Consider the following 70,836-nt stretch of genomic DNA (forward strand, 5'->3'; position numbering starts at 1 on the left):
ACCCACAAAGCTGTGAGAAATAATACAACAATTGCATTTCAAACCACCACATTTGGGGGTTGTTTGTTACACAGCAACAGGTAGCTGACACAGGGCCTTTGTTCATGCTGCTTGCGCTGCTTGGACCGCTTCTCCAACTCCAGCCATCATTCTTCCTGCATGATGGACTCCTTCCCGCCATTCAATGCCCAGGTCCAGTGTCCCTTTCTCTGCCTCCTCATGGTCTGGGCTAGTTTCTCCTTCCTCCAGGAAACTCTATGATGAAGCTCACTCGGTATGCATTCTTCCATCTCTTCCATTGGTTGTGAATGAAAGTATTAACTCATTTAATGCTCACAAAAACCCTATGAGGGAGATGTTATTATTATCCATTAACCCTACTTTACAAATGAAGAAGCTGGGCCACAGAGGGATGCCCCAGATCACCCTGGTATCAAGTAGCTCAGCAGAGATGGAGACTGAGGCAGAGCCTTAGCCACTGTGGTATATGGCTTCTAAGTAGAGTCCAAACAGTAATGACATTTATTATCTCATTTAACACAAAATCTCAAAGTAGGCGATGCCAGGGTGTGTCACAGAAGCAGCTCAGAGGTCTCAGTGTTCTTGGTGGGTTTCTCTGAGATTCTCTTGTCCTCATGATCACAATATGGCTGCCATGGCCATGTTCTCACATGACAGCTCCAAGAGACGGAGGAAGGAGGAACTTCTCTCATATTTCTGAAGCTCCCCACAGATTTCCCTGACCATCTCATTGTCCTGCACTGGGTCATATGACAACCACTAGCCCAACTGCTGGCTAGAGAGGACTGATACCTACATTGGGCTAGCCCTCAGGTCTCGATTTGGAGATTGGGCCCATTTTCTCTGAGCATACGGCTCCCTGATATCTGAAGGAAACCAGGGTTCTTCCAGCAAGGAGGCTGGGGTTTGGCTCTTGGCCAGCAACCAGCATTTCTCCCACAGTGGTCAGCCCTCAGAACACCTAAAATAGTGTCACCCAGAGACCCTGATCCTTGCAAGGATCCAGATGCCCCAAGGGCCACTTTCATAGGTTTGCATAATGGGGGTCCGTCTGCCTGGTCTCTCCCAGGCCACTCAGGCCTCTCTGAGGTCCAAGGGGAGGTCCCAGGGCGAGAGGGTATCACGCTGCCGACTCTCCCCATCCATCCCCCTCTTTCCCGCAGACACGTGCCTTGGCTCATGTCTTAAATGGCCACGATTCCCCAACACCAGTGCACTAAAGGAGCTTGAGTTTTCACTGGTCCACTGTGGAACGAGAAAAATAAGGATGATGGGACAAGATTTTTCTAAAGCTAAATTGATTCTATTTAAAGGAAGGCTATTGCTGACTGTCCTGCTTAAACTCTCTAATGGCATCGAGGGGCACCTTTAGAATAAAGACCAGACTCCTGGCCGTGGCTGCCAGGTGTGCTCCAGGAGCGTCTCCTGCCAGCTTTCACCTGCCCAGCCTCCCTGGCATGTTCCTGTGTCTCCAACACACTGAGCCCTTTGCCCCTTTAGGGCCTCTGCATTTGCTGCTGCATCTTTCTGGAACATTCTTCCCTTGGATCCTCGCATGGTTTGCTCCTCTGGCTTCCTTCTGGTCTCTGTTCGAAGGTCACCTTGGAGAGCACTGCCTGGCTCACCCTACTTAAAATAGCACTTCCCTGTCCCCTTTCCCTCCTTTATTCTTCTCTATAGCACTTATCATCATCCGCCAGACTTTTTATTTTACCTATTTACCTAGTCTATTGCTGTCTCCCCCATGAGAATGTGGCTCCATGACGACAGGCATTTTTTTTTTTTTTTTTGGTCTGTTTTACTCACTGCTGGGTCCTCATTGCCTAGAACGATACCTGGGACATGCCAGGTGCTCAAAATATTTACTTTTAAAAATATACACATCAATTTTATTGAGATATAAATAACACACCATAAAATTCACCCATTTAAAGTGTACAAGTCAATGGTTTTTAGTAAACTCAGTGTGGTGCAACCATCACCACCATCATTTTTAGAACATTTCATCACCCCCAAAAGAAACCCCATCCCCATTGCTCCCCAGCCCCAGCCCAACCCCTGGCAACCACCAACCTACCTTCCATCTCTGTCGATTGGTCATCCTGGACATTTCACATAAATGGAGTCATGCAACTTGTGGCTTTGGTGACTGACTTCTTTCACTTAGCATAACGTTTTCAAGCTTCATCCATCTTGTAGCATCAGTACTCCATCCCTTTCATTGACAAATAGCATTCCATCGTATGAACATGCTGTACCACGTTTTGTTTATCCATTCGTCAGTTGATGGGCATTTGCATGGTTCCCACTTTTGTGCTATTCAATATCAATTTTTGAGTGAATGGTTGTATTAATTCTGATATGGAACCGACCTTTCTGCTTTAGGGGTATTAAAGCTCCTTTCATAGATTGACGGTGGAAGTAAACAATACATGTATTTCTTAATGTCCTTACCTGGAGTCTTTCTTTCGACTTCAAGGGTACAGAGGTATCAATGGCTGAAATGCTGAAGCTGCAGACCCCTGATATAAAGTCAGTGGCTCAAGGAGACCAAGCGTTGTCTCTTTGGCCCTGTGTGTGGCTCAGATGATGACTGGTAAACAGGAGAGGATAACGCAACACTTCTCTAGCTGGGGTATGGTCCCCTCTGGGGGCACATATTTGTCTCCTGGAGAGAAAGACTACATTTCCCAGCTTCCTAGGCAGCAAGGAGCGTTATATAACTAAGTTCTGACAAATGGGATGGAAGCAGGAGATTTTTCTCTTCTTGGCTCCTCCTTGCTTTCTAATAGCTGGAATGTGAACCAAATGGCTGGAGCAAAAGCAGCCATACTGGACTCTGAGGTGGAAACCACCAGTTACAGATGCTGGAGGGACAGAAGGAAGGGGCTTGGTGATTGTGGAGATGCCATACCACCTCTGGTCTCCTGTACCTGCATGAGAAAGACAGGGCTGGTGTGTGTGTGTGATGCAACGTTTTAATGTGCAAAATGTTGCAGTGTTCCTCTGAGATGTCTGTCACTCACAGGCAAACCCAATCCCACCGAACGCACTTCCATGACCCCCTTGCAGATGAGGAAGCAGCTGTGGGGGACGTTTGCCTCTGCACGTTATTTTTACTCAAAGATTTCTTTTTTAACTTGTTATATTCTTTTCTTTTCTTTTTTTTAAAGACTGGCACCTGAGCTAACAACTATTGCCAATCTTTTTTTTTTTTCTTCTTCTTCTCCCCAAAGCCCCCCCGTACACAGTTGCATATTCTACTTGTGGGCCCTTCTGGCTGTGCTATGTGGGACGCGGTCTCAGCATGGCCTGACAAGCGGTGCTAGGTCCACGCCCAATATCCGAACTGCCGAAACCCTGGGCCGCTGAATCGGAGCACGCGAGCTCCACCACTTGGCCACGGGGCTGGCCCCCTTACTCAAAGATTTGAGAGAAAAAATAATTTTCCCTTTTTAAATTTTTCCCAAAGCTAATTTAACTTATTTCACCCCTTCTTTTCTATATTAAAACAAATGCATACATTGTGGGGAAGGATAGAGAATGTCCAGTGAATTCTGAAGAGACCTTTCTGCTTGTCTTCCTTCGGGCTCTGAGCCTCCACCCCAAGGTCCTCTAGGGGGCCCGGTCTCTCTTCTGCCATCAGGAGGGTCGATGGACAGAGTCCCCGGAGGGAGAGAGGCATGCACTTGAATCCTGCATCCGCTACTCCTTAACCACATGACCCTGGGCAAGCCACTTCCCCTCTCTGACCCTCAGTTCCTTCCTCTGTCAAAACGGACACAATAATAGATGCCTTGGTGGGTGGCTGGAGGTGGGACTTGATTCTGTCGATGAAAGGCCCGCCCCAGAGCTGGACACACAGCAGGTGCTCTGGGCTCCCTCCGAGGGCTCTAACCTTGTCGCTCTAGACACAGCTGAGTCTCGGTCTGAATCACTCAGATCCAGCTCCGCAAACAGGGATACTTTAATGCACTTGGGCACGTTTCCACTCAACAATATCATATGAAAATAGAACTCTTTATTAAAACAGCGAGGCATGACAACCACGGCTCCTCACGAAACACTCTGTTCATAAAAAAAATCACTAAAATCAGTGACTTTGGGTTAGACACTTCAGCTCTCAGAGCCTGTTCCTCCATCTGGAGAATGAGCAGGTGGGACATCACCAACCCACGGTGGGTGGGGCCCACTGGTGGCAGGAGGCGACCCCAGGTGGCATGGGGACCAGGTGTAACGCACGGTTGACCCTGCAGCGAGCAGCTCACTCCTTCTCGTCCCTTCCGCCCCGTGGTCGTCAAGGAGGAAGTCTCAGGGTGGGGCTGGCGTGGCTTTAGCGCTCTCGAACACTGGCTCGTCTCATTTTGTAACAGAGCAGAGACAGACCTCAGGCCTTGGCGACACCCGCGTGGAGGCGCCCTGCCCAGCGGATTTATTTTTCAGTCACTTTCTATTTTGGGCAGTGAGGGACACATGTTGTCCATTACCACAACGATCGAAAAAAGCTCCCTTTTTAAACAAACTTAAGTTTAAAAACAAGAGTCAGTTTAAAGGAAAACGTCTGGGAAACAACAATACAAAAAACAGTAAAAAAATAATAATGAAGATGGCAAGAAAACGCTTCTTTAGGGCACCCCAGGAGCATTTCTCACATATGTCCCGCAATTTTGTGATTCTAAAGCAAGGTCCGAAGAAATACAATGACATCCAGGTCCTTTCATAACTAACCTACCAAACAGCTAAGCCACTCATCTCTCTTTCTTTTCCCTATTGCTTATATTTTTTAAAAGAAGAAGAAAGAAGAAAAATAATAAAGATTAAAATAAGGAGGGTTTGCATCATTGTCTCCCAAGCTGTCCTTCAATATCTCCGGCACCAGCTGGAGCCGCCCGGTGGGAGAATCGTCTCTTCCCACGATTGTGGCTCCAGGGAGGTGCCACCTTTAAAGGAAATTGGCCCATTTTTGAACACAGGTGAGAATCTAGTCTCGGTGGCAAAGTGGCCCTGATCTGGAAGAAGGGAATCATAAGGGTTTTTCCCTAGCACGCCAGGGCAGCAGCCACGCACAAGAGATTTCCTGCAGCTATGTCTGCTGCCTTCTTCCTCCCCTTCCCAGCCAGGCCGAGGCAGCTGAGGGTTGCCATGGCAACCGGCTCCGTCCTCCCACAGGAGGCTGCCAGCCCTGATTTCCTGCAGAGTTAAGCAGCAGGCGGCAGCGGGGGTCACCCAGGCGTGAAGATGGGTTTCCCTGGGGATATCCTGCCTCCTGCCAATCCCAGTGTCTGTCCGGGAATCCTGGGGGTGCCTGGAGGCTGAGGGCCAGGGAAGCCCCCAGGCCCTGGCACTGCTCCCAGAAGAGACTAGCCCCTGAGACATTCAGAGATCTCAGGCTCTCTTTTCTCCCTCCCGCTAAAGCTACAGGGACTTAACTATGTGTGTGTCTGTGGTGTCTCATGAGATACAACCACCCATGGCTGCCTCTGGCTCTGTCAGCTCTCCAACGCCACACACAACTGCCCCTCCGCCATCCCCTTGAGCCCAAGGAATGCAGAGCTGCCCATCCAGCATTTGCTACTGGGACAAGTCGTCTTTGTGGAATTCTGCCAGCTTACAAGCTGTGTGACCCTGGACAGGTCACTTCACCTCTCTGAGCCCGTTTCCTTATCCATAAAGAGGACATAACCATCCTGTCTTCACAGACATGCTGTGAGAAGCAGAAAAACTATGTCTACTGTGCCTGTCACACGCATTTAGCAGGTCCTCAATAAACAGGACCTAATATTAATGATAATACTACCATCATAATAAACGTTTCTGGGCAATTTTTCACTTTGAGCTGTTTTGTTGTGTTTCTGTCTTTGTTTTTGTTTTCTAAAGCTGATGAAAAAACTAGTTTTCATCATTGATTTGTCTGTTCAAAGGGTGGCACACCCAGGAGATGATGGACCCTCGGTCTGAAGACCGATTAGCAGGTTCCCACCACTTCCGACAATATCACCTCTCAGAGTCAGAACCGAGTTTTCAAGCTCGAACGCCTTCAGGGGACAGGAGGTAGTGTGAATGGAGAAGCAGACCAAGCAGGAACCCTGGGGAGCCAGAAGGCACAGGCCCTGGATGAGAGAGGCGGCTTCTTCTCCGCTCTGGCCAATGGCTGCCCTTGGAAATAGGGGCCCCGAGTGGCCAGATCTCCTACGTTTTCAAGAGAAACTGGACATTTTGAATCAACTCTCCCAAAGATGATAGGGTAACAACTAATGTGTTTTTTTTAAGTGTAGGCCAAACAAATGACATCTGCGGACTGGGTTGTGCCTCCAGCAGGAGCTTCTGAGCGAGAATGGAGGAGACCAACACTTATTTTTGGCTTGACCAGTCTAAGGAGGCCCGGCTGCTCCCCTTCCATCAGGGCTGTGTCCTTCTCATTCCTGCCCTGAGTCTCGGTGCCGGGAGAGCACTCACCTGGAGCCCGCGGCTCTGGAGCAGAGAACTCTCCTCCTCAGAGCCCAGTATCTTTAGGGTGCTCACCATCTGCGCCCTGGAGGCACCAGCCTCAGGCGAACCTTCCTGCATTTTCTCACATATCAGCGTGAACGCAGGGACGAAGCGGCCAGTGCACAGGGCACCCAGGAAAGCAGGTACCTAAGGGACTCCTTTGGCTTTAGGTAGCTTAATAGTAATTTGGGGACAGAGCTTAATTCAAGGGACACTGCTGGATCGTGGTTGGCCTTTTTATGGCCAGCATCTGCTTCGCTTGGTTACAGCCTGGACCACACCATGGTCACAGACTTGTACAGTGGCCGCTCCGGGAGGTGGGGGCCCAGCAGTGAGGTCTCCTACTTCTGCTCTGTCTGCCGCGGCTTTTGTGGATATCATGAGAGGAGCAAGGGGAGCTGGGGGCAGAAAGAGTCTCATTTTGGCACCAAGCCTCTGCAGCAGAGGCTCCATAGAGATCTGGGGTCTTGCTTAGTTCGCCTTCTCTCTGCTTCCTTTCCCTCCCCTCCCCCGGACACAGCCTTCTGGGGAAAAAGCAGGAGAGTAGTAATGCAGGCCGTGTTCCTTCACAGCTCTGCAACCAGGCCGAATGCGGACACAGGAAGCCGGCGATGCGATGCGGGGCGGGCTGGGCGAGGCGAGCGAGCAGGGCCGCGGGCCTCACGGGCGGAGGCGGTAGCGGATGGGCACGTCGCGCTCGGGCTGCATCAGACCGAAGCCGTACCTGCTGAGGTCGAACTCGGGGATCTCGGCGTCGGGGCTCGTCAGCTCCAGGTCACAGCGTGTCAGCACAAGGAACACGAATCTGCAGAGAGATGGCGGTGAAAGTGGGAGGGAGAGCCGGGGCTTGTCCAGAGTCAGGCAGGAAAGTGACGGCTCCCTCCTGAGTCCGGCTCCAACTCCGACTTCGGGAAAAGGAGAGTGAGAGAGCAGAGTGGGAAGTCCACCAGCCCCTCCACATCGGCTGCCCCTCAGGGTGAGGCAGGCCCATTGGCCGGTTCTGGCTGACGGTCATGGGCAGAAGTGACGAGGGTCATTGCCACCCCAAAGCATTTCAGAGCCAGTGAAATGGCTCTAGCTTTCTCTCCTGCCTGACAGATGTGTGGGCCTCATGTGGAGGTGGCAGAGCCGGAAGGTGGAAAGAGCCTGGGCCAGGCTCTTCGCGGAGAGGAGGAGCCCCCAGAACCCACAGCCGACTTCGTGAGTGGGAATTGTTCCTTTGTCTTACAAGCCACTGAGACTGGGGGTCATTTGTTACAGCAGCATAGCCTCACTGCTCCTAATTAATATGGACAGTGACCCTTCCTGACTCCCCGGACCATACGCATCCCCCACCCCGATCCCAGCCTCCTGGAACACTTACTGTCTGCCCTGGTCAGGGCTGCCGGACCACAGGCTGCCTATGCGAGATGAGAAGCAGGCACCACCCCCACCCCCAAGACATTTTACTGCCCTCTGTGGGGGAAAACTGTTATAATACGCAGACTTTGCCAGAACAAGCACTCTTCACTGCCATCTTCTGGAAAGCTGATCTCATAAGCGTGGAAACCACGTGCATGACGTGGTCAGTGTGCCTGTAAGTGCAGTGGCAGCCTCCCTGACGTTGACTGGTGCCTGCCCAGCTTCCTGGTCTTACGTGCCACCACCTGTGTCAATAAGGGTCAGGGCTGCATCTTCTGCTGTGTCCCACCAGCCTCCCCCGCCGTGAACCAGGTGCCCAACGCGGGACCGACCCAGGGCGGGGCGTCTTTGATCTCACCAAAGGAGTGAAGAAGAGGCAAGACAGGATGGATGGAAGCCCGCGCCCAGGACAGGAGAGCTGGGCGCACAGTGGGGCTCTGCCTCTTAAGGGCGTGGCACCCTCATCAAGTTTCTTTCCCAGTCTGGGCCTCAGTTTCCCCATCTAGTCAAACAGGGTCAAAGAGGTGGGATGGATCCCTTCCAGCTCTGAAGCTGTAGGATGCTGGAGGGTGGGTTTCTGTAGGTGGGGGTTGTGTGCCCACTCCTGGATTTGGATCCTGGCACGTCCGTTACCGGGTGCACGACCATGGCAACGACCGACCTCTCTGGAGTCAGGGTTAGACCGACACTCGCCTAGCAGGGTTGCCGTGACGATCAAGTGAGATGAAAATAATCACAAATGAGCTAACTTATTGAGTGTGCCAGACACTGCGCTAAGCCTTTAGGGTCCACTATCTCTTTATCTGTCCCCAAACTTCACGAGGCAGGAAGTGCAGTTGGTTCTGCTGTAACCCCTGTTTTGGACATGTGAGTCTGTCCCAACGTGATTGAAACATCAGGGCACAAACGAAGCGTAAAGCAAATTTCACATTAGCTTGTATGTCGTTTCATCTTCAAGAACAGGAGGAGAATGCCAACACCTGCACCCAGCGCAGCCAAGCTGAGCGGGAATTCACGGGACGCATGCGCGGACACTAACTATCCACCGGCGACCTCAGCTCGTAGGGGAGGTCGGGGGGACCCGGGTTTCAGACAACTGTGCTTCCAGCTTCACAGGACCTCGCCGCTGCAGCCCATCCGCGGCCCACTGCCATGCGCTAACTTCAGGTCCTTCTCAAAGTGAAGCCCCACGTTGACTGCAGCACTTAGGGATTTCGTAACCATGTAGTGTGCGTACACCTGTTAAATATTCTTTCCATATGGGGCTGGCCCCGTGGCCGAGTGGTTAAGTTCGCGCGCTCCGCTGCAGGCGGCCCAGTGTTTCGTTAGTTCGAATCCTGGGTGCGGACATGGCACTGCTCATCAGACCACGCTGAGGCAGCGTCCCACATGCCACAACTAGAAGGACCCACAACGAAGAATACACAACTATGTACCAGGGGGCTTTGGGGAGAAAAAGGAAAAAATAAAATCTTTAAAAAAAAAAAATATTCTTTCCATAAGTTCTTCTCCTTTTTTATGTCACTGATGAGGTTTTTGACTGTGAGGCCCCAGCCGCACTCTTCCCACCATCCCTGTGGTTTTTACCGTGTGATTTTGCAAGGCCGGTGATTTTCAGGGGCGCACAGGAGGCGTCAGAGCAGAACCGACTGCGTTCTCAGCTCCATTTACTGCTGAGAACTCGAGGCCAGAAGGTTAAGGTCATGCGCCCACTCACGTAGCACGATGGCTGACATTAACGATGGTGATATCGGTAATGACGAGAGTCACCAACATGGATGAAGTGCCTCCAACGAGCCAGGCTCTGGGTGAAGCACTTAGATCCGGTTCCTCTGTCCCGACCCCCCTGGCATGTAGAACGATCAGAACCCCCACTTTACAGTTGGAGAAACAGAGGCACAGAAGGCCATGCAGCTTATGATCACACAAGGGCCGGACAGGACGCAGCAGATGCCATAATCCCTGGTCCAATCTGTTTGTCATCTGGGGCCAAGTCTCTGAGGGTCCAGGGAACAGGATTTATGCCCACGGGCGTTAAAATAACCAGGAGGGAACAACGACCGTTGGCCGGTCCCTGCCGAGGGGTTCTGAGCCTGCGGGCAGCCACAGACAGCCACGGCCAGCTGCTCGCACGTCCAGTGTTCGGTATCTGAGTGTCTGGTTGTCGGGACACCAGGCTTGCAGCGAAAACTTGTTGCTGGATCTGATTATTTCAAAAGCGATCAGAAATCTGGCTTTTCAAGGGAGCTCTTCTGAGTCTTAAAAGTTAGCACACATTTTTAAAAACACAAATAAATAGATGTGTGGGCAGGAGACAGCTCACGGGCTATTCGTCCGGAGCCTCTGTCCTAAACCATTCTCCTGGAGAGGAGGACGGGAGCCCGCCAGCTGGAGCAGAAGCGCCCACCCCGCCCCACACTCACTGTTTGATGCTGCTGGTGGCATAGGCCCTGCCCAGGCACTGGTTGTGCCCCGCCCCCCACGGCACGCTGTAATTCTTCAGTCGCTTCCCGTCCTTGTAAAAGTCCTTCTTCTCGGTTCCATCAGGGTTCAGGAATCGGTCGTACTGAAATACCTGAAACAGGAAGAAGGCCCCTTTCTGACTCCGTCTCCACAAACGCGTGCACCAAGGAAGACGCATGAGGATGTCCGTCACAGTCTCGTTTATCAGAGGGAAGAACTGGAAACACTGTAAAGGCCAACTGAGAGGGGCCTGGTTACAAGATTGTGTCAGCTAATTAAAAGGTTGAGCTTGGTCTCTGTGTGCTGACATGGAAAGAATTTTTAGCACTGGTTGTTGAGTGGAAAAAGCAAGTTTTGGAATAGCATGTATTGTATGATCCTATACACACACGTATGTGTGTGAGCATGTTGTGTGTGTCTGTAAAGGTGTAAAAATAATTTAAAGGATGTACTCCAAACCATTGTTAGGGAACTGGAAAGGAAGGGAAATGAAGAAAACTTTTTGGTTTTAAATATGTCCATATATTTCTATTTTACAAGTATATATTACTTTTGAAATTTAGAATAAAAGAAATTAAAATTACTTTAAAAAGAGAGAATGTCAGTTTCCTTTGGTTCCATCATAGAGCGGTCATGTGAGGATTGTAGCTGAGCACAGGGCTGGGCAAGGAGCAGGTGCTGAATGAAAGATGGGCGGAAAGGCAGGTGATGGACCAGTGAATAGAACAGTGAATAAATTAATAGGTGGAAGGGTGATCTGGTGGATTGATGGATAGACTGACGGGTAGATAGGTGGGTGCATGGGTGAACGGGTGGATGGGTGGATGGATGGGTGGATGGGTGGACAAGTGGGTGGATGGATGGGTGGTTGGATCGACAGGTGGATGGACGGATGGGTGGATGGATGGGTAGATGGATAGATGGGCGGGTGGATGGATGGATGGACAGATGGGTGGATGGACGGATATGTGGATGGATGGATGGGTGGATGAGTGGATGAGTGGACGGGTGGATGGGTGGATGGACAGATGGATGGATGGATGGATGGATGGAAGGATGGATGGATGAATGGATGGGTGGATAGGTGGACGGATGGGTAGACGGATGAGGGGATAGGTACATGGGTGGGTGGATGTATGGATTAATGGATGGGTGGATGGATGAATAGATAAATATGTAGATGGATGGATGGGTGGGTGGATGGATGGATGGATGGATGGATGAGCGTATGGCACAGGGTCTGGGACACAGTAAGCACCCAAATCTGTTAGCAATTGTGAAAGTCTGTCCCAACTTGAAGTCCAGGGAAAGGAAAAAGTGTTGAGAAACTGACATTATAACATTCCAAAAAAAGGCAACTCACTCAGGTATCACTTAACAAAGCACTCAGTATGTGCCAGGCAGTGCAAAAGCCTTTCTTCCATGATCTCATTTAATGCTCCTGACAACCCTGTGAGGCAGGTGCTATTACGAGGTCCATTTCACAGGTGAAGAAACAGTGACACAGAGAGGTGAAGAAATCTGGGCAAGGTCACACAGCAAACAAAGGGCAGAATTGGGCTGCCGCTCAGATCTCACTGATCCCAAAACCACTGATCTTCTCCCACGGTCCTTGGTATGCCATTTACCTCTGGGTCTGTGTAGACTTCCGGGTCCTTCTGTGGACTCAGGAAAGGAAAGAGGAGGAGGCGGTCACCACGTCGCAGGGTGAATTCCCGCCCGTCCGCCATGGGCAGGGCCAGGTCCACCATGACCTCGCGAGTGATGAAGGGTGCAGCTGTGAGCCTGAGGGTCTCGCTCAGCACACTGTCTGCAAGGGACAGCAACAGTGAAGGGTCAGCAGCTGTCCTCTCACTCACTCGAATGCCACCCCAGCCGTCAGTTTGCAGAGAAAGGTGGGGAAGCTCAAAGATGGTGCACGACTTGCCCACTGTCACACAGTGAAGTCAAAAAAGGCCAGGTGATAAGATGTGATTGCTACAGTCCTTCAGAGACCTCGGACATGAGGCTTTGGGTCTGACCCCCAAGACGAGCTGTCAGGGAAGGTGGGAGCTAGGGAGATACCAGAGAAGGCTAGGGAGAGAGCAGGGCCATCAATACTGGTTGTTTCTGCCTGCCCAGCCTACATTCCCCTTCTGGAAACAGCTCCCTGATTTTTCTCTGGGGACCAGTACTCTCCCACTTTCAGGGGTTGGGCTGTTGATTCCACTCCCAACTCCTGGGATTGGCCAATCAGACATCCCAACTCTCTGAATCCCATGATTGGTTCAAAATGGACATATGACCCAAAAGAGCCAATGAGACACATTCCTGGGACTTTGGGTAGGAATGTTGCAGAAAGGCACACCCTCACAGGGCCAAGAACACATCAGCCTGGGGCCATCTTGCCAGCCTGAGACTGGAGCCAACCCAGCAGAAAATGGGGCTGAGAGATGGAGAGAGACTGAGTCCTAATGACATTGCTAAAGCACCTGGATCCATCTATGCCTGAAGCCAGCTACCTTTGGACTTTTCAGTTACATGCTCCAAATAAAGTCCCTTTTCTGCTTCAGCCAGTTTAAGTTTTCTGCCACTTGTAACCAGGAATCTCCTACTGAGACCATGAGCCTTAGGCAGCTGAGACCAGGGCACGGAGATGCCACATCTAAGATAGGAGGCCCAGAGGGACCCTAGGTCAGAGGACACTGATGGACCCCGGGTGATGGGAGCCCATGCTGGGGAGGGCTTAGGGGGCCCATGATGACCCAGTCTTTGGGGCTATCTTGGAGGGTCTGGCCATCTCACCAAGCACAGGCATGCTGTCCAAAACCTTCTGTGGGAGGGTGGTCATCTGCGAGACAGGCTGCTCTGCTTGCAAGAGGATCTGCTCAAGCTCTCCACGGACGGCAGCCAGGGCCTCAGGATTCTTGAGAAGGAAGAGCAGGAGCCAGAAGGCAGCAGGACCCATGTTCCCCTGCAACGAGAAGGAGTCCCCGTGGTACCATCAGGAGAGCACACCTGGGGGGAGGGCGGGCCGGTCTGTGCCACGGACACAGTCCTGGCCAAGGCACAGGGGTCAGTAGGTTCTCACCCCTGCCAGGCATCGAGGCATCACTCACGTCCATCTTCAGCCTCAGGACGTGGCCAAATATGCTGCATGGCTTTTGCGTAGCCCAATGCCTACTTCAAGGTCATTCTTGGCATCACTGACCTTGAGCAAAATCACTGATCTGAGGTCGCACAGGTCATCTTCATAGCCAATCAGCAAAAAAGTGTCAGTAATAGGAATGAAGCGTGTCAATTCAGATTACAGTTAACATCTGAGGATGACTGCCCTCCCCCAAATCCTGCTCCCACGCCCCTCGCCGCGTGACTGCGCTTCTTCCTCCCATTAAAGAGGCAGAGGGTATTTCTCCGGTCCCCTGAATTTGGGCTCAGCCATGTGACTTGCTTTGGCCAACAGCACGAGGCAGAACTGACAGAACACAACAGCGGTTCCAAGTCTAGGCCTTGAGAGACCGTGTGTATTTCTGCTCACCGGCTCGCCTGCGGGTCCCCAGAGGAGGAACAGAGACACACGGAGCAGAGCTGGCTGTCCAGCTGAGCCCAGCGAGACCAGGGGACTCCCGGTGGACCCACAGACACGTGAGTTAGGTAAACGCTCATCAGTGGACGGCACTGGGTTTTTGTGGTTGGTTGTTACACAACAATAGCGAACTGATACAGTATCTGAATATTTGCTTTCAAATCTTTGAGGATTGTCTACGTATAAAGAAAGCAGCAACAGTCGATGATGACCGTGAAAGCTGTTGATTTCTTGAAGAAAAATTATTTAAAACTTCCCAATAGTTAAATAATTAGGAAAATCAATGGAATGTCTTGCTCCAAGACGTCAGCCTTAGCTGAACAATTAACAGTCAGGGATCCAGCATGTGGTTAAAATGCACACAGGGCAGCCTTAAACGAGACGTGGGCAAATACCACCTCACCTCAGTTTGGGGAAGATTCGTGTCTACCATAAATGACCATCCTACCCAATCATAATACTGAAATAGTAAATAGTCATAAATACCATGTTTCCCCAGTAATTCTATTCCAGATATAACTGCACAGAGAAAAACACATTTGCCCAAGGATACTTATAGCAGTGCTGATCTAACAGTGACAGATCAGAAGCAACCTCAATGTCTATCAATAGGAGATCAATGAGATCAATGACGATCCAGCCATCAGGAGACGGTACAGGAAGTCATTACAAAGCAGCTGGTTCTGTGCGCACTGACATGAGACTATAGCCAAGACTCAAGGGAGCACGCAGACGGCAAGATGCAGAATGGGGGCTCAGCGTGCTTCCACGGTGCGGATGTTCAAGGAGGGACAGAGATGAAGAAGCAGAGACGACCTCTAGGAGACACAAGAAACCGGCGACCGAGGCTGCCTCTGAGACAGAAGCTGCGAGGATGGGAGGACGGGGCGGGGAGACTGGCTTTTCACTGCATATGTCCTTTTAAAGTGTTTGAATTTTCTAAATCAATGCACTACTTTTAAGTGGAATGAAAGCGAATGATTTTTAGAGGGATCTGCAATGACACAGAGAAATGCTGATGATACAATATTAAGTAAAATTAAAGTTGGATTTAAAAAAAACTGCATGATCTTAACCACAGAAGAAAAACATATGGAAAAAGGCAGTAAAGAAATGCCCCAAAGCCTCAAAGATGGTGAAACGGGTTTTCCCTCTTTCTTTTTCTTTTGCTACCGTGATGAAATCAGAGCTAAGGAGGTGCCACGGTCGCCGGCTCAGTCTTCCCGTGGAGCAGGCACCACTGCCACGCCCGTCACTGAAAAGGGACACTCAGCACTCCCTGGTCCCTCCCCACCTCCCAGCACACAGCGGGAGCTCAGTGGTGTGTGTCAGGTGAACATCTGTGCTCCTTGGGGCCGGGGCCTCCAAGGCAGCCTGGGAGGTGGGCTGGGACCAGGCAGAGCTGGGCTCAAATCCCAGCTCCCCGCTCCCTGTGACTCTGGACAATCACCCCCGACTCTGGGTCTCAGAACCTCCCTCTTGGTAAAATGAGGATAACAACATGCCCACTCCAGGGGCCGCCACACGGTCGCTGAGACTGAATGCAGGTGACCCCCAAGGTGGGCACAGAGTGGGTGCTCAGAAGTGGTTTTCTCCTCCCACCGACCCCTCCCCAGGGTTTGAGAACAAGTGGGGGCCTCGGACGCTCTCTGAGATTTCCTCCGGCACCCCAGGTCCGGCCGAGACCAGCAAGGTCACTTGTTGTCTATCACTTAAATAGCCAGGGGAATGTAGGCCATAGATAACACAGCTTTGGGTTAACTCAGCGCCAAGGCCATTGTATCTTGCCAGGAGAGTCAGATGGGGGCCCCCGCTCACTAATTACAAAGCAGGAGTGGAACACGAGGCTGCTTGCTTAGCCCCTCTTTCAGAAAAAAGCTGTGGCAAGTTAGGGAGGTGACCAAGACCACCTTCCACTCACAGATGTGTGTGTGTGCGTGCACACGTGCACGTGTGCTCACACAACCATAAGAGATTCTGAATTCGCTATCCTGGAAGTCGAGCTTTCTCCCATGGGGTCTTGCCTCAGTTTACCCAGGAGGACATTTCTGATCTAACCTCATTTTCTTCCACTGCAGCGAAGCCAGTCGCCTGGTCCACCACCCGAGTGCAGCGCCCATCCTGTGCATGGCGCAGCTGACCTCCAGGGGCGCTCTGTGCCAGGCGCTGCGCTGGGCGACTCCCGCGCGCCCTCATGTGGCCTCCTCGCGGCACTGTCAGTCGGGGGAGCGGGGGACACCTGCCGCCCTGCCGGCCCGCATCCGCTCCTTCGCCCTGTCTGCCTTCAGAGAGCCACCTTCCTTCACTCCAAGTCCGCGTAGATCATCGGGGCTGACCCGCCCCCGCCAGACCGCAGGGGTGGCCACGTGCCCCGGGCCGGCCACTCCGCCAGCGATGGACTCAGGGGACGCGGGGCCCCGGGCTGGGCCAATGAGTGTCAGACTCGGCGTTTGTCCTAGAATTCATGGGAAAGAGAAGCCCTCCTCCAAGGGGACTGCCAGATGGCCAGGGGCAGCTGGTGGCAGTCACTGCCGCCACGTAGGGGAGCCCATCCGAGGCTGGGGCCACCAGAGAAGAGAGCGGAGCGAGGGACAGGAGATCATGGATTATATTTCTTTTCATTTTCTTGTGATTAAAAAATATATTTTTAAGGGGATTAAAAAAATCCCTATGTGCCTTGTGATATCCGGGATTGGATCCTGGAAGAGAAAAAGGACACTAGTGGAAAAACTGGGAAAATCTGAATGGAGTAGGCCTGTGAGTTAAGGGCAACGTGCCAAGGCTAATTTCTTGGTTTTGAAAAATGCATTGCAGTTCAGTAAGATGTTCACGGCAGAGGAAGCGGTGAAGGGTCCAGGGGGCTCTCTGTGCCATGTGTGCAACTGTTCAAGAATCCTGGATTGCCTCCGAATAAAACTGCTGAGGGAAAAACCCCAGGCCTGTGCACAGTGATTATTCTTATCACCCCCTCTTCAGGATGGTGACACAAAGCCCAGAGAAGCCAAGTGAGCTGTCCAAGGTCACACAGCTAGTTAGCGGCAGAGCTGGGATTCCACCCGAGTCTGCCCGACCGGAAACTCCGCTCTTGCTTTTCACCGCCAGGGCGCAGGGCCTCAGGGGGTCTCAGCGTCTGTGGTCACTGGCTCAGCTGAACTGTCTCTGCCCTGGTGGCTCCCACAGCTCCCCCAGTCCCCTCTCTCCCCACCCCTGCAGGACCACCCAGGAGTTCCTGGGGCCCTGGGGCCATGGCTGTTGAGGATACGACCAGGGCTGAAGGCCGAGCGGTGGGGAAGGAAGAGAAGAATGAAAGTTGACTGATGGGGCCAAGGGAGTCCCCGCCTGGCCAGGGTCACCAGGGCCATGCACTGCCCAAGAGCTCAGAGCTGGGAGGGAAGCCCGGGCTGGGATGGGCGTGCCAGGGCAGGCCTCGGTGAACTCTTCTCCCTCTGCCCGCCCCAAGCCCCGTCCCCTGAGAGCCGGCCTCACCCGCTGCCTGGACCTTAGAGCTCAGCCCACTGGGTCCTTCTCGAGGCCCCCGGATGCTGGAGCCTCCATCAGCCTCGACCCCAGGCTCTGGGGTTCTGGATTCATGGAGCCTTTGCGAGGCTCCTGCGAGATGTTTGTAAAGCGCTCAACAGGATGACTGGCACATGGTAGGCACCTGATATCTTTTGAAATTATTTTTCCTGACTCGACTCTGATCAGATAAAAACAATCCCAGCCACCATTTCTCAACCTCTTGGACACTTTCCGCACCGGCTTCTGGGCTGCTTGCTTGGTCCATCTCCTCATCCCCACCTCAGGGCCTTTGCACCTGCTGCCCCCTGCCTGGATGCCCTCATCCTGTATATCCACATGGCTCATTCCCTCACTTCCTTCAAGTTTCTGCTCGGATGTCACCTTCTTGGTGAGGCCTTCCTTGACTCGCCTCCGTACAGCAGCACTCTGCTAGCCCCTTCCCCTGCTTTCTCCATTCTCCATAGAACTTATTACTTCTAATATATTGTATACACTTACTTGTTGATTGTCTGTCTTCTCCCAGCAGAATGTCAGCTCCCTAAGGGCAGGATCTTTGCTCTGCTCACTGCTCTATCCCCTGCTTCTAGAACGGTGCCCGGCTCACAGTGGGCCCTCACTAATATTTGTCACTGTTCACTGAGCTCCAGTTAGTTATCTGCCAAGCACGGTTACAGGACTGCACGTGTCCCCTCCTTTCATCATCATCACAACACCTTGAGGAAGCGGTTGCCACCTCCATTTTCCAGATGAGTAAACTGAGGCACTGAGAAGGTAAGTGGCTGACTTGTCAGGAAGCGGCGAAGTCAAGACTCAGATCCAGGCAGGCGGGTCACAGAGCCTATGCCTGAAGTTCTGGACGCTGCCACAGCTCAGCCCCAGAGGACGTCCTGTCCCCACCTCCCCAGTTCTGCCCCCCCCGCCAAAGGCCGTGCCCTGGGCTTTCTCCACTCAAGCCCCCCCGCCAGCGTCCAGTTCTGCTGACAGAGGTCACTTCTGCAAGGGATTCTGGGCACAGTTTGGAGCTCCAACTCTCTGCCCATAAATATGTTATTAGGCATTAACGGGTCCCCAACTGCTGATTAAACCCAGCCCCACCCGCCGCCAGTCTTTGCCTGCAAGGACCGTTAATGGCTTAAGAGAAAACTAAAAATAAGTCGCAAGTCGATGGGAGAGGAATTACCCAGAAATGTCAGCTTGTGCAACTGTCACTGCAGAGAGGACGCCAAGACAAGGCGTGGGGCTCCGAGGTCAGGCGGAGGCAGCAGCCAGGCCCCGCCTTCTCTCACCCCAGTAGCCGGCCCATCACCAAATCCACTGGTGCTGTCTTCCCTGTTTCCAGAATCCGTCCACTTCCTCATCACCTCCATGGCTACCACCTGGTCCTGCCACCACTGTCTCCTCATTGGTGTCCCTGCTCTGCCCTTACTCCTCACATCCTGTCCCTCCTCTGCTCAGAATTCCCAGGGCTCCTACCTCACCCAGAGAAAATCCACAAGGCTCTCCATGATCACTTCTCTCAGTCCCACTTCCCCTCCTCACTCTGCTTCAGCCACACTCAACTCTTTGCTATTGCCCAAACACCCAGCATAATCCAACCCCAGGACCTTTGCACTTGCTGTTTCCCCTGCCTAAAATATTCTATCCTCACATCTTCCCCAAGTCTCCAAATCCAGCTCTTATCATCCAGGCTCAGCTCAAACATCTCCCCTTCGGAGACCTCCCTCACCACCCGGCTAGAGCAGACCCCCAGGGTCTCTCTATCGACGACCCAGTTTTATAGCCTGCATATCAGCTCCTAAAGTCACCCTGAATGGGTCTCCTTGCCTGTGCCCCACCCCCACCGCAGCTGAAACATAAGCAACACAAAGCAGGAACTTTTACATGATTCTTCAAATTAACTGGTCTGCACTTTGATAATGTCAAGGTCATGAAGAGCAATGAGAGGCACAGAAATCTAAAACGGCAGAAGGACTAAATGTACCGTGTAGTCTGGACTGGATGCTCGACTGAGATGAGCCACAAAGGACATTACTGGAACAACCGGCGAAATTGGAAAACGGACAGTGTATTAGATAATGAGCCTGTATCTGGGTCAATCGTCCGGAATTTGATCATTGCCCTGCCGTCGTGTGAGAGGATGTTCTTGCTCCTGGGAGAGGCACGCTGAAGTAATCAGGGGTAAACAGTCAGGACGTCTGCAACTTATTTGCGAATGATTCAATACAATAAGCTCAGTGGGAGAGAGAGGAGGCAAATGGGTGGAGTGGAGCGTGAAAACTGAAGCAGCGAAGTGAAATGCAGGCAAGGGCTCCTCCTACTCATACAGCTTCTCTGTACGTCTAACATTTTTCCAAATAAAAAATAAATAAATATGGAATGAACGATCCTGTTCTTGATACTGTGTCACAGTTATGAGAGTCAGGGAGCTGGGCAGACAGCTGGGCGTGCGTGTGCACACCCACCTGCACACTCACATTGGCACACACTCACAAATACACCCCTCACTGCACACTCACCCCGATGCCGGCGTGTGCCTGGCAGCACACACACACCCACAGTCACACACACACACACACACACACACCCCCCCCCCCCCCGCTGGAACCGCTCGCACGCCCTCGCCCACCTGCGTGGCCCACAGCTGCAGCGCCAGAGCCCGCGCCTGCATCTCCTCCGACGCGCCCATCTCCTCCAGGTGCTGCAGGTAGCTGTCCAGCCAGCTGCTCCTGTGGGCCCGGGGGGCCAGCCTGGCTGGGGACAGCAGCTTCCACAGGTGACCTTTGACCTTGCACACCTGGTCCTTATCCCCTGTAGGGACAGAGCACAGAGAGTGGGGGTTACAGATCCACCCCCAGTCCAGGCTGCCCAGCCCTGACCTCCATGAGGACGAGGGTCTGGTGGGTGTCACTCCACGGCGGCTGGGAGCTCCTGGGAAGGAGGCCACAGAGAAGACCTTTAAGCGTTGACTCACTTATTACCCGTCTCAGCCCCTTTGGACGGGAGCAAGGGCCTTTGTTGTAGTCACCTCTGTGTCCCCAGCACTCGGTCCATAGTAAGTGCTCAATAAATATGCATCAAATGAATGGCGTTTCTTTACACAGCAGGGAAAGGAACAGGAAACGCTGAGCAGCAGTCTCCCTTCCCAGGGTCCGGCCCGAGAGCAACGTACGGCCACGTGCAGGTGGAGGCCACACGAGCAGACTCAGCATAGCTTCGTTCAGGAGACATCAGAACGACCCAACGGACCGTCAACAGGGAACACATTGGTCTGGGGTCTCCAACTCAGCTGCCCCAGGGAAGGAAGGTGAAGCGAATGAGGGAGGAAGGTCAGGAAGCGCCTGACAGAGAAGCGCAGCCCATCGCGGCCAGGGAGCCCGAGCTTTCAGAAGAAGCTGAAAGTCCAGATGCTCACGTGGAATCTTCTGGTATTTTTCAAGGTTAGCGTCTAAGTAAGAGATTCTCAGTCACTGTGCAGGCCACACAAGCATCTCTGAAGGCCAGCTTTGGCCCACAGATCACCAGTTTGCAATCACCATTAAATAAACAGTGGTGAGTTATTTCTGGAAAACCAAACAGCAATGGAAACAAATGAGAAAGTTCTTTACGTACAGACCTAGGCGTCCCACGAGGGCAGACTGTTGAGGGTATAAATTTAGCCAGCTACTGATTATTTATATACTGTGTTAATGCTATAAGCTGTGCTATATTTATATACATACACGCAAACGTGGTTTCTTCAAAATCACTGCTTGGAAAAGTGGAAGTCACTTTGGGTTGCTACGAAATTCCAAAGTACTGGAACCCATTTCATGGGCTTTTCTGAACCAGAAAGCAGTGTTAATAGGAAGACCCATCCACCCAATGCTTCTAAGCTGGGCTGCACGTTACAGGGTGTTTGAAAGAGTGGAAAATGTAGGCTAAGCTTATTTTTTTAAGTATGTTACATTTTCAAATAATATGCTCCATGTGCTTTTCCACAATCTCTGGACACCTTTTCAGGTGACGTACTTCTCAATTTAACGTAGTAAGACCAAATATTCATCTGAAATACATTATTTTCCTGCATTTCCCAGCTTTTGGGGGTCTGGAGAATCACCCAGGAGCTTCCAAATCTCTGGAGGCCCGGGCCCCACCTGAGACCAGTCTCGTGGGCATCTCTGGGGTGGGGGGTGGGCCCGGGCAGGTGGGGACTTCAAGCAGGCGAGTGCAGGACGCAGGAAGTGCTGGAGCCGCCTCGGCAGATGCTCGTTCTGGATGCTGACAGGAGGCATCTGATGGACTAGCTAACAAAGAGGGCCGGGAAATTTCCTGGCGCAGATTTAGAGTGACCGGCATTCTCCGAGGCCGGACAGCACAGCTGCAGAGGTGGAACACCACTGTAAACACAGCTTTTACGGACGACTTCAAAAAGCAGTGCGGTGTGAAAACACAACCGCCAGCATGGCAGAAAATATTTGCAAACCACGTGTTTGCTGAAGGCCTACTACCCAGAATATATAAAGAACTCCTACAACTCAACAACAACAAAAACCCACAAAAATCCAACTCAAAAAATGGGCGAAGGACTTACACCTTTCTCCAAAGGAGAAATACGAATGGCCAATAAGCACAGGAAAAGATGCTCAGCACCACCAATCAATCGAACGCCAATCAAACCCCCAATGCAAGACCACCTCATACCCATTAGGGTGGATGGTATCAAAAAAAGTAAAAGAACAGCTAAGATGTGCAAAATCAGAACCCTGTGCATCGCTGGTGGGAGTATAAAAGGGTGCAGCCACTGTGGAAAGGCCGGCACTTCCTCAAAAGGTTAAACACAGAATTACCATTTGATCCAGCAATTCCACTTGTGGATATTCGCTCAAAAGAACCGAAAGCAGGAACTCAAATAGACACTTGTATACCCGTGTTCACAGCAGCAGTATTCACAATAGTGAAAAGGTGGAAACAACCCAAGTGCCATCAGCAGAGGAATGGAGGAACAAAATGTGTAGACATACAATGGAGCACTATTTGGCCTTAAAAAAGAAGGAAATCTGACACCTGCTACAACATGGATGAATCTTGGAAACATTACACTAAGTGAAATAAGCCGGACACAAAAGGAGAAATATTGTATGCCTCACTTATCTGAAGCACCTGGAACAGGCAAATTCACAGAGACAGGAAGTAGAAGAAAGGTAACGAGCAGCCGAGAGGAGGGCGACGGGCAGTGACTGTTTAATGGATACAGAGCTTCTGTTGGGCGTGATGAAGAATTTCCGGAAATAGATAACGGCATGGTTACACAACATCGCGGATGGACTTACTGCCACTGAACTGCACACTCAAAAATGGTTAAAATGGTAAATTTTATGTTATGTATATTTTACCACCATTAAAAAAAAGAGGAAAGTATGTGAATGTCATCTGGCAAATGAGCCAAAGATGGTGTTGTATAATAAAAAAAAATAGACTAAAAAAAGTTTAAAAAATTAAAGCAGTGCTTTGATCCATGGATCAAATTACAGTACCTCTGCAGAGCCCTTAGAACAGCACAGGGCACACACTACACCTCACACAAGATATGCCTGTTGCTGCTGTATATTGTTAGAAAAAAAGCAAAGCGCCCATAACAGCGTGTGCGGCATGCATTTGTGGAAAAAAGACAAAAATAAGAATTTAGTCATATTTGCTTGCATTTGCATAAAAGAACTCCTGAAGATCCACGTGAAACTAAGGAAACCAGCCAAGTGGGGAGAGTGGGGATCGAGTGGAAGGGGGGCACAAGAAAGGGAGGGAGATTTTCAGCTACTATTTTATATCCCAATGTGTGAACCACGTGAAACATACTCAAAACCCGCACTCCCCCCAACAAGCAAGTCCCAGTGAAAGATCCCAGAGTCATAGTTTACGGAGTCGAAAAGTTCGGTCAGTATCTCAAACAGCTGATAAGGGAGTGAAGAAGGGGGGCTTCTGGAAAACAGAGTCTGGTGACTCCACCTGGCACCCTGCTGATGGGCAGGATGCTGATGTCACAGGTGCAGTCTGAATAAAACCACGTCCCAAAGCGCGGGAGAGGGAGGAGAGTGACATTTCTCAACGGGTGGTCGATGCCACACGTGAGCTTAACTTCAGGAGTTCAGCCACCTTGAGAGGAGAAGTTGATTTCATTTCCATCCCTAATTACTTCTTTTCTTTTCTCTTTCTTTTTATTATTATTTTTTTAATGGTTTTTTTTTTTTTTTTTGAGGAAGACTGGCCCTGAGCTAACATCCATGCCCATCTTCCTCCACTTTATATGTGGGACGCCTACCACAGCATAGCTTGATGAGCAGTGCCATGTCTACACCTGGGATCCGAACTGGTGAACCCTGGGCCGCCGAAGTGGAATGTGCACACTTAACCCCTGCACCACCGGGCAGGCCCCTTCCCCCTAAAGATTTCTAAGTTTAGGTTGACCAAAAACCCAAAGCAAGACAAAACAAAAAAACTTTCCACGGAGAAAAGAGGGGCTTGCTGTACATATTTGGGATAACGGTATAATTTGGGCTCATGCTGTATTTTAACGTGTGGAGAAAGGTCTAGAACCCTTCTGTCCCATAGGGAAGCCACAGCCGTATGTGACCGTCGAGCTCTTGAAACGTGGCCCAAGTGAGGTGTGCTGAGTGAAACATGACACGGATTTCAAAGTCTGAGTGTGAGAAACAAATGTGCAGTATCTCTTCAATAATTTTCATGTTGATTGCATGCTATAGTGTTAATATTTTAGACAGACTGGGTTGAAGAAAATATATTATTAAAATTGATGTCATCTCTTTCGTTTTTAAATGTGTCTAATAGAAAATTTAAAATTACATAGGTGGCTCACATTTGATTTCTGCAGGCCGGCACTGTTCTCAAAGGGTACCATCAAATTGATGACAACGGTGACCTTGGGGACAGAGTTAGAGAGAGTGTGGTCAAGAGAGAATTTCTCTTTTGTGTAATATTCGATTTTTTTTTATAACAGGCAGAGGAGCGCAGCAAGGAGCCCACGTCCCCTGGCCTCCCAACGCCTCAGTTTTCTCACCTGTAAATTGGGATAATGAGGACCCACCATGCAGGGGTTGAATTCGTTAACATAAGCATGAAGAGGGATGCCTGGCACAGGCCACGTAAGCATTAGCTACATTATTAAATTAAACAATGGCTGTTAGCATTATTAGTCCCAGGAGAATGTATTCACGTATTATTTCTATAATTAAGAAATAATAATAAACTGTGAAAGAAAGAGCATACAGTTTGCAGCCGGAGAGACCCAGGTCGAAATCCCAGCTCTGCTTCATCCTTGGAGGATGATCTTGGGCAAATCACTTTGTATCTCTGAGCCTCAGTTTCCCCTCTATAAAATGGGAGCAACCTGGCTCGTAGGATTTGAAAAGATTACACACAGAACACGCTTGGTACTGGTAGGGGTTTGGTAAATCGTACCTGCTACATTCTTGCCATTAGCATAAGGTATTACTGACCAGCCCCAGTGTAATGACTCAATGCTGGGAGTCAGAACTGCCAGGGCCACTGGTAACGCAGCTGGAGGCAGGAGAAGCAGGTTCCAACTCCAGGCCTCCCATGCTGTGTGGGCTTGACTGAGGCCCTGTCCATCTCTGGGCCCCAGGCTTGAGTACCTCTCCAATTTTTCCTTGGAAACCCTGCTATCTCCTGGAGACCTGAGGGCACAGTCCAGAAAGGCCCCCAGTGGGGACACGTCTTTAAAGTCTTGTGTTTTACCTTTAAAACGCATTAGATTTTTGCACTAGACTCTGAGATTCTTTCATATAAGAATGCCCTTTCTCCCAAAACAATATTCAAATAAAACAGCCCCCTCCCCGATAATCCAGGGAAATGACTGTTCTAGAAAGAAGCAGGATGCTCAGCTTGGGGCTCTAGTTAATTCTCTACTGTCCCCAACTCCCTACTGTCTGAGAAGCACCAGACTCAATGGTCTAAAGGTCTCCAAAAGGGTCGGTTTTCTTTTAAAATGTTTATATTTTTAAAAGCAGAGGAGGAATAATGCATACAAATGGTAAAAAATAATAATAAAAGAAAAAGAAACTCTGGCAGTTCAGATGGGCATACCATAAAACGTAAGCTTCTCTCCATCCCATTCAGCCCTCCCAGAGGCAGGAATCTACACGCGTTCCCACACTGAAAAAGAACCACAACGCAGCCACCGTTCCGCCCCCTGTTCGCGCAGTAACAGTAGATGCCGTCCTACAGCAGCCCGTCCTGTTCTGTCTCCCTGTTGCGTGGTTTCCCTTACAGGAGTGCGTGATTCATTTCATCAGTCCCTACAGCGGTTTCTAGGGTTCGCTGTTACAAGCAACGTGGCAAGGAGTACCCCTGTGTATCTGGAGACACGTGCAAGCATTTCTGCAGGATAATTCCTAGAGCCTAAGTACAGGATCAAAGGAACGCGCATTTTATGTTTCCATAGGTTCTGCCAAATCGCTCTTACAAGGAGGCTGGGCGGCTCCCCCTGGCCCGCGGCGAGCGCTGAGGGCCACCCTGCCCGCCGGCCTCCGGCCCCAGAGGAGAAACCTTCCCCAACATCGCCGCCCGCTGCCCGCACTGGGAAATGCAGCCGTCCTATACGCCCAGGGCTGCGCCCAGAATGCCCGAGGGTCCCCTTCTGCATCTACCCAGACAACCCAGGAGCATCTGATGGGGAAATCATTCTTTCCTGGAGAAGCAATCGCTTCTGGGATGTGTCAGGTGCTTTTTGCACGTGACTTTATCAGACCAAGTTTCCATTTTGCTGCTCTGCCACCTACGACAAGTGACTTCACCTCTCTGAGCCTCAGCCTTATCTGCAAAATGGGCATAATACCAATCTTCCAGCATTAATGGCAGGATTCAACCAGATAAGGAATTGCCTCTAAAAGGATGATAAGAGACATGAATAGGGGCCAGCCCCGTGGCCGAGTGGTTAAGTTCTCGCACTCTGCTTCGGCGGCCCAGGGTTTCGCCAGTTTGGATCCTGGGCACAGACATGGCACCGCTCATCAGGCCATGCTGAGGCGGCATCCCACATGCCACAACTAGAAGGACCCACAACTGGAATATATAACTATGTACTGGGGAGCTTTGAGGAGAAAAAGGAAAAATAAAATCTTTAAAAAATAAACACTCCAGTGTGTTAAAGTTTGGTAGGAAATATATATATAAATAAAGGAACTCAGTTGATGAGTTGGAGGGAGCCTGAATGAGACAATGATTAATCTGCTGTCTGGCACATAGAAAGTGCCCCTCAGGGGCCGGCCCGGTGGCACAGCCATTAAGTTCACACGTTCCGCTTCGGCGGCCCAGGATTTGCTGGTTTGGATCCCGGGTGCGGACACGGCACCGCTTGGCAAGCCATGCTGTGGTAGGCGTCCCACATATAAAGTAGAGGAAGATGGGCACAGACGTTAGCTCAGGGCCAGTCTTCCTCAGCAAAAAGAGGAGGATTGGCAGTAGTTAGCTCAGGGAGAGAGAGGGAGAAAGAGGGAGGGAGAGAGGGAGAAAGTGCTTGACAAAGAGGATTTTTCCTGCTGCCTCAGCCGGTCCTAACAGTCACCCTCTGAGAGGATCCTACTGTTCTTCCCGCTTTACAAGGGAGGTCACTGAGGCACAGAGAGACCACCTCAGGGCCAGTCAACCACCTCAAGCTGTCTGAGCCCAGAGTCTGTCCTAACCATTCCCCTCTAGAGAAAGGACCTGGGCCGAAAGAAGTCAAGTAACATTCCCAAACCCCCAGCAAGGGAGCAGCAGAACAGGCATTCAAATCCAGGCCTTGTGACAAGTGTCTGAGACCAGGACACATGGTTTTCCTCAGCCTTCTCGGGGCACTTGTCAAACCTGCAGTTTCGCAGCCTCCCTGGAGATGCGGATGCAAATGGACCAAGATGGGGCTTGCAGACTTGTATCATTAACAAAGGCCCCAGAAGATTCTTCTCGCTGGGGACAGTGGCCAGGGGACAGCGCGCCCAGTGGTCCCCATGGCCTCCGCACACTGCATCTGGCAGGAAGCTCTTTACTGATCCTGAGAGCCGTCTGCAGCCGCGAAAATGGATGAGGTGCGTTTTTACAAACTGACGTGGAAACACTCTTAACTTGCAGTTCGGTGACAACCCTAATTGACAGAACAATCGTCCAGGGTGCAGTGTCTATGTTATGAAAGCACAGGGCCGATAACTAGGAGCAACGAGGGCGTGTGAGCATCGAGAGACACGGACGAGAATGGTCCCCAGACCCCACTCCAGATGGGTTGTATCAGAATTTCCACAGGAACCCCAGCTCTGGTCCAAGCCCTGCCTCCCCCACTGTGCTCTTGCATACTCCCAGTGACAGGGGTCTTACTGCCTTTCAGGGCATTAGATGTCCCTCCTCCTATGTTGCCCATGACCCTTCAGCTCAAGTGTGGACTCCCCCTCTGGGTGCCTCTGCCCCCCCACCCACCAGGGCCCCGAGGTGCTTACCCACTGACAAGGAGCCACGTGCCAGCTTGGGGAGCAGCAGGTCGAGCTGGCGGAAGGTGTGGAAGACGTCGGCTGAGTGGATGCGGTCCTGGGCCTGGCTCTCAGGGGTGCGTGGCAGCGCCTCGACTCCGTACAGCGTCAGGTAGCCGGCTCTGGGGGCAGCAAACAGCAGGTCAGGGGGTCATCCTCGGACACTCCCGGCCAAACCCTCCCACGGCGCCTCCAAGCTCTGCTTCATTCATTCACCTAACAAGCACCTACTTTCCCTGCTCTACACCTGGACCGCTCTGGGCCAGGGAGCTGGCAGTGAAAAAACACAAAATGCTCAAGGTCCTTGCGGAGCAGACACGCTAGTGTGGGGACAGACAACAGACCAGAGAGACAGGAGAAGGAGTACACGTCAGCTGGCGCTCGGAGGGACGACAAACAAAGCTGGCATGCGGCTCACAGGTTAGGCTGGAAGCTGCAGGATGAGAAAGAGCCAGCGTGGGAAGAGCAGGGGGACGGGGACGAGGCAGAAGGAGCAGCCAGTGCCAACATCCTGAGCCGGGAAGGAAAGAGTGTTGAAGCGCAGCAAGGAGGCGATGAGGCTGGAGCAGAGCGAGTGAGGGGGACAGCGGGGCGAGATGGGGCCACGGATCAGGAGAGCAGGCTCCGGGTGCTGCAGAGGGAGGCAGGGCGGGCTCCTCGGAGGAGGCAGGGTCTGGGCTGAGACCTGCAGGAGGAGCAGGGGAAGCGGTAGGGGAACGGGTTAGGGCAGAGGGCACAGCCTGGGCAGAGGCCTGGAGCCAAGGGAGCAACCATGACCTGGCCAGAGAGCAGCCAGCACTGCTAGTCCAGGTGCTGCGGCTGGAGGGTGAGTGGACGGGGGCCGGAGCAGCCTGGGAGCGGGCAGGGCCGGCCACAGGGCAGGGCAGCGGGCTAGGCTGCAACGGTCAGGAGGTTGGGCTTGACCTGAAGGCCCTGGGGGTCCGAGCACGAGAGGGACAGGGCCTGGTGGGTAGGGACAGAGGGTGAGACCCGGGAGCCAGTGTGAGGCACACCGCCCACAGGAATGCTCTCAGAGGAAGCGTTCTCACCACCAGCCACTTTGGAAGGCTCCAGAAGCCCAGCCCCACTGGCCTCAGTCCTGGGAGGGAAACCGCAGACTTTCACATTTTCCACTTGGTGGGAGGGACCGGGGCCTCTGCAGGGACACCACTGAAGCCCAGATCCAGCCCCGTCCCCAGCTTCTCCTAGTCCCTGGATCTCCCAGGAAAGAGATTTTCCCAGGCAGAGGGTGGAAGCAGGAACGAGGGAGGGTGGCGGCCTGGGGGGGGTGGGGGGCCTGTCTAGCGCCCACTCTGTCCCTCATCCGCACAGTGCAGGCACGTGGCAGATCTCCAATAAGGCGGACGGATGGAGAGTTAGAACTTAAACCTGAGAACACTGATCTTGGGGGGAAATATCGGGCCATCACGATTCCAAGCTCAGCCATCCGGGCTGCCATCCCACCTCTCAGCACCCCACTCCCTTCCCTGCATCCAGCCTTGGATTTCCCGCCCCCCGGGGATGGAGCGCTCACAACCCGCCCGTCCACTGGGCTCGCAGGGAGCCATCCTTCCATCAGAACAGCTGAAATGAGGTCTTCCCAGCGTCTCACCCGCCGGCCCTACTGGGGCCTCGGCATCAGCCCAGAAGGAGGTCTCTCCCCTTCTCCTCGGGCGGCGTGTGAGGCCCCAGGTCCCGCTCCTCCAGACTAACGCCCTCAGTTTCCCGGCAGCAGAAGCCTTAAAGGTGCAGCCCACGGGCGGCATTCAGCCCACAGACGTGTTTTGTTTGGTCAATAGAGTTCTCGTCAAAACAAACTGAACACGTATTTAAACATCTGGGGAAATTCACGCAAAATCTGGATTTCCCCCTTATCTCATGTTGAAAAAGGAGAGAATCTGGCCACCAGGAGCCCAGTCCCGCCTGGCAGCCCCGGGCGGGAGTGGAGTCACGGCCGCCCCTCCTAGAGGGGACGAGCTGGCAGGGTCTGACGTCCTCCCCTCCCCTCCCCCACTGCGGTCCCCCTGACACTGCAGCTGAACACCTGTCCCCATCAGTCATCCCACTCGCGCTGGCTTCATTCTTAAAGCAGAGAACCATTTTCTAGTACATATATTTCTACCAAAGACAGGCAATGAAAAGAAAACCAAAAAGGCCACGTGATTTCACACTGTGGCAGTGAAGGCCCTTCCCACGGCACCTCCTCATCAAAGCAACACGGCACACGGCTGGGGACAGACGTGAATAACACGCGTGACCTATAGGTGGCGACAGGAGCCATAAGGGAACATAAAGCTAGACCCGGGCTGGGTAAGGAGAGAGGGCCGTCATAGTAAATGGGGGGTCAGGAAGGCCTCTCTGAGGAGTGACACTCGAGATGAGACTTGAATAAAGTGAGGCAGGAGCCACAAGACATGTAGGGAACAGCATTCTCAGGTAAGGGAACAGAAACTGCAAAGGCCTCAAGGTGGGGGCACACCTGGCCTGTTCAAGGGACAGCCAGGAGGCCGCTGAGATGGCGGGGAGAGAGCAAGGGGAACACTGGGAGGGATGAGGGCAGGAGGGGCGGGGGCAGATCATGCAGGATGCTGTAAGCCAGGGTTAGAACTTCGGACGTGACTCTGAGTGACGCAGGGGCCCGCATAGCACAGTTGGCAGGTTTAAGCGGTGGCATCTCACAGTCTGGGGCCGTGTGAAGCTGCACCTCCACATCAGTGTCCCTGTCATCCACCTCGCCCGTTCCCTTTCTATTAGAGGGTCTGCAGATGGTGACGACAAGGCCCAAGCCTGCCGATCCAGGAGGCAGGAGCTCCAGCCGAGGCCTCGGGCCCTGAGGACACGGGGTCCAATTACATCTGACCCTGAACTGCGCCTGCCGTTACCATGGGCCTACACAGACCCAGCTGCCACCACGTTGTCCCCACCTCCCCTGGTGCCACAGCTTCCTCCCTGACTTCTTGGCCCGCACAAGGACACGGGGCGGCAGGAGCCAGGAGCCCTGGAGGTGGCCTGCTGGGAACCTGCTGGGAGGTCTCAGCTGCCCCTCCGTGGACCTCGGTCTCCCCATCGTACAATGACGGTGCACCAAGCCACCATCGCCCAGACCACCAACAGCCTTGATGGTGTCTGCACCGCTCCAGGCGAAATGGGGAAAAGGTGGCCCTGGTACACAGCGAGGGTTGGCACACAGCCATCCCTGCCACGCCCCCAGCTCCGGGACTCCGGGCGATGACCCGGACTCTTCTGGCCTCAGTTTTCTCCTCTGTCAAATGGGGTTTGTAAATTTCCAGCCCCCCAGAGCTGTTGTGGGGATGGAATGCATTAACACACATTGAGCCTGCATGCGCGCACATGCGCATGTGTCATAAATGTACCCGTGGGCCCATATGTGTCGGCGAGTGCCTGTCCTTTATGCTGGAACTTTGTCCCTCCAAATTCTTGGAGCGGTTGAAACGGGCTTTCCTTTACGGGATGCTGGTCAGTTAACGGCACCACCAAAAGTCACTGAGCTTTCCCGGCTCCTGCTCCCCCTGCCCCCACCACCCAGTCAATCCTGCAGCAGGTCCTGTCAACTCTGGCCCCAAAGCTACCCCAATTCTCGCCATCTCCCCTGTCATCCCCCGGGTCCAGGCCACCGTCCTCTCTGACCTGGGCAACTACAACCGCCTCCACCGAGTCCTCTGGCTTCTCCCTCATTGCCACACACCAACCTTCTGGCAGCCAAAGAGACCTCTTAAAACTCTGAGTTCAACCATGCCACAGGCTTGTTAAATGGCCAAAGTCACTTGTCTTACTTAGAAAAAATTCCAAAGGCTTCCTTGGCCTTGCAGCTCTGTGAGACCTGGTTCGCCAATTTCTCTGCCCTCATCTCCTCCCTACCCTGCCTTGGTCATCAGGCTCCAGCCACACTGGCCTCTTGCCAAGCTTCTTCCTACCTCCGGGCCTTTGCACTTGCTGTTCCCTTTGCCCAGAATCTTGGCATGGTGGGCATCTTATCGTCAGGTCTGCTCTCTGAGGCCAGAACCTCCAAGAGGCCCCCCTTTTCAGTCGGCTAAAAGAGCCCCCAGTGCTGTCACCCCATCTACGGATCTCCGTCATCGCATTTGTCACTCTCTGACAGAATCGGCTTTATTTCTTGGTTTATTATCTGTCTCCTCAAGTAGTGTCAGCTCTGTGAGTTTTGGGACTTCACCTGTCTTGTCCCTGCTGCGTCCCCAGTGCCTGGGACAGTGTCCGGCACTGCTGAAGGAGGGAACATTGGTAGTGCAGTTTTAATAGATGTTTACAAGGGCTGATAAAAAGCTCAAGTCCTGGGCTGGTCTCCCACACAGTCTGTCTTCCTGGGCTGTGCAGTTCCGAGGGTTGGAGGCCACAGGACAAGACGGTCTCTGAGGCCCTGCTCTCCTACTCCCTCCCTGGGTGACTGGACAGGCCCCTTTCTTGGCCGGAGTCTCCTTTACAACTCAGAGGCTGAGCCAGCTGAACACCTGGGGCCCCAGAAGCAAAATGTCATCTTACAGTCTTGGCTTTCAGTGTCCCAAACTGCTTCCCCCCAGAGCTCCCCTGGCTCCTCTGCCACTATCAGTGGCTGACCCAGGTCCAGAGGCCGGGCTCCATGCAGGAGAGGGGAAGCCGCACACGCTCACCTGAGCATGAAGCTGTAGGAGAAATCGAGGAGCCCCATCTCCTGCCAGCCACTGCCCGCTTCTGTGGTGTCGCCCAGCAGGACGGTGCAGAGGTTGGTATACATGGCTTCCGTGAGCGCCTGGAGGTCTCTGTGGAGGAGAGTCCTGGGGCGGGGAGCACAGGAGTGAGAGAGCAGCCTCCCCAGGGAACCAGACGCACACAGGCCAGGGGCCTCCCTCCCGAACCCCAGGCTCCCAGGGCTCCAGTTCCTCAGGGCAATGGGGGCCTTTGGAAGACCGGCTTAAACAAAATGATATTATTATTACTAGCATCGTTAACAACGACGATAGTTACCATTTATTGTCCTGAGTGCAATGATCTCTTTCATCTTTTGACAATCGTTACTATTATGATACCTATTTTAAGGATGGAAAAACTCAGAGACAGACAGAAAAGTGACTTTCCCAAGGTCACCCAGCCAGTAAGTGATACAGCTGGGACAGAAACGCTGACCTGCCTCACTCCAGAGTCTGAACTCTTCACCCTCATAGTCTGTCCCTCCTCGGGGCACACAAGCTTGGACAAGGAGCCCCCAGACTTCTAGAAGAGAGGAACCAAGAGACCAACCCTTTCTCCTGGAGATCCAAACTTAGGGAGACCTGTTTGGAGAGTTAAAGTGTCCCCTGGCCGAAGACTGCTACTAAGACACGACCCCAAGTGAGCGGGATGTGAGGAATAAGGGATTCTGGCCCGTGACCTGGTCGCATCGTGTGCCCAGGAGTCTGAGAAAACCAGACCCGGGAGAACGTGGCTGAAAGAAGCCCCCTCTGTGCTGAGCCTCCGCAACACAGAATCAACGTTGAGCCATGGCTGAGGGCACGATTAGAAGCCAAGAAGGTGGTACCTTGTATCAAAGGTTAAGGCCCCTGCGCACCCTGCCAGGGATCTAGACCAGAAGGGGCCACTGCAGCCGGCGCGCGGAGTCCGCGGGGCGGGCAGAGCCGGCGCTCCACAGCGACGCCTTGTGGCAGCAGGTGTACCGAACAGGTGCTCCGGCTCTCTGCCGCCGCCTGCTGTTTGCAAGGAGGATGGGCCCCTCCAGACTGAGCGAGCGCCCGGGTTCTTGGATAATTCAAGAGGGGAAAGCGTCCAGAGCGGTTCCGTGAACTCCCAGGGAATAAAAGCGGTCGGATGTTCAAGCTGGAACATCGTTGGAAAGACAACAGACAGGACCCATGGGAGATCATGTGTGTAAAGGGCTTATTAGGCACCCGGCACATTGTAAATGCTCGATAAATGGGAGCAGACCTAGCGATTGACTGCGATCCAGCTGTTCCCCTGACCCCACTCCAAGCGCTAGTCCTTGATGGAGACAGGAGTCCTCAACAGATGTGGCAGCCATGCCCAGAAGACATCATGCCGGCTTCTGAGAAATTCCCAGAAACCCTTAGGGTAGACCCAGAGGAAACTGGCGTCCTCTCTGGGTGGCGCATAGGATGCAGTGAACTGTGGAGTCTTGTTGCTAGTGGGACCCAGGACGTCAGGCTCAGAAGCACTCCTAGCAGCCGTCCCACAAAGCCAAGGTCAGACGGGGCCCCGCGTCATCAATGTCCACCTCACACTGCGGCTTTCCTAGCACTGGCCGTCCTGCGGAACCTGCCTCTAGATGCTTTTCCTGACTGCAGGAGGTGACTTCCTGGAGACAGATCCAGAGAATGGGCTATGGAGGCTGCAGACCTGGGTTCAAATCCCAGCTCTGCCACTTACTAGCGGTAGGCCTTGGGTAAGCCACCTCACTTCCCTGAGCCTGTTTCCTCATCTGTGCAATAGGGGTAAAAATGCCTACCTCCTGAGACTACTGCACACATACAGAAGTGTGCCTATCAAACCCCTGGCATGGGGTAGGTGTCTTCAATGGTGGCTGGCATCATTCTGCGCCCCAGCCTCTAGGATGGTGGCCAGCGTGAATAGGTCGTCTGATGTTTGATGAATTCATGCAGAGTAAGTGTGCTCACACGTCCTCTGGTTGACGTGATTATTCCTCATGTTTCAGGACCTGCACCACTTCCTAGCTGTGTGACCTATGGCAAGTCACTTCTCTTCTCTGAGCCCCAGTGTCCTCATCTATAAAGTGGGGCTATAACTTACTGGCCCTCCAGCACCGTTGTGAAGACTAATGAGATCATGCATGATGCCTGGAACAGAGTATGGACTCGAAAATGATAATCACCCCACTCAGCTCTCTTCATTTTATAGACGTGGAACAGAGGCTCAGGAGGGGGAGTGACTCGTCAAAAGCCACAAAGCTGAGAAGTGGTGGAGCCGGGATTTGAAGCCAGATCAGGCTGACCCAAACCCTGGTCTCTTTCTACGAAAATCAAAGCTTCCTCCTCAGAAGGCTAGAGTTCTTCTTCGGCCCATTCCTTTAGGTTGTTTTTTGTTTTGTTTTTGTTTGTTTATTCAAAACAAATGTCTTTACTGGACACCTGTTGTGGAGAGAAGCCCGACCCACACAGGACTCGGGCTATGCAGGTAGACTCAGGCCCCCGACCCTGGCCCACCCACAGGTACCGTCTCCAGCCACTCACGGTTTCATCTTGGCCTTTTCGTCGCTGGGGTTGTAATGCGGAAGCTGCACGTCGAAAATCCTCTCCATGAGGAAGACAGCATAGGCGTGGAAGTCCAGCTTGCTGCGAGGCTCCCACACCACCGTCTCGTAGGAATGTGGGTCCAGGAGGACAGTGACGTGCCTGCCCCCGACCAGCACCTGGGGGAGGCGGGGGTGCAGCGAGGAGGAGCGTCAGGAATAACAGCAGATCTCAGTGTCAAGGGCTTACCCCGTGCCAGGCACTGGCCCCACCAGCACTCAATGGACACTGTTCTCCATACCCCTCACGACTACCCCGTGAGGTAGGGACCATCATCCACCCCTTTATAGCTGCACAGTGAGGCTTAGAGAAGGTACCTAATGTGCCCCAGATCACACAGCTGAGAAGTGGCAGAGCTAGGACTGGAATTCAGCACGTCACTCTTAAGCACCTGCCATGGTTATCTTGGTTACTGTCATATATTCAGCAGCCAGGAGAGAGTCTGCCCGCAGTAGGCAGCAGGTGGATGTTGTGTGCATCACAGGTGGATGGACTGGATGATTGGATGGATGGATGGATGGATGGAAGGATGGATGGAAGGATAGATGGAAGGATGTTGGTAGATAACTGCTGCTGGATAGATTATAGATGGGTGGGTGGGTGGATGGATGGATAAGTGGATGGAAGGAAGGACGGATGAATGGACGGATGGACGGATAGATGGATGGACTGATAAACAATGGGTGTTGCTGGGTAAATGCTAGTGGACGTGCAAGCGATGCCCACTTCTCTGGGAGGCTGAGCTCGGTATGTAACATGCTCCCCAAGAAGGGAAGGCAGCGGCTCTGGAGAGCTGCAATCCTGCGGTTAACAAGGGTAAGGGTGTCTGCCCTCAAATGTCTGTGGAAGGGGCCACATAATTCTACCCACCGCCTTGGCCTTATTTTCAAAGTGTGGTCTATGAGTCACATAAATCAAACTCTCTTATAAAATAGAAGCCAATATTCAAGGAAAAAATGCTTTTGGATGGATTGTTAGATGGGTGGATAAATGGAAGGATAGATCAGTGAAGGTATGTTGGATGGAGAGATGAATGGATGGGCAGCTAGAGGTTGGCTGGAAACTAAATGTGTGGATGAATGTTGGGTACATGGATGGCAGGATGCTGAGCGGATATTGGGTAAATAGATTGGAGGATTAATGTTGGGTGGAAGGAAGTTGGAAGGATACGTGGAAGATGGATGGATGGGTGGTGGTTTGAATAGATGTTGAAAGGATAGATGGCTGGAGATATAAATAGATGTATATCAAGTGGATAGACACCAGATACTGAATGGATAGATAACTGAACAGTGGGTGGATAGTGGCAGATGGATGGAAAGGTGAGTAGGTAAACAGAAGAACAGAAGTCGGTGAAAATTGAATATATGTCAAAACCAGAAGGACCTACAACTTGAATATACAACTATGTACTGGGGGGCTTTGGGGAGAAGAAGAAGAAGAAGAAAAAAATTGGCAACAGATGTTAGCTCAGGTGCCAATCTTTAAAAAAATTTTGAATATATGGATGAAAGTTGGATGGATGTTAGGTACATGCAAAGAAGAATTCTGGATAAATTTGGCTAGACAGAGAGATAGATACTGGATAAATGGCTAGATAGACAGACGTTGGATAGGTAGATGAAAAGATGGATGAATGAGCGGATAGATGGAAGTTTGATGGAATGGAATATATGAATGAATGTTGAGTAGATATTAGGATGGAAGGATGCTGCTTAGATATTGGGTAGATAGGCAGAAAGATAGATGTTAGATGGATGGATGTTGGAGAGATGGAAGTTAAGTGAATGGATAGGGGTCAGCTGGATGGATGTACAAATATTGGATAGATATTGAATGACGGCACAGTTCAATGTTGGGAAGATGCTAGAGGGATAATGAAGAGGCGGATGTTAGATAAGCGTTGGGTGTATAGTGGGATAGACATATGGATGGACCACTGGATGTTGCATGGGCAGGTTAGCGTATAGAAGAATGTAGAAGGAATCAGTATGACAGGCCCAGCTGCTCATTCCTTCCCTCCCAAGAGGCACAAGAGGCACTTACAGTAAAGATATCACCATGCTTCTCCTTCATCCTAGTGAGGAAGCTGGCAGCATCTTTTCCAAACTCCAAGGCATAGCCCAACCAGGGGATACTGCCCAGGTCCAGGGGAGGCTCGCCAGGTCGCCTGCAGAAGCCACAGCACGGATCACACTTGAGGAAGCAGGGAAGAGAAGAAAGGTGTAGGGCATGGGGTGTGGTTTTAAATGGAGCGGGCAGGGCTGGCTTCCCTGAGGAGACATTTGAGCAAAGACCTGAAGGTGGTGAGGGACGGAGCCACATGGAGACCTGGAAGAAGAGCCTCTGGGCAGAGGAACACAAGTGCAAAGGCCCTGAGGTTGGAACATGCCTGGTGTGTTCAAAGAACAGTAAGGAGGTCAGCGTGGCTGGACTGGAGGGAGCAAGAAGTAGTGGAAGTTGAGGCCAGAGGAGTAATGGGAGCCAGATCGTGAAGGGCCTTGTGGGCAGCTGCGAGGACTTGAGCTTTTTCTCTGAGTGAGGTGGGAGCCAGGGGAGAGTTTGGAGCAGAGTATGGGCATGATTTGGCTTAGGGGCTTCCAGGATCAATGGATTATAGGGGGTTGAGAGCAGAAGCTTGGGGACCAGTTGATGTTGGTACATATTCCAGAGTCTAATCGAGGTGGTCATCTCTCTGTGGGCAAGAGAGCCTTCCAGAATCCAGTAGTATAGACAGAGTTCTCTGTCTGAGCCAAGCTGGACCAGGGTTTTGGTCGTCTCGCCCTCCCTGTCGTGCCCACGGAGAAAAGATGAGACTGGAGAGTAGGGCTGAGTGGCAGAAGGTGGAGGAAGGACTGGCCTTGTTCCTGACCCCTGACCGCCCCTCTCCAGCTCAGAATCTGACGTATCTCAGGGGACCAGAGGCCAGGCCCATGGCCTGTGGGGATGTCCCAGGGGTACATGCCAGTTCACCAGGGGGTGAAGGTTGCGTGTGTGATATTCAAGCTCAGAATCATCTGTGAGAGCAGAGGGACGCCTCTGAGAACATCGTAACTATTTATAGCTCACCGCGGTAGACATAATTCTACGATGACCCACATTCTTATATAATCCCCTCCCACTGAGTCGGGGATAGATGGTACAGTTGACTTTAAGAAAGAATGATTGGGGCCGGCTTGGTGGTGCCGTGGTTAAGTTCTCACGTTCCGCTTTGGTGGTCTGGGGTTCACTGGTTCGGATCCCGGGTGGGGACATGGCACCACTTAGCACACCATGCTGTGGCAGGCATCCCACATATGATGCAGAGGAAGATGGGCATGGATGTTAGCTCAGGGCCAGTCTTCCTCAGCAAAAAAGAGGAGGATTGTCAGCAGTTAGCTCAGGGTTAATCTTCCTCAAAAAAAAAAAAGAAAGAATGATTTTCCTTAGTGGGCCTGACCTAATCAGGTGGGGACAGGGCTTACAAGAGACAAGGCAAAAGAGACTGAAAGCATGAGAAAGATTTGACATAAGGGAAATTCTCTGTTGCTGGCTTTGAAGATGGAAGGGGCCACATGGCAAGGAATGCAGACGGCCTCTAGGAGCTACGAGTGGACCTTGACTGACAGCAAGCAAGCAAACAGGGACCACAGTCCTACAATCACAAGGAGCTGTCTTCAGCCAGATTCTTCCCTGGAGGCTCCTGATAGGAAGGCAGTCTGGCTGGGACCTTGATTTCAGCCTTATAAGACTGAACAGGAACCCGGCCGCACTGTGCTGGACTTCGGACCTACCAAACTGTAGGCCAATAAGTGGGTGCTTTTCTAAGCTGCTAAGTGTGTGGTAATTTGTTACACAAGAAGTAGCTAACACACTCAGGCTTACACTGCACTTACCCCGGGCCCTGCCCTTGGCCAAGCGCCGAAGATATGAATGTCTCATCGCATCCTCTGAGGGAGGGATGGTCACTAAGGAGAGCTACACCACGTGCACAAAGTGGGCCTCACAACACCGAAGAGCTGGTGCTCGTGGTGGACCCCGTGGAGGGCCCGAAACCCAGGCTAGGACCTCTGTTTCGGTCTTAGAATTATCAGAACCACAGGGGTGCAGGAAGCTCGCTGTCTGCCGAATGCGTGAGTGAGTCACTCGTCGCCTCTCTCCTCACTGCGGACTCAGTCACTCCTTCACCAGATATTAACTCTGAAGGGGTCAGCTCTGGGCGCTGGAGAGACAGCACCGAGCAGGACAGCAAGGCGCCCGACCGCGTGGGCCTTCCCTGCTAATAAGGGCAGAAGGTCAAGAAACAAAAAAGCAAAATCACTGCCGAGAGTGAGAAGTGTGAGGAAGAACATCAAGGAGATACAACTCGACAACGAAAAGACAAGTAACCCGATTCAAAACCTCAGGAAGGATTCGAAGGGACAGTCCTCCAAAGAAGAAATACAAATGGTCAGTAGGAACATGAAAAGATGCTCAACATCATTAGCCACGGGGGGAGGTGCAAATCAAAACGATAATGCCCTACGGCTTCACACCGCCTGAGACGGCCGCAATGAAAAAAGCAAAAGAAGTGCTGGCGAGGGTGTGGGGAAACTGGAATCCTCGTGCGTGTCTGCTGCGAACGTAAAACGGTGCACTGCCGTGGGAACTGGTCTGGCAGGCCCCTGAAAGGTTAAACAGAGTTACCACACAGCCCAGCGACATGCCCCAAAACACTGCAAACATATGTTCATGCATAAACTCATACGCTATTGTTTACGGTCATATTATCCATAACAGCCAAAAAGTGGAACCAACCCAAATGTGCATTGGCTGAGGAACGGACAGACAAATGTGGCAGGTCCACGGCCTGGAACATTACTCAGCCATAAAAAGGCACGCAGCACTGATTCACTCTATGGTGTGGAAGAATCTCAGGACCATTACGCTAAGGGAAAGAAGCGGACACAAAAGCCACATATTGCATGATTCCATTTCTGTGGAATGTCCAGAAAAGGCGAGTCCACAGAGACAGATAGGAGATTAGTCGTTTCCAGGGGCTGAGGGGAGGGGCAATGGAGAGAGACTGCTGACGGGCACGGGGTTTACTTTGGGGGTGATGAGAACATTCTGGGGTTGGATGGTGCTGATGGCATACAACCCTGTGAATATACGAAAACCCACCGAATTGTATACTTTAAAAGAGTGAATTTTATAGTATGTGAATTACATTTCAGTAAAGAAAAAAAGAAGGGTGATAGGAGAGAGCGAGGGGCCTAGTTTAGAGAAGGCGGTCAGCGAGGGCCTCCCCACAGAGCTGCCATGTGAGCCAAGACCGGAGGATGAGAAGGGAGTACAGTGGAAGAGTGTTACAGACAGAGGGAGCAGCAGGTGCAAAGGCCCCAGAGAGGGAGCACATCTGATGAGGTTTTCAAGACAGCAGGAGCATACGTGGTCAGAGTGGAGAGTGTGGGGGTTAGGGGTAGGAGATGACCCGTGGACCACGAGGGTCTGAAGGCCAAGGAGAGAGTCTGGCTTTGACGCCAAGTGCAACGTGGGTCCTCTGGAAGGTTAGAAGCGGGAGGAGGGAAGCGATGCAATCACGCTTTTGAAGGCTGCAACAGAGAAGGAGACGGGGGAGGTGTGTCAGGAGACTTCCAGTATCTTCCGGGGGAACCGCAGTGGTGGGAGCGGAGGCACGTCCCCAGTGAGCCAGGCTTGGCATCCGACCCCTCCACTTCCAGGACGGGGGGCTATGGTGCCAGCCCCTGTAGTCCAGGCGACTGCTGCCCCTCCCTCTCCACCCCCCTCCACCACAGCCTCCTGCTCCCTCCGTCTGGCTGTCCCCAACATAGCCCAAAGGGTGGAACAGGTGGTGGACAGAAAGACTGACCAGATTTACGGGCTGGGGTTTGAGAAAGATGGGAGCAGAACCAGAGACGAGGTTTGAGGGCATCGGGAGGCGCCTTCCCAACCACCCCCCACCCCGCTCTCTGCCCGCCCTCCCCTGCCTCTGGGCCCGTCATGGCGGAGAACCGCGAAGTGGCAGCTCTGGGGCACCAGGGGGGCGCCAGGGCCCTTTCTCTCCCCTCATCTCTTTGTGAGCCGCTGGCCGGAGGAAGCTCCTCCTGAAGGCTCCATTTAAAGGAAATGTGTCCAGAGACGGAGGTTGGATCGGTGGGTACCAGAGGGGAAGGGGGCAGGGAGCGGGGTGGAAGGGGAGCCTGGGCACGTGTGTGGCGATGGAGTGTAGCCAATCTTTGGGTGGTGAACATGATGCAGTCTCCAGAGAAACCGAACACAGCGATGTACTCCTGACATTTATATCATGTTATAAAGCAGTTACCTCATAAAAAATAAATCAATTAAAAAATAAAGGAAACGTGGCATGCTGGCAGAGCACGGGGTTGGAGTACCCTGTTAGCCTGGTGCGCACCAGCCCTCTCCCGGCCCAGGTCCACCCAGAGAGACAGGACACGGGCGCAGTGACTTCTGCACAGGAGGCAGGAGGCCGTGGTGGTTATGGGCCCCAGTTCAGCCCCACACTTCCTGGCTTCAAATCCCAGCCCAGCTTCTTACTGGCTGTGTGACTTTGCTTCTCCGTGCCTCAGTTTCCCCATCTGTAAAACGGGAGTGACAACACTACTGATCACACCAGGCTGTGATGAAGATGAAGGGAGGTCTGGCCAGCACCTGGCACCTGGTAGCTGGGGTGGGTCTGAGCAGCAGGACCAATAAGACTCGGGGTGCCACTTATTGAGCAGCAAGCGTACGTCAGGCCCTGTGCATTTTCCAGTGTTTCCTCGCTTGGTAATAATGCTGATACTTAATGAGCCCTGACTGTGTGATCCTATGAGGAAGGAACTATTACCATCAAGCCCATTTTACAGCAGACGAAACTGAGGCCCAGAGGGGCTGACTCACTTGCCCGAGGGCCCGCCCTGGAGGAGCTGGGTTTCTAACCCATGCAGAACTGGCCGCAGAGCCCACACTCTTGATGCTACCCTGGCCCCGAGTCACCCCAGGCGGACGTCTGCCTCCCCTCTCTGCAGACGCGGAAACTGAGACACAGAGAGGTTGCAGCGACTGCACAGATGCCGGCCTGAGATTCTCCCCTCAGACATCTGTGAGCAGCTGGGTGGGGCCAGGGCTTCCTTTCCCTGCCCTTTCTCCCTGCCGGAGCTCCCCAGCGAGCCAGGTGTTATTTCTGGCAGCCTTTTATCTGTCCCCAGAAAAGTCCTGAGGAGGCGCAGACAAAGGCAGGAAGCTGGGAGCCCAGGCATCTGACCCGTGATGTGGTGGCTCCTCCAGCCGGGGGCCTGAAGCCCAGGCGGGCTCAGCTCACACTCCAGGGTGACTCAGCCTGCGGCCAGGAGGAGGGAGCTCTATTTTGGGGTCTGCGGTCTCCGGCCTCTCCCACGGACACTCTCACTGTTCTGAGGCACCGCCAGGCCCTGGTGGGCAGGACTGGAGGGCTTGACCCCCTCTCCCCCAGCTCCCGCCCACACAGCTGACTGTCGCCTGCCCTTCTGCCCTTCCTGGTTCAGACATCGAGGCACCTTTGCTGATTCCCCCCTGGAGCTTTGATTCCCCTCAAGCAGGTTCCTCCAGAAACTGCCCATTCCTCGCTCACAGACACCCCCACCCCCGCCAGCTGTCCAGTCTCTCTCTCACTGGACCCTTCCCGACTCAGGGCAGAGGGTCAAGGATGGATAACAATCTGCCTTTGGTCCTTTGAAGGGGCATGCCTTCACTGGACGGCAGTTCCATGGGGGCGGGCACTTCTTGACCCCAGCACTTAGAACAGGGCCTGGCACATGGCAGGTGCTTCACAAATATGTGTCAGATGAATGAATCATGTACACACTTGGTGCTCAGTGAGCGGCACCTGCCTCCTAAGGTTGCTAAAAGCATTAAGGGAGCTAACACAAATTAAGAGCCTGGCACACAGTCCACGTTCTGGATTGCCCAGAGCAGAGGCTGCATCATTTAGCTGTGCAACATTGGTGGATTGCCCGACCTCTCTGTCCAGTGTTTTCAGCTCAATTCGGGGCCTCAGGCTCCAGAAGGATTTAATCGGGGAACAGAAGGAGGTTAACCCCTTCTTTCCCCAGGGCTCACCCACAGGCTGTCTGCCATGAATGAGCATCTCCCTGATCCCCCCCCACTCCTCCCCTTTGCCTCCCGCTGTGTAGAAAAAGCAGGTGGCCATCTTGCTCTAGTTTTGTTTTCCTGTTTTTCTAGTAGACACAGTTTCAGAGGATTGTCTCTCAACGTAAGAAAAATAGTAGAGCTCGTATGGTGATAAATAGAACAGCTATGTGTTGGAGAGCAACAGGGAGTGGTGGGGACTGTGGCAAGGTTTAGAGCGGGCTCTACTACGGAGTCCCAGGCAAGTGTTGCTACATCTTCCAATCTTTCACGCGAAGCTGGGAATCTGGAGTTTTGTGTGTGGACTCCCCCAGTTCTCTCCCCTTGTACTGTGTGGTACACACCAGATCCATTGGGGGCTGAATCCAGCCACAGACCATCATTTGGTGACCTCTGGTCAGTGCACGTTGGAGTGAGACAGATTTATTTGCGCCTAGCAATTTCGTATCCTGCAAGGGACCAGATCAGCCCTTGAGCCACCAGGAACCCTAACCTAATGCCACTGTGGCCTCTGGTCCCCCCGAAAAGGGGCTTCCCTCCCAGAAGACCTCTCCCAATGCTCCCTACAGCAGCCACACAAACCCAAAGATGAAGAGAGATGCACTCAGCCTGGCGAAGTGGCTGGGGCATGAGAGCCCGGCCGCATGAACCATCCCAGAGCAGAAAGGGAGAGACCAAGGCCAGGAAGGCAAGAAGGCTTCTGACAGCCACATGGCAGGTCATCAGCCTCAATGGCCACAGGAGTCAGACCCCTAATTCTAGCCCCAGGCCTCACCACCTCTCCCAGGAGAAAACACGCACAGCTATCAAGCTGGGCCTAAAAGTTCCTGCCCTAATTCCAGAAATTTGAATTTGGACTGGGAGCTAGAGAATGTTAAGATTTATTGTCTATATTCTCAGGCAGGATAACAGAATTGCGATTGTCATTGTTTTCTGAAACGCATGCTGAAATGCTTCGTGGTGAGATAGTCTATCCGTAATTAAAAAAAAATGTTAACAACTGTCAATCAAGATGATGGGTACCTGGGGGCTCTCCCATTCTTTTTATTTTTCCATATCATTGAAATTTTTCATAAGTAAAAAATTTTTAATTAAAAAGAAAACAAAAATGAAGCCAGAGGTAAAGACAGACTGAAAAGGTGTTTTTTTTTTTTTTTTTTTTTTTTACTGGGAAAAGCATGAATTTTGGAACCAGCTAGATGAGGAATACAATTCCTGTGTGGCTTTAAGGAGGTACGCAGGCTTTCTAAGCCCTGGCTGTAAGATGGGGGGAGGCACATGACCTCGTCACCTCCAGCGGGGGCCGGTCAGGAGAAAGGAATGAGCTGAGGGTTTGAATCATGGTGACACAGCGTCAGCATCACCAGCTCTTTCTCTAACACGCGGGTATTTGTTCTTCCTTAGGAACCTTCTGGTTGCAGCCACATCTCTTACTATCTTAACATCATGTGATCGTAAGACTTTTGAGCATTCAGATCACAAATATAATGTATGGAAAGAGTGAAAATTCACTTTTCCTGGGAATTAAAAATTCTTGCAGCCCCGATTTTTAATCCAGGCAGATCTGGGCAAGTTGTTTGGCCTCTCCGAGCCTCGGTTTTCCTCCTCTGTAAAACGGGGGTGACAAAGTGCCCCCTGACTGAGATGAGAGAAGAAGATGAGATGAGAGCCTATACTGGGGTCCCTTTTGGGTCTCCCCAGGGTCCACGCAACTGCCCCCCAGTTGCCAGTGACCTCCACGCCCACACTTCTCCCCAGTACCCACTTGTTGACCCTCCTGAGCCACCCACAGGTATAAAAATCAACGGCTCACCCTCAAAGATAAATTAGCTCTCTGGACTGACAGCAAAAATTAGCTAAAATAATGTGCAATTGGCATTTCTTCTAACCCAGCAATTCCACTGTTACCTACGATTATCATCATCATCCCCATTTTAAAGATTGGGAAACTGAGGCAGAGAGCAGTGACTCAACTTTTTTTTTTTTTTTTGAGGAAGATGAGCCCTGAGCTAACTACTGCCAATCCTCCTCTTTTTGCTGAGGAAGACTGGCCCTGAGCTAACTCCATGCCCATCTTCCTCTACTTTATACGTGGGACGCCTACCACAGCATGGCTTTCCAAGCGGTGCCATGTCCACACCCGGGATCCAAACCAGGGAACCCCCGGCCCAGTGAGAAGTGAAACGTGTGAACTTAACCACCGCGCCACCAGGCCAGCCCCTCAACTTGTTCTTATTCCCAGAGGCTGGGAATTTCTATATGCTGAGCACCCAGGTACCCCAGCCCCCAGAATCCATGTATTTTATGGCTCCCCTCACCTCCCACAGAGAAAAGCACAGACCAGGGGGCCCCCAGGAAGACCACAGCACACTGTCTGAAACAGCAAAAACACAGAAACAACCTAAACGTCCATCCACAGGGACAGGAATAAAAGGGAGAAAAGAAACCATTTATTCATACTACGGAATACTACACAGAAGATGAAAAAGAGCCAGATCTCTATGGAGCAACACAGACGGACGTCACAACCCAAATCCGGAGTGAAAAAAGCAAATGAGCAGTCTGGAAACATCTCTGCACCGAGCTTCCAGAAAGCCCGACGACGTAGGAAGACGAATTCATTTCTTCACAGGGAAACTTACTTGTTGCCCTTCTCATTTGCTTTTTCCTTTTTTCCAGGCAAATGATTGAATTCATGGTTTTAAATTTCACCTGAGAAGGTGTCTAGTCGTTGAAGAAAAATATCATGAGCTTACTGTTTGGAAATTTAACTAAGATGTTGTTTGAAAATAAAAAGTTTCCAATAAATTTCTGGAATTTTCAGACACTCTGCTTTAAACACACACACACACACACACACACACACACACACACAGCCCTGTATTATCTATGTAAGAGCAATTTTAAAAACAGCTGGGGAAACTGAGGAAATATGTCAACTAAAGGCAGTGTGGCACGCTCGATTGGATTCTGGCACAGAAATAGGACATTAATGGAAAAACTGATGAAATTCAAACAAAGCCTGGAGTTTCGTTAATCCTAACAGACCAGTGCTGGTGCTTTAGTTTTGACAAACGGCCATGATAATGCACAGTGGGTTATAGTAGATAATTAACAGTAGGGGAAACTGGCCGAGGTATTGGGAAGTCTTTGTACGACGGTTGAACTTTTCTGTAAATATAAAACTAGTCTAAAATAAGAAGTGTACTTTTAAAAAATCTGGAAGGTTCCTCCCATGCTTATCAACAGGAGAGGTCCCGAATTGTCGGAAGGGTGGCTAAAAGGGCGTCAGTCTTATCTAAAACGGGATAAATATTTGTTTCAAGCCAAACGTATTCAGCTACTCCTTGTGCAATTCAAATTAATGGAAAACACGTTTCATAAAGAGAAAAAGGCCTCCTCCCTGATCGGAGGTGTATGAGTTTTACTTTTTCTCCTAAATCGCAGGTTCTCAATGGAGCAGGAAGCCGAGATGCACCCCGCGCGGGCTGTGGGGGCTCAGGGGAGTGGAGACCCCTTTGGGTCCGAGCTTCTCCACAGGCAGAGGGACAGAGCCAGCCTCCCCAGCCCCCTCACCCAGGTCAGGGATCCAGTGGAAGGCGGTTCCAGGGCTGGGAGGACGACATCCCCAGAGCGTCTGCCCTCCCCGGCCTCAACGCTCCCGTCTGCGAGACGGGGTGAGGAGCAAGGCTCCCCGCAGGGCTGCTGAGAGCAAGCGGGGCTTGCGCCCCCAGTAGCTGCTGGATCCAGGCAGAGGCCGCTTCCACCCGGGTCACAGCGAGCCTGTCCACGCACCCACTCCCCACCCGCAGACCCTCGGCCTCCCTGGAACCCCCCGCAAGTCCAGCCCTCGCGCTCCGGGCCCAGCGATGGGTGATCAGCCCCCCGGGACCTACCCAGGGGGTCCTCGCCCCTTCCCGCGCCGCCCCTCTCCACTTGGAGCCCTCTTTGCGGGGTCGGGGGCTGGCGGGCCGGGGGGGGGGGGGGGGGGGGGGGGGGGGGGGCGGGGGGCGGCGGCCGGGGACACTCACCGCGCGCGCCGACGGCTCAGCAGCAGCAGCAGCAGCAGCGCGGCCAGGAGGCCGAGGAGCACAGCCCAGGACATGGCACGGCCGGCGGCGAGGCTGCGGCGGCCGAGCGCGGGACTCCGCGGGGCTGGCTCCGGGGCCCACCCAGGTGCTCCCTCCGCCCCGCGGCCGCCCCTCCCCGGTCCCTCCCCGCCGGCCGGCCCGCCGAGGGCGGGGGGCGGGCCGCGGAGCCCTCCCTGGTCAGCAGAGCCCCCTCCCCTCCTCTCGGGCGGGGACAGGCCCCCACCCCCTGGGCCAGGGGGCGGGGGGGGGGGGGGGTGGCGCGGGGAGGGGCGTTGTGGGATGGAGGCGGAGAAGAATGTAGGGGGACGGGACGGGAGATGTAGGGGAAAGGCGGGGTGTGTGCAGGGAGGGAGGGATTGGGGGGGGAGGGAGGGGTAGGGAATATCAGGGAAGAAAGGATGATGGGGAAGGAACCGGAGTATGAGGAGGGCAGGGTGACCTGGCGGGAGAGGGGAGAATGTGGTGGGAGAGCAAGAGGGGCCTTTCCGCCACTTTCCACCTAAATAGTCTCCCCCGCCGAGGGCCCCTGCTCATCCCGCCCCAGACCAGTTAGAGGCCTTGAGATTCCTAGCCTGTTGGACCGGGCTGGGTTGGGGGGCTGGGCTGTACCGCACCATGTATTACCTTCAATAACTGTAACGAAGGGGTAAGAGCCACTGGGGCCTGGGCTCCGAGTGCCCGTGTCGTCAGCTGCTGTGAGGGACAGACGAATGAGTGTAAAGCGCACATCCCTGTACCTGGAGCATAGTAGGCTCAGGGTACGGTGGCCGTTGTCGAGATTGCCTGGTGCCTAGGGTGCCAGCCTCCTGTGCAGGTGCCTCTGCAAGAGAGCACCCTTGGGTGCTGGGGGAGAACCTGGGCTCCCAGCTGGAAGGCCTGGGCCTCACTCCAGGCTCACCACTCCCTACACCCGCCCCCACCTGCCCCCATTTATACCCTGGAAAGCGGGCGCAGGTAACTTACCCTGTCTGAGACCACTTCCTTACCTGGGGACAGACAGGGCCCAGCTGTACTCACCCCGGGGTTGAGAGGAGTGGATGAGAGCTGGTCAGTAAGAGGAGGCTGCAGACGATGGAGCACTTGGCACCTGTAAGTGTGGTGAGACAGCGGGCAGAGCGTGGATGTGGAACCCAGAAGGTCTGGTTCGGATCTTGTCTCTGGCTCGCTGCTGGGCGGGCCTAGGCAGCTTTCATTTCGTCTTCCCAACAGCCCTCTCAAGGAGCCCCATTTCTTCCTGGTCTCCTGGCTTCTGCCCTCATCCCACTACAGTCCATTCTCCCCATGGCAGTTGGAAGGAGCCTGCTGGAACCTAAGTCAGATCCTGTAACTGAACCCTGCTCAGAACCCTCCATGGCTCCACCTCACTCAGAGCACAGCCCAAGTCCTTGCAAGGCCCTACAAGGACCAGCATGGTCTACCCCCTCCTGCTTTACTTCTCTGACCTCGTGTCCCCCTACTCTCTCCCTCACCCACTCTGCTCCAGCCACACTCATCTCCCATCCTTCCCCAAATGTGCCAACCATCCTCCTACCTCAGGGCTTTTGCACTTGCTATTCCCTCTGCCTGGAATACTCTTTTATTGGAGACTTGCACAGCTGGCTCTTTTTGTCACTTCCCTTGTCCTTCTGTCTCTGCTCAACGGTCGCCTCCTCAGAGAAGCCCTCCCTGACCGCCTGGTCTAAAGCAGTCACTTTAGTCACTCTCTAGTGCCTTAACTTGGTTGTTTGTTTGTTTTTGATAGTGCTTAACATTTCCTGCTATCATATTAGAGATTCATTTATCTGCCTGTTTAATGTCAGCTGTCAAGGCAGCTGGATGGCCTTGTGTGGCCTCAGCAGATTGAGAACATTAAGAGGCAAGAAGAGCTTCCTGAACCTCTTGTTTATTTATCCAGCTTATTCCCCGGCAGAGCCAACAATCCCAAAAAGGCCAGAGGACAGGCCTGGAGGATTTTCTCCAAATTTGGGGAGCCCCAGGGGGCAGCCTTCCGTCAGCAGGAATGGGGCTGAGTTGAGGAGTCAGTGACCTAATCCGGGTGACACTCAGCTCCGGGTACCTGACACACAGTGAGCGCTGGGGACAGTTCTCTGCCGTTAGCGCTTGTTCCAGTGTGGCCTCTCACCGCGTGTGCGATCCGGGCTTGGTCTTGGTTTTCTCATCTGAAAAATGGGAAAAACAGTTCCTCCCTCACAGGACTGTCATGAGGACGGAATCACATGATGAGAGGGTGAAGTCACCCAGCACGGGGCCCGGCACACAGCAGGTGCTCAATAAATGTTAACTCTTCGACCCCACACCCCTGGCTTGAGTTCACAGTGGTGTCACCTCAGTTCAAATCTCTCCCTAAGAGCATGTCCCTCTTCCCCCACCAACCCAGGGGCAAAATCCCCCAGGGAAGGAGACCAGCTGTCCACACACCCAAGAGACAAGAATGTGTTGGGGCCCCTGGCTCCCCCCTTGCTGACAGAACCCGATTTTGTTCAGGAATCGAGCAGGTGTTTTGGAAGACGGTCCCTCTCTGCTCCTCGGAAACCAGGGAATGAGCCGCTCTTGGTCTGAGCCAGCCTGGGAAGTCCCTCTTTGCCAGAGATTGGTCTGAGGGTGGCCGTGGGGGTGGCTTCTGGACATCTGTTTGGGCCTTCTGGGACATTTTGTCCTCCCTCTTGCCTCCTTTTCTTTGGGGACCATTGCGTGAGGACGTGATGGTGGGAGTGACGTGAGGGGAGGCCAGGAAAGTCGCAGAGCCCCAGACCAGAGCTGCAGAGTAACCATCCCTGAACCGCCTACCTCTGCACTCCCTGCTCAATGAGATAATCAAATGTCTGTGTTCCTCAGAACCATGAGTCAGACTTTCTCTTACTTGCGGCCAAAAACATTCCTAAGACGACCTTCCAGTTACGTCCATGGTAAGGGCTGTATGAGCTAACACTGCATCTGGAGCACCTTTCCCAGCGCCAGCCATGGCGAGCATCCAGAAGGGTCCGTTCGTCTTATTATTCTTAGTTTTCTTACAACTCAGCTTTTTGACATTTATCAGGCTGACTGGACGTCCAGCCCTGGCTGCGGCATCTTGCAGAAACAGGAAGGGCTCTGACAAGGCAGAGATTTCAAACTCCCCCGACCCACGTGGACCGATGGGGTCCTGCTGAGGGCGCGGACGGTATGGCCTCAGGAAGGAAGCTGAGGGAAGACGACCCTGGGGGTGACCCCTGCAGCCCCTGGTGAAAGGGCTGGAACACACAAGGGCTTGAGTCACTGTGTGACCCTGAGCAGGTCGTTTGCCTCTCTGAGCCTCAGCTGCCTGATCTGTGCAGCGGGCGTGTTGCTGGGACCGGTGATGGCAGGGGGTCGCCTGGCAGGGTTCAAAGCCTTCATCTGGGAGGTGCGGACTCTCAGGAAGTTCCTCCTTCCGTCCAGCTCTGCTGGGGGCTGCCACCCAGAGACAAGAGTCCGGACATTGTCCTGTAGGAGTCTCAGTGTGTCCAGATGTCCGCTGTCCAGCAGAGACAAGACATCTGGGCCACTCTCCAGTCCCGCCCAACCTCCGCTCTCTTATCTGGCTGCTGTGGAGTCATGAGGATAATGTCAAGACCCGACTCCCTCAGAAAATGGGGGACTTTGTCTGGGAAAGCGCAGCCCTTTCCAGCCAGCACCCGCACTCTCTCTCCCCAGGGACTGGGTCTGGCTCATGTCTGTATCTGAAAGGCCACAACAAATTGTGTCAGGAAAGGAAACCGCAAAGTGTGTTTTCCTCTTCAAAGCTGAAAGGCAGCCCCATCAGAGAGGGGCAGTTTTAAACATTTTTGTTATTATAGTTCTATCTTTAGTTGGTAATTTATGCCATTTCAAATGCTTTTTCCTATTAACTCATCTAATCCCCACAAGATCCTATAAAATGGGTACTATTGTTATTACTGATTCGCAGATGGTGAAACCAAGGCCCAGAGAGGTTCAGCAGCATACCCAAAGTCACACAGTACTTCTTTTGATAGGTTAGAGCATGGGAATCTGATGCTCTTAGAACAGGCTAGTTCTCTCCCGCTCTCCCCACCCCCCGTGTGGTGTGAACGCACCCCAAGCTTTCCCACCTCCACACCTTTACTCTCGCTCTTTACCTGCCTGCAAGCCCCCTCTTTCTCTTCCTTTTGGTTGATCCAAATCTGTTATGGGGAGGTGTCTTAGTCCAAGTCCTCTGAGAGAGCCAAGATGAGATGAGACATACAGGAGATTTGTGGAGGAAAATGCCGGGGAGGGAAGTGAGCAGGGAGCCAGAGGAGGCTGGAGAAAGGGAAGGAAGGAAGGATTGGTTGGTTGTAGACTACAGTGCAGTCCTGAGAAAGCTCGGCAAGGCTGCCAGGAAGTCCTCAGCCTCCAGAGGGGTCCTGTCTCTCTGGGGACTGGGCCTGCTCAGGATCCCTGCGCCCTCTGTGATCAACTGGGAGCAGCCCCTGGGAAGCGTGGCCTCCCCTCAGCTGTGAGGTTGACGCCATGGTCGGTCTGTCAGTTAAGCTCCAGGCAGGAGGCCTGAGAAGCTCATTCTCACAGCCGCTGAAGTAGGGAAGGACAGCTGCTATCTACAACCACCAAAAAAACAACAGCGCTGACTATATGCACCGCCATAGGCACAAACCTTATCAGTGCAGGAGTAAATTCTTCCACTTAGAGAGGGGGGAGGGGGAGGAGAGACCAAAGCTGCAAAATTTCTGTATTTTCTGTGCTGCTAAAGAGAGGGCGGCAAACTCCAGTCTTCAAGCAAGTCCGGTAAGTGAATGAAGGGAGCTATCATGTCAGGGAGGCAATAGGGAGGAGTGAGGACAGTGGAAAACTGGAGAATGCTGCTCCATCCGAAAGGCAGCTGCCTCCACTCAGTTTGAGCCAACTGTGGCCATGTAGAAACATATGCCCAGTGTGGCCAGGGCTTCTGATTCAAAAGAAGCTGTCAGTAATGGCTCGCATTACTTTAAAACACTGTGTAGGCCAACAACACACTTCTGCCACCTGCTTTCGGCCCTGGAGTCCAGTTGTGCCAAAGCCCAGTGGCTTAGCCATTTTGGGGGTAGGCAAAATACGTCTGGAGTTGGCATGTTGAACTAAATTGCTCTGTCGAATTAAGGAAGGATAATAGCTTTAGGGGGAAGCCTGAGAGAGAAGATGTGACATGAGGCTGACATGAGGGCAGGTTGGGGACCTGTGTAGAAAATCTGCCAAATGAAATTCCCCATTGAGTTGGGAGCGACCAAACGCCCATCATGATTGGAGACGTGTAATAAAGAGTGTTTAGTTGTTTGCTGTGTTGGGCTGTGGATTAACAACTTACACATACACACATTCACACGCTCAGACGTGTCACCCCCAGTCACCCCCAAATGTTGAGGAACAGTCTGCTACACACACAGTGTCACCAACTCTTCCTGACTTACCCAGACTTTCCTGGTTTTAGTCCTGAAAGTCACAGATCCTGGGAAGTCCCTCGGTCCTGGGCAACCAGGAAGTTGGTCACACTATCAACACACATCTGCCGTGAGCCAGTGGGTGAGGCTGACCAGAGAGGGAGTCAGAGCTGTGGCTGCCAACTTTTTTTTTTTCTTTTGAGGAAGATTAGCCCCGAGCTAAGGGCTGCCAATCCTCCTCTTTTTGCTGAGGAAGACTGGCCCTGAGCTAACATCCATGCCCATCTTCCTCCACTTTATACACGGGATGCCTGCCACAGCATGGCTTTTGCCAAGCGGTGCCATGTCTGGACCTGGGATCCAAACCGGCGAACCCCAGGCCTCCGAGAAGCAGAACGTGCGCATTTAACCACTGTGCCCAGGGCCGGTCCCTGTGGTCGCCATCTTGAAGCCTGAGGAGAGTCTTTGCTGAGTCACACAATGAATTAACCCCCCTGGAGCTGTCCTGTGCCAGATTAGAGCATAGTCCCCAGTTCTCACACTCTCCTCGTATTGGAGTTAGACATGCACACCCTTTGCCACGTGACGGCAATGCCTCCCATCAAGGGCAGAGAATATCTCCCTGGCTGGTGATGGGGGCTCAGGCTGCGGCTTGTTCTGACAGCAGGGGAAGCAGTGATGGTGCGCCTGCTCTGAGCAGAGATTCCCAGAAGAATCCTCTATCCCCACGTGCCCGTCCTGGTGTGTGCCCTTAGCTGTGCACACGGCCAAAACCCACACTCGACCTGCAGCTGAGCAGAGACTTCCCACTGACCTGAAGGCCTATAAGTAAGAAAAATGATTTGCTTTCTAAGTCACGGAGATTTTGAGGGTTTTGTTACGCAGCAAAAACTGACTAACGCATGCCTTATCTCCGAACGTCTTTGAGTCAATTTGATGAGATGTTCTTGGAATCGTTAGATACAGAATAGGCTACTTTTTATGCTTTGAAACTTGCTTTTCTCATCTGTACAAGGGGACAATGGCAGGGCCTCCCTCCCATGGTGGTCAGAAGGACTCAAGAAGGTTGTGTGTCTAATGCATACAGTAGGCACTTAATTAAAGGAATGAAGTATAATTCTTCCAGCACACACTTGCTGAGTGTTTATTTCCCAGGACTGTGCTAGCCTCTTTATCAGGAATTTTAGAGGAGGAAGGAAAGAAGGCAAACCTCCCCATCTGGTCATTTTTGTACAGGAGTAGAAAAAGCATGTCTGGATCAGAGGCACAGGGATGGAGGAAACGACCTCTTTTCTGGCATCCAGGCCCTACTGCTGCTTGTCTATACGATGGGGGCATATCTGTGGGTTAGGAGATTTGAGGGTCTCTAATGAACAAAGATTCGGCTGCAATGAAGCCGTCCTCCAGCATCCGTCCCCCAGGAGAGCCAGGATTACGTAGGGAATGTGGTTGTTGGCAAAGAGCCCGGGTTGGGGGCAGCTACCCAGACGCCAGCAGGGCTGAGCTGGGCGGGCTTTGGTTCAGCTTTCCCAGGCTAAGCCCACGTGGGCCTCGTCTCAGCGGGGAGATGGTGTTCGGGAGTGGCCTTCCCTGCTTCCCAGGCTATCTGCCAGAGGGCCCGGGTGCTGGAGGAGAGGGGCTGGCAAACCTCCCCTCCTTTGATTTCCCCAGGACGGGGTACAGGGGGCCCCAAGGCTCCCAGCCGGTTGCTCTGGCACTTTGGAGTGGGAAAAGTAATGTAGCCAGACCTCAATCTCCTCCAGTGCCCACTGTCCTGCCCGAGTGCCAGCCTGACACAAAGGACAAGCAGAAAGCAGACCCACGTTGATCAATCAGATGCAGTGACAGACCCCAGTGCTGGCCTCCTGCCACCCCGCAGCGCCCCGACAGCCCCAGCACCTCAGCACCTCTGCTTTCTCATGGGGAAAATGGGGACGATGATCACTGCTGCTCTGCTTATGTCACAGAGCAGCTGAAAGGACCCAGCAAGATAATGGGGGGCAGGAAAATGGCTGCCTCGGGCACTATTTTCCCCTTCTCCTTCTAGAAATTATACCAGAGCATCAAGGAAACTGAAAAAAAAAAAAAACCCACAAACTCCATTTTTAGCAAAACCAAAAGAAGGGTATAATCCACGGACTTCATGGGATGTGTGAAATTTTCCAAAAGCAGCTTTAAAATGAAGCAGGAGGTGGTGAGTGGGCTCCGTGGTGGCAAGTCTCAGACAGCATCAGCAAAAGTATACATCGGAGGATGAGTGCCCGCCCTGAGGTGAAGACCCGTTTCCAAGGGTAAGTAGCGTTGGCAGCAGAAGCCCTTCAGGGTCTGGTCTGGCCCAGAGAAACAGAGGAAATGCAACAGAGCCTCATAGAGAGAGAAGACACTTTTGCAGGGAGCAGGCCGTCTCTCCGGCAGAAAGGAGAGAACCTTTCAGTCATGAAGCCAGGAAACCTTCCTCTCTCTTCCCACACACACCGAAACGATCAGCAAACAGCTGACCCGGGAAAACCAAGCCCTTCCAATTACAAGTTACAAAAAAAAAAACGTGCAAAAGCCTTGGTACAAAGATATAATAGTAAACTATGCAGAAAAGAGCATAAAAATCTACCAAGAGATGAAAAATGTTAACACAGAGGGGATGAAAATTGTATCCAGACCATTTTGGCATGAGTAAAAAAAATTGAATGAGCAATTATTTCTATGAAGGAAAATAATAAAGCAGAAATAATTGAAGAACTCAGAAAGAAAGTAGCAGGCAACAGGAGGTCGTGAGCACCAGCTGGCAGAGCTGAGGGAAAAAATAGAAAGGAGAAAAACACAGAAATTAAGACAAACTTGGAAAAAATATAAAGGAGAATGGACCTTTCAGAAAATACAGTGAGGAACACAGATGACAGAAATGAGAAAAGAGAAAAAAATGGAACAGAAGTAAAGAAAGCAGTACAAAGACTAGAAAGAAAATGATAGGTATAGGACACAGGCAAAGGAGAGCCAACGTATGCATAATTGGAGACTTCAAAGACGAAAAACAAAGCAACTGAAGAGGACAAATACTTAAAGATATAATTCAAGAGAACTTGAAATAACCGAAGGCTCGAATCTATACATCAAAAAGTTACACTATGTGCCTGGGCATATGATCCAGAGTGGCCGACACTAAGCCACGTGCCAGTGAAGTTATTATACATTAAAGAAAAAGCAAGAATTCTTTGGACAAACAGACAAAAAACGAATGGTCTCATTTGCAATAACTGGGAGTCAGAGCGTGTAATTCAAAGCCGATACATCACATGAGAGAACTATAACCATATTTCATGGTACAAAAGTCAGCATGAAAATTTATTGACTAATACCACGAAATGGAGGGAAGGGGCGGGAAGAAAGAGAAAATGTGATTTTATAAAAGGGAACTAGTAGACACTCCCTAAAGAAATAAAGGACCAGGGACGTCATATTATTTTATGCACATAAAGGTACTCACTAGGAAAAAGTTGCAAACTTTCCTACGTATTGGAAGACTATCTGCAAAAAAGAAAGCAAAATTTTAACAAGCCGACTTCACAGTGAAGGACTTTTAACCCTCCTCCACGAACCCCCTGAAATGACAGAATTAAGACCTCCCCTGTCACCACAGCAATAAATATCCATGTGCTTAATGAGTTACGGGAAGAACATTTTTTTCTGATCGGATCACAGAGCAGAGCCTGATTTTATGTCGTGCGCAGGAGGCTCAGCTAGAACAAAGCCACAGAGAAAGGTTACGCATGAAGGGGGGGCGGGCAAAACGCGTCGGGCAGATGCAAACCCAGTGAGAGGAGGGGCCGCAGCCCCCAGGGGACGGCGTCAGGGCGAGAAGGTAACAAGGAGACCCCGAGGAGCTCCCTGCAGTGCAAGGGAGCAACCGTCAGCGGAGACGGACGGACGCTGTGAGCACCGGGCACCGCGGGACCCAGCAACAAGCAGTCGTGGGGCGAGGCCGCTTTAAATCACTTCCCTCAGCCCTTGAAAGACCAAGAAGACCGAAAATAAGGCTATAGAAGACCCAAATAACAGAATGAAAATTCACCAATCCTGGCCATAGATTAGGCTACAAAAAAGCCTCAATAATTTTTTAAAAAGTGGAATAGTATCAATAATAGTCTCAGATCACAATGCAATGAAGTTAGAAATAAGTACTAAAGTCATTTAAGAGGGCCCATTCACCTAGAAACTTTTTTTAAACACTATCTCTTCGCTCTTTAGTTAAAGAGGAAATAAAACTAATATTGAAGAATTCTTAAAACACCGTGATAATAGAAATTCTACATATCAAAACCTGGGGGCTTCAATTAAAGTGATGTTCGGCCATAAATCTCCTTATCAGCATTACATATCACTAATAAGAGAAAAATGAAGCAAGCGTTTGACGCAAAAAATTTTATGAAAAGGAATTACAGAAGAAAATAAAGTGGAGAAAAGCAAAGACAATTAATATCGATAAAGCAGAAATCAGTGAGTTATAAAGTAGAAAAAAAAATAGACTAATAAATAAATCCAAAAAGCTGGTTCTTTTGATAATGGCAGGAAGTGGGCAAGAACAATAAAATAGATAAACACAAGTCAACACGACCCAGAAAAACCGGAGAAAGTACGAGGATATATAATAAGAAATGATAAGGGGAGAATTAACTAAGGAAAAGGAGAAAATTAAAAGGATCACAAGAGTCTGTTTTGTTCACCTCTATATAATTAAAATTGAAAATCTAGATGAAAAGAACAATTTTCAGGAGGAAAAACATACCGATTCCCGTGGAGGTGTTTCTCCAGCATTAATGGACATGCAAACCACCTGAAGACCTTATTAAAATTCAGATTCTGGTTCCGGGATTTTGCCCAAGACCCGAATTCTGTAAAGCTCCCAGACGCTGCTGTGTCTGGACGAGTGTGAAGGGCATAGAGAACAGGGGAGGTTGTCAAAGATCTGCTCACCATAGGAGACCTGAACTGAGGTAGTTTCACAGGGAAATCCTATGAAACTTTAAAAAAATAGATCATTCTAAGGTATTTAAGTTGTTTCAGAGCATAGGTAAAGAAAGAAAACTTTAAAATTGTGTTTGGGGCTGGCCCGGTGGCCTAGTGGTTAAGTTCAGCATGCTCTGGTTCAGCGGCCAGGCTTCAGTTCCCAGTTGGGTGCAGACTTTCTCCACCAGCCAGCAGCCGTGCTGTGGCCATGACCCACATACGAAACTGAGGAAGACTGGCAACAGAGGTTAGTCAGGGTGAATCTTCCTCAGTGAAAAAAAAAAAAAAAAAATTGTGAAGCAAGTAAACCTTGATATTGAAGCCCAACCAAGATTGCACAAAGAAAGTAATAAATTTTACTTGTAACTGTTCATGCAAAATTCTAAATAAAATGTTAGTATATAGAATCAGAAACGCGAAAAAGACTATACATCATGACCAAGTGGGTTTTGTTCCAGGAATGCAAAGACAGTTCAATATTGGGAAGTCTATTAATGTAATTTATCAGATTAATAGATCCGAGGAGAAAAGTCATGTTTTTTTTTTTTTTGAGGGAGATTAGCCCTGAGCTAACATCTGCTGCCAATCCTCCTCTTTTTTTTTTTTTTTTTTTTTGCTGAGGAAGCCTGGCCCTGAGCTAACATCCGTGCCCATCTTCCTCTACTTTATATGTGGGATGCCTGCCACAGCATGGCTTGCCAAGCAGTGCCATGTCCACACCCAGGATCTGAACCGGTGAACCCCGAGCCGCTGAAGTGGAACCTGCGAACTTAACCGCTGCACCACCAGACCGGCCCGGTCACGATTCTTTTTAGGTGCTGAAAAGGCATTTGAGAAAGTTCAACATCCCTTCTTGATGAAAACTCACGCACACACGTGCATTCAATAAATAAGTACACATATACTCAGTAAAGTAGAAATAGATTTTACTTCTTTAACATGATAAAATATATCTGAGTACGTCATACTTATTGGAGAAAGCCTAGGAGCATTCCCACTGCAGGAGCAAGACAAAAATGTCCATTATCGCCACTGTAGCTTGACACAGGATGGATATTGAAGATAGTACTGGAAGTACTAGTCAGCATAATAGGATGGCAAAAAGGATACGGAGTCATAAAAATTGAACAGGAGAAGCTAAACTCGCCAGGATTATGCATATGAAATGATTCCGTGTGTAGGAAACCCAATATAATTCAGTAAGGTGTGGGGATACAAAATTAGCATGCATAAGTCCATAGCTTCAAACAATAATAATTCAAACAATCATCAACAAGAACGTATAATGAAAACGTTCCCACTTACAGTAACAAAATTAAGATCAAACTCCTAGAATAAATTTAACAAGAGATGTGTAAGACCAACACGAAGAAATCTTGAAATCACTGCTCGAGGACATTAAAAAATACTTGAACAAATGGAAAGGTCTACCATGATTTTGGATGGGAAGTTTCATCATTGAGAATAATATCTGTTATCCCTCGTTGATTTATAAGTTCATTGTTATCACAACAAAAGTACCAACAGCTTTTTCACCTGATAGACTAATTTTAAAATTAATAGTATGGGGGCTGGCCCGGTGGCGCATCGGTTAAGTGCACACGTTCCACTTCAGCAGCCCAGGGTTCACCGGTTCAGATCCCGGGTGCAGACATGGCACTGCTCATCAAGCCATGCTGTGGCGGCATCCCACATATAAAGTAGAGGAAGATGGGCACGGATGTTAGCTCAGGGCTAGTCTTCCTCAGCAAAAAGAGGAGGATTGGCAGTGGATGTTAGCTCAGGGCCAGTCTTCCTCAAAAAAAAAAAAGAGAGAAAATTAATAATCTGAAAAATTAAACAAGCAAAAATATCCAAGAAATCTCTGGAAGAGGCGAACAATGAGGGGGAACATATGATAAAACCTCAATAATTAAAACATTGTGATATTGGTATATATCAATAGACAGATTAATGGAACAAAATTGAAAGCTCAGAAATAGACCCAAATCTGTTAAAGAATTTAGTGTATGATACTAAATGTGGCAGCTTGTATTTTTCAAACATGGCCTCAGGGTATTTCTGGCCCCCCCATGCTCTTCTAGAACCCAGCCCCTCCCTTGAATCTGGACAGGCCTTTGTGACTGCCTCAACTAATAAGGGACAGTGGAAGTGATGCTATGTGACTTCTGAGGCTGGGTCGTAAAGGCCAGCTTCCCCCTGGCTTTCTCTCTGTATACCAGGATGCCTGCCCTTAGAACCCAGCCACCAGGCTGGAAGGAAGCCCCGGCCTCATGGAGAGGCCTGTGTGGAGATGAATCAAGGTCCCCAAACCTCCACCCCAGCTGAGCTCTCAGCCCACAGCCAGCACCAACTTGCCAGTAATGTTAGTGAGTCATCTTTTTTTTTTTTTTTGAGGAAGATTAGCCCTGAGCTAACATCTGCTGCCAATCCTCCTCTTTTTGCTGAGGAAGACTGGCCCTGAGCTAAGATCCGTGCCCATCTTCCCCTACTTTATACATGGCACGCCTATCACAGCATGGCGTGCCAAGCGGAGCCATGTCCCCACCCGGGATCTGAACCAGTGAACCCCAGGCCACCAGAAGCAGAACATGTGCGCTTAACCACTGAGCCACCAGGCCGGCCCCATGGTGAGTCATCTTGAAAGCAGATCCTCCAGCCCTCAGTGGACCCAGCCCAGCTGCCGCTGAGTAGAGCAGAGACAGTCTTCCCGACTGACACCTACTCACGTTGAAGATCCATTCGTGAAATTATTGTTTCTGTTTTAAGCCACTAAATTTGGGGATAATTTTTATACAGCAAAAGATAACTGTAACAGTTAGCGTCCCAAATCAGTGGTGAAAAAGGAGTTAGTCTATAAATGGTATTGGGACAACCGAGTAGTTGTCTGCAACAAATTAATCCAAGATGCATACTTCACACCTACACTAAGAAAATACAGTTGGATCCAAATCTTTAAAATACTAGGGTAAAACACAAAAGAATAGCTTGTTTGGAATGGGAAATGACTTTCCAGGCATAAAAGATTGATGAATTTGATCACACAAAAATAAAAAAACTTGTGCCTGGCCAAATTTATCATAACAAATAACTAGGAAAAAATATTGCAAGAGACAAAAAAATTAATATGCTGTAATATATAAAGAGCACCTAGAAATCAATAAGAAAAAGAATAACTCTTTTGATTATATATTGTCAAATGACAAGCCACCTGAAGATTTAGTGGCTTTAAATAGCAACCATGTCATTATATCTCACAATTCTATGGATTACCTGGGGCTCAGCTGGATGATTCCTCTGCTGGTCTTGCTTGGGGTCTGATGTGCAGTGTCAGTGATACGGCAACTGGTTTGCTAGGGCTGGATGTCCTCCATATGGTCTCTTTCTTCATGTGGTGTCTATTCCCAATGATGTTGTAGAAATGAAATTAAATGTTGTACAGAGTATACTATGAAATGAAAGGAGCAGGTCACAAACAGTGTGTATGACAGGAGATGAACCCATTTTCTCAAAAAGAAACAGATCACCCCATGTACCCATAATTATGTATATTCACTTCCAGACCTGTTGCATAGACCTAAATCTGGAAGAAAAGACCAGATGTGTGTCCCATGTCCATCTCTGGATGAAAGGACGAGTATTGCTATTTTATTTTTCCATAGTTTTCACTTTTTCTTCCATGAAATAGTATTATCAAGGTAATAAAGATTTTTTAATTGTTTTGAAATTTAAAAAGTTAACTTTAGCACTTTGTATGTCATGAACTATCACATAGTTTTCAATTTTTGTATTATAATTACTTCTGGGTTTCTCAACTTTGGGCTCTCAAAGGGGTTGGAAACAGAGACAGGGACACACACACACACACACAGGAGTTTGTCAAAGGTTGTCTTTCTTTCCAGAACATCCAGAGAAGATGTCTAATCATAACAAAGTCCCTAGAAATTGTGAGGTCTTGTAGGCTCAGGGCCTCCGGATTCTGCTCCAGAACCTCTGGGGAGGCGCTGGGGTGGGAAGGAGGGCTGGGCTGCTACACACGCCAGACGATGAAGACCCAGCCCCACGTCCACCAGGCGTCAGCCCCTGGCTCTGTTCTACATTTACATACAATCTCATCTAAAAAAATTCTACCCTGTTTAAAAAAATTAGAAAGCCTTTGGGTGGCTCTTCAGCCATGCTCGTGGTCCACAGCGCCAAATTCTGACACATGGACCACCACGTAGCCCAAATGTCTACGGGTTCCATTTTCACAGATGTGCTGTAGTGTCAATCAGGAGCTCCAGAGCTGGACTGCACAGGCTCAAGTCTGGCACCTCCCCTTAAAAGCTGTGTGGCTCAGGCAAGTTGTTTAACCTCTCTGTGCCTCAGTTTTCCCATGTGTGAAATGAGGATGATCATAGAACCTACCTCACAGGGTGGTTGTGAGGATAAGGGGTTAATATCTGGAAGTATTGGATAAATGTAGGCTGTTAGCTTTCTTATCGCAGCCTTCCAACCTTCCTCCACTCAGAACAAACACACAGAAGCGGAATGGAGGGAGTTTTGTAACTGTCTCCCTCTGTTACCGCCCAAGGGGGCTCCTCTGCCCGCTGGAAGACACGCCATTAGTCAGGAGGCAAGGGGGTAGGAGAGAAAGGACTTTATTGCATGTCTGGGTTAGTTAATCCGAGGTCATTAAAGTTACAATTTGGTTTCCTTTCTTCAATATGGCTTCTCTTATGTCAACCTTGTGTTGAGCCCGTTTCACCTCCTCTTGGTGATCAGAAGGAGCTCCTGCTTGTGACTTCTGAAATGACAAGGTCCTGGGGCCACCTCTGCCTCTGCCTGGAGAAAGCCTGTCTGAGACAAAACCAACTCATAGGGAAGCAGAGCCAAGAGATGGAGAAACACTGATTTCTTTAGGCACAATCTGAACCCCTGGATCCAGCCATGCCTGAAGATGCATCTGACTACATGAACCATTAAGTTCTCTTTTTTGCTTAAGCCAGTTTGGGTTGGGGTTTTGTCACTTGCAATCACTAAAGTTCTCCATTCTGACGACTAAATAAAATGGCACATGAAAATATCTGTTCCATATTTGGTGCTTAATGGGTTAAACCTACGGTTGCATTCTACGTTTGTAAACCTCCAGTGCTTTCTGGGGGGAGCAATTGGATACAAATGAGAGCGACACAGCTTCCCCTTTCTGCAGCCAGGCCCATTTGACAGACAAGGAAAGGGAAGCCCAGAGAGGGACAGGGATCAGCAAGGCCACAGAGCCCCGGGACTGTGGGGTCCGGGCTCCAGCGGAGGCCCCGCTGCCTTTCCTGCCAGGGCTCCAGGCTGGCGGAGAACAAGAAGGCTTTGTGTTGGGGGAGTGAACGCCTGGCTTCCGGGCGAGCCGCCCGACCCCGAGGCCCCGGGCGCAGGAAATGCCGCAGGCCGAGCTGCAGGCAGAGTCGCGCCGCCTCCACCGGCTCCCCCTGCAGCGAGCAGACCCCCTTCCCGTCCGCCCTGCCTTTCAACTCCAGCCCTCTGCTTTTCAAGAGAAGCCAGGAAAAAAAAGCCTATTTTTCCAAAATGTAAAATAAAACATGTGGCGGTCTGGAGGCCGCAGAGCGTGGCTGGCTTGTGAGTCCTGGAAGGCTCCTTTCTGCCCGCAGAAATTACGGCCCTGTTTACACAGATACAGCGGGAGTGGTAGGTTTCCCCCGTTTGAATTCGCATATGCAAAGAACAATGAGCCTTTTTGTTTTCCACAGAGGTCATCTAGTGCAATGATTAGGAACCAGGGATATTCTGGGGCCAGAGGGCCTGGGTTCAAATCCCAGCTCTGCCACTTACTTACTGTGTGGGCTCAGGCAAGTCACTGCATCTCTCTGGGTCTCAGTGTCCCTTGGGGGTCACATGTAACCAGCGTTGTCGACGAAAATAATCCATATCCAATCTATAAGTGAAAATTTGGGTGAGTTTATTCTGAGCTTAAATCTGAGGATTATAACCCGGGAGAGTCTTTCCACAAAGGAACAGAGCACTCCAAAGAAGTGGGGGTATAAGGGTGGTTATATATCCTCAAAGAGGATGTTTCACATATGATTGGAATGTCCCTTTTACAATAGTCGCGAGACTGCTCTGTCGGCACAGCGATTGATGGAAACAACAGGTAGGTCTTCTGTCTCAGTGAACACAGCAGGGTGGCAGTCTGTTGTCTCCAGCTGGGTGGTCATAGGTGAGCTGGGAGGTGAGTGCAGCAATCAGTTCCTAGCCTAAGGAAAAATGCTAATGTGGGGGGGAAGCTGCATCTTTATCACAAGGGCCTTTGTTCCGGCCATCGGAAATGTCTAAGCAGATATGCAATGCGTGCTCAATAGCCAGTCAGGCCCTTTTGGAGGAAAAAAAAAAAGTCAGGCCGAATTAGGTTTATACCAAATGGCTTCCTCATATACTCCAATATATCCTATTGCTTGCCATTTTTATTTGTCACTGTGTGGGCTCGGGCAAGTCACTGCACCTCTCTGGGTCTCAGTGTCCCTTGGGGGTCACATGTAACCAGCGTCTGGCATATAGTAAACACCACGAAATTCTCTGCTACTGTTCTCCGTCCCTAGTCTGATCTTGTGAGCCTTCGTGCGGGAAGAAATACAAAATCTTGGGGCCGGCCCAGTGGCACAGTGGTTAAGTTCGCCCATTCCCTTCGGCGGCCTGGGGTTCACCAGTTCGGATCCCGGGTGTGGACATGGCACCGCTTGGCCCACTGTGCTGTGGTAGGAGTCCCACATATAAAGTAGAGGAAGATGGGCATGGATGTTAGCTCAGGGCCAGTCTTCCTCAGCAAAAAGAGGAGGATTGGTGGCAGATATTAACTCAGGGCTAATCTTCCTCAAAAAAAAAAAAAAAAGCTGCAGACACAGCAGCAGCCAGGAGCTCCCAGGAGGTTGTTGGGATGCGCTTCTCTCCATCTCTCAGCTCCACTTTCCCCAGTGTTGGCTTCGCCCTCAGGTGGCCTCTCTCGGTGTCATATCAAGATGGCTCTTAGCAGCCTCAGATCCTGCCGGTTCAGAAACCCCAGGAGAGGGAGGCTCGTTGTCAGGAGTCTCAGTGAAAGTCTGGACCGACTCGGGCTGGCTCTAAGTGAGGCGCAGATCCCCTCACGAATGCCTGGAGCCCTGTGGGGTGCTCTACTGGCCAGGCCTGGCCCCCGGCCGCTTCTGGAGCCCCAGGCGGAGACTGGGGTAGTTTCACCGTACTGATGCCCTAATTAGCGGACTCCCTGGACCCAGGCCCTTTGCGATGTGACTTTATTCCACGTGTCTGCATCTGGGTCCGCCGTGAGCCTCGCCCTGGCCGCTGGAAGGCAGGGGAAGTGCTGGATGCCCATTCCCAGTGAAGGCCCCTAGAGTGCTTGAAGTGGCCACGCCCTCTCTTGGAGCCCTGCATAGCCGCCGTGAGGACAGGCCTGGGCCGGTCTGCTGGTCTGCCTGAGGAGGAGAAGCCACGTGAGAGGGAGCCCATCCCCCTGCAGAGGCCACCCTAGGCCAGCTGACAGCCCCCTGACTTCCCCAAATGTGAGCATGCCCAGCCGAGATGGGCAGGGCTGCCCACCCCAGCCGCAGCTGACCACAGAGGTGTGAGAGCAGCTGAGACCAAAATGGCCCAGTGGGTCCACCGAAGTGTGAGCAATAATAAATATGCGTTAGTTTAAGCCACTGAGTTTTAGGACGATTTGTTATGTATTAGAAGCTGACAGATACAGGCGCCAGTCCGCCAGAACCACATGGACTGAGTGGTGGAGGGGGCTTTCTGAAAGAAGAGATGAGATCTGTTCCTGGGAGGGCAGGATGAATCGTGCGGATCTGTCCTCTGTGATTATCATCTCCCTTCTGAAGTAGGGAGATGGAAGCTTAGAGAGTTTCCTCCACTGGTAAGAGAGAGAGGAATCTGAACTTTGGTCTCTTCTACTAAGTCCTCCAGAATAACTAAAAATATTAAGTGATCAACCTTAATTCAGTGGAGCATAGACGCAAATGTTACCATGTACCTGAGATGAATCAACCATGACAGTTGAATATTGACTTTATCCAGGTTTCCTGGCAGCTAAGGTGAAAAGGGAAATGAGTTGTAACAGCCTATTCACCTGATCTTTTAGAAGGAGGAGCCAGAGGAGGAGGAAGAGAGGAGGAATAAAGGAAAATGAACTCATTGGCATCTCTGAGAAGAACTCAGATAATGAGATCTCTTTTATTTTCTTTTTCTTTCTTTCCTTCTTTCCTTCCTTCCTTTCTTCTCTCTCTCTTTCTTTCCTTCTTCCCTCCCTCCCTCCCTCCTTCCTTCACTCCCTCCTTCCTTCCTTTCAACAGCTGAGAAGTTTATTTCTGTCTTCCTGTAACAGATCACTGGTCGAGGGCTGGTGAGGTGAATTAGCCACCCCCAACATGCAGCCTCATTCTCTGGGTGCCAGGTGGCAGCTCCGGGTCCTGCCTTTAGGCCTGCCTCCCAGTAACCTTTTTTGCTTTTGAATAATCTCATTTACATTCTTGCAGGACTAGGCCTGACGGAAGCCAAAAGAACAGAAGTAAGGGGCATCTGCAAAGGTGAAAACTGGAAGACTGCCCAGGTTCAAATCCTGGCCTGGCCATTTACTTGCTGTATTATTTTCCTGCCCCAAAGACTGCCACAAATTACTGCAAACTTGGTGACTTACAACGACGGAAACTCACTCTCTCTCAGTTCTGGAGGCCAGAAGGTCAACATCAGTTTCACTGGGACAAAACCGAGGTGTCGGCAGGGCCGTGCTCCCTCTGGAGGCCTGAGGGGAGCATCACTGCTCCTTCCCCAGCTCCCGTGCCGGCCAGCATCCTTTTGCTTGTTGCCACATCCCTGCAGTCTCTGCTTCTGTCTTCACATCCCCTTCCCCTCTTCTGAGTCTCCGTCTCCTCCTCTGCCCTCCTCTGCCAATGACACATGTGGTGGCATTTGGAGTCCCGCTGGACAGTCCAGGATAATCCCGTCATCTCAAAATCCTTACTCCCACCTGCAAAGACTTTCCATAGACGGTGACATTCTCAGGTTCCAGACATTAGGACCTGATATCTCGGAGGTCCACCCTGCAGCTCACGAAACTAGCTGTGTGACCTCGGGCAAACGTGGTACCCTCACTGTGCCTCAGTTTCCTTACCATAAAATGACAGCAGGCACCTCATTGGGCTCTTCTGAGGATTAAATAAATTAATCCCGTAAAGCACTTGAAGGGGGGACCAGCCATCAGAGCTGCGTAAGTGTTGGCCTCGAGTAGGACCAAGAGTCTCTGGTCGTGAGTAAAACCCCCACTAGGAGGGTTCTCTTCTCCGTCCTGTTCCCCCCACCCTCCCAGCACCTGCCGGGGGCGCCTGCATTGCGTAGGCACTCAGTAAACGTTTAATGCACGCCTGCCACTGGCTGGCTGTGTGGCTTCGGGAAGCCCTCCGCGTCCTCCTGCCTCCGCGAAGAGCTGCTGGTGGGGAAGGGATGCTTCTCCCTCCTCCAGATGGAGGGCTCTGGGTCGGGAGCCGGCCACAGCTGCCTTCTCTCTGAATCACTGGATTTCTCAGCTTGAGGCCAAGTTTCTAAATATTATGAGCAAGCCGGGTGGAGATAAGGTGGAGAAACATCGATCTGGCCAAAACAAGAGAGCCGAAGCGCCGGGACTGGACGTCTCTGGAACTTCTCAGCTGCATGACTTGGCGCTTAGCACCTGCCAGCAACCCGGGCTGCTGACCCGCAACCAAGGGGCCGCCCGGGTGCCTCGCCCTGGCCGACTCTGTTCACAGAGCCAGCAGCTAGTCAGATCCTCATGGCTCAAGTGGAGAGACTGAGCCAGAAAGAGTGAAGACCATGTCCAAGGGGATACTGGGTGACGGCCACCTGATGAGGCTCAGACCCAGGAACCTGAACTGCCAGCTCAGCAGCTGCAGGAACCAACCAGGCAGAGGGAGAGGGAAGGCTGCAGGCAGAGGGGGGACGGCATGTGCAAATGCCCGGGGGTCAGAGAGAGGACGCACACTCAGAAACCAAGAGGAATGAGAGAAAGTGGGCGACATGTCCAGGACTGCTCACTCAATTCTGAGGGGTAAAGGGAACCATCGATGGTTTCAGGAAGAGAAGCAACAGGATCTGAGAGTCTTTTTCCAAGTGTGGTCCATGGACCCTCAGCATCAGAATCACTTAGAGTCGGGGCTGAGACTGTCAGAAGGCAGATTCCTGGGGTCCGCTGTAGATGGGCTGTCCATTTTAACAGATCCCCTCTGAGGTGATTCTGAAGCACACCCACTGTTTTAGTGAGTACACAGATGCTGCATAACATTCCACTTAAAACGTCTGGACTCGGCCAAACCTGGTTTCAAATCCTAGCTCTGCCACTTACTTGCTGTGTCACTTTGAGCCAGTTACTGTACCTCTCTGATCCTTACTCCCTCTTCTAAAATGAAGACAATCTTAGTATTTGCCTCTCAGGGTTCCTCTACGGAATAAGTAAGATAATGTACATAAGGACTCAACACAGATCTAGAACCTTCTTAGTGCTCAAAAACCACTGGGTATTAGGGCCTCACTGTGGTGGCGGTGTGGAGACGGTGGTGGAGGGGAGCAAGCGTGGAGGCAGGGAGACCAGCGAGGAGGCCACTGCAGGAGTCCAGGGGACAGGCCTGTGGGGGCGGGAAGTGGGGATGGTCGGCATGTCCTTCTGGCACAGCGTCAGGTGGTGCCGTTTATGGACGCTCCGCCGTGAAGGAGGTCCCTGTAGCTGTGCTAGGAGGTGGTGTGGGCCTGAGAGAAGAGGATGGGGTCCACAGAGAGGACCGTAATGATCACTATGTTCGCGGCCCGGGACTGAGTGAGCAGCATGCGCCAGACCCCGCGTCAGCTGCTTCGTGAGTGTCACCCGCACAACCACCCCACGACGTGGGGGTCACTTTGTCCCGGGGTTTCTCAGCCTCGACACTGTTGCCGTTTCTACCCGATCATTCTCTGTTGTGGGGGCTGGGCTCGCCCAGTAGGGTACTTAGTATCCCCAGCCACCACCCACTAGATGCCTATAGCTCTGTCCCCGAGTTGTGACAACCCAAAATGTCTCCAGAAATCACCAAATGTTTCCCATGGGGCAAAATCACCCCCAGTTAAGACCCGCTGCTTCATCCTCCTTTTACAGGGAGGAAATGGAGGCCCGGAGAGCCACAGCATCTTGCCCGTGGTCACCCAGCTAGGAAGCAGCAGGATTCAGCTCCAGTCTGGCTCGGAGCCCCGGATGTCAGCCGCTGCTGTGAAGGAGGCCGTGGCAGATGCAGACTGCCTATGGGGGGGTTTGGGGGCCGCGGTCCGGTCCGAAGGAGCAGCCTGCCGAGGAGGTGAGCTGCCATACAGCAGATGGTGCGGTTCCCAGGAGTGAGGATGGAGATTATGGGGGAGCCGAATTCACCCGCCTCCACCACGTCTCCTCTAAGGCCACCACCGAGTGCCCTGGATGGTGGGGCTGAGGGAGACGGGGCATGGAGGGCAGGCGGAAAGGACCAAGATGGTGCCCTTGGGAGAAGCCGTGAGGTCAGCTGAGCCTGGAACCCCGCTGCCAGGAGCCTCCCCGAAACACTGGCCAAGACCTTCAGGCCAAATGTTTATCCTGCAAACTCATTCTTCCTTCCTGCCTGGGCAGATGGCGGCTTAGACATGGAACCGAGAGCTTCAGGGAGTCAGAATCCCGGGAACGGGGAGGTCAAGGCCAGAGGCCAGAGGTCAGAGGTCAGGAGAAAGTAATTGGAGGCCAGGAATAAACATCCAGCTCCTCAGCTTGGCATCCAGAGCCTTTCAGAGCAGGACCCGCTGCCGACACAGTCATCCCCCTCAGGGAGGCGTGGAATTTGAATGTGTTGTTTTCTTAAGAGATGCGGAATAAAATGACATGTTTCTTTTGCCCAGTCTTGATCTTTTTAAGCTTGGGAGTTGGAGCTGAGGGGACAATTAAGTCAAAAAATCTTGTCCAGAGAAGAAACCACTTTTTTAGTCCCAAAAATACTTTGTTTACACAGATGGTTGCTGAAAAAGACTGACTCCGAGCCGTTAAAGATGGTGGGTTTATGAGGAGGGGCCCCTGGGTGACCGAGTCGTCAAGGTCAGGGTCCTGACAATTTAGGGCGCAGTGGGCTCTGCTCTCCATCGAAGATGACGGGCCCCACCAATGGGCTCTTCTCCCAGGCGACAGAGAACAATAAGGACCTTCATGCCGTCAAATCGTTTTATTGCTGACTGTCCTTTAAGTGTCTGAAACCTCACCTCTGACCTCTAGGCGGGGTGACCCCCAGAGCTGGCCCGTCTCGGTGGGAGGATCACGTTACGAGTGTTTTCAGTAGGAAGTGGTGTTCATTGAAGAAATATGTGCCTGTTAGGCGTCACTTGAATGGCAAATGACACCACCAGTGTGTGTGTGTGCGCGTGGGTGTGCACGGACACGCATGCACGTGTTTGCATTTTTTTGTCCTTCTTTGTTCTTCCATCGAAGTGGAAAGTTTTGGAAGGTGTTTGAGAGATGTGAAAACAGAGAGAAGCAGCAATTCAGTCCCCTCGCCTCTCTTGTAGGATAAAAATGTCTTTCTGGATGTTTCTAAACCGAGACCAAGCCTTCTCCATCTTTAATGTGCATCGAAAACACCTGGGGGTCTTGTTAAGCAGTGGATTCTGACTCCGTAGGTGTGGAGTGGGGCCTGATTCTGCTTTTCCGATACGCCCCCAGGTGACGCTGATGCTGCTGGTCTGGGCACCACACTTGGAGGGGCCGGGCCTCAGCTCGGGGCTTGACGCTTGAGCTCATTGCCGGGCGTGAGCCTTATCATCGTCGGCCAAGCGTGGCTGCATCCCTGTGCCCCGAGACCTGTGCCCCGCTGTCACTGCCACCTGGCAAGCCCTCCCTCCCTGCTAAGTCCCTCCAGGGGCTCCTTGCCTTCTCAGAGAGGCACCTCCCCCAGCAGGTGCTCACTCCACTAAGGATTCAGGGAATGTCTAAGC

The 70,836-nt window shown here is 51.7% G+C and overlaps 1 protein-coding gene across 5 annotated transcripts; it reads right to left on the reverse strand.

Annotated features, from left to right (window-relative positions):
* Positions 1 to 3,958: 3,958 nt before the first annotated feature.
* Positions 3,959 to 49,127, reverse strand: PTGIS (prostaglandin I2 synthase). 5 transcript variants are annotated; one of them, XM_046679319.1, is made up of 13 exons: positions 48,972 to 49,127; positions 48,458 to 48,527; positions 47,381 to 48,130; positions 37,287 to 37,410; positions 35,181 to 35,359; positions 32,613 to 32,756; positions 27,937 to 28,088; positions 20,085 to 20,266; positions 13,159 to 13,327; positions 12,003 to 12,184; positions 10,335 to 10,486; positions 7,235 to 7,315; positions 3,959 to 6,908 (listed from the first exon to the last, which is right to left on the reverse strand). In XM_046679319.1, exons 3-13 carry the CDS (start codon positions 47,452 to 47,454, stop codon positions 6,797 to 6,799), a joined length of 1,551 nt encoding a protein of 516 aa, XP_046535275.1. In that variant the 5' UTR covers positions 47,455 to 48,130; positions 48,458 to 48,527; positions 48,972 to 49,127; the 3' UTR covers positions 3,959 to 6,796. The 5 variants fall into 5 exon arrangements, with proteins under 5 accessions (XP_046535275.1, XP_046535274.1, XP_046535278.1 ...); XM_046679318.1 differs by having other exon boundaries at positions 47,381 to 48,133; XM_046679322.1 differs by having other exon boundaries at positions 3,960 to 6,908; positions 48,065 to 48,130.
* Between the last annotated feature and the right edge of the window lie 21,709 nt (positions 49,128 to 70,836).

The sequence above is a fragment of the Equus quagga genome, chromosome 12, assembly GCF_021613505.1.
Source record: "Equus quagga isolate Etosha38 chromosome 12, UCLA_HA_Equagga_1.0, whole genome shotgun sequence".
Classification (NCBI taxonomy): domain Eukaryota; kingdom Metazoa; phylum Chordata; class Mammalia; order Perissodactyla; family Equidae; genus Equus; species Equus quagga.

Coding starts and splice junctions, on each gene's coding strand:
- PTGIS (XM_046679319.1), bottom strand. CDS start 47,454: ATGTCCTGGGCTGTGCTCCTCGGCCTCCTGGCCGCGCTGCTGCTGCTG. Junction 35,360..37,286: donor AGCATGGTGATATCTTTACT/GTAAGTGCCTCT, acceptor CGCCTCCCCCAG/GTGCTGGTCGGGGGCAGGCA. Junction 12,185..13,158: donor GGACAGCATGCCTGTGCTTG/GTGAGATGGCCA, acceptor TGTCCCTTGCAG/ACAGTGTGCTGAGCGAGACC.